Genomic DNA, 72,089 nt, shown 5'->3' on the forward strand with positions numbered 1-72,089 from the left:
CAAACCTAGGTGGGATTCCTCAACGCTATTACAGCAGTACTCATCCCTTGTTCATTAGCTTGTTTGACAGTTAGATATCAGTGTCGCACGAAGAACATAACAAGCCAGACTGGCGACTATGTGAGAATGCCTAAAGTCGATTGGGCAGGGTTAACTTTGTCACAGACGACAAATGGCAAAATATACGTGTTAAGCTACACATTTATATTTTCAAAAACTATTTACTAAAACATCAACCTGTATTTTCGAATTCGCTTGAAATTGCTAAGGGACATCTGCGCATATTTATATATACATACATATATGTATAAAAATAAGTCACGTAGACGATAACAGAAAAACATAGACGAACAGGCTGAATTATTTAGGCGGGGCGTTTGAACACTGCATTTCAAAAAGTCATTTTTTAAGCTAAGCTAACCGTAGCCTACACACAAAATATGAGAGGTATGTCCTTGATAATATCAGACGCAAGCCCAAATTAGGGGATTGTGTGTAGAAGTATCGTATGATGTCAGTGTTCGGCCGTTCCTTATTCGCACTTGGAAACACTGCCCAGCTGAGATGGTTGACAATCCGACACGTTGATTGCCAGATGTACGCGTGTAGGGCCTGTCGGTTGTTGCCGTCTCGCGCAAGCACACGGGCGTACAGTGTGTCTACGTAACACACGCCTAAATGATACTTGTTTATGTTACCAACACCTGGTGTTGATGTTGTTTCCTTCACTTGCCCTACCTTGTGCGTCTGTTATGACTTAATTTCATGTTTAATCAGACGTATTTGTACACTGACATATTTTTTTTTCAAGGAATACGCGTTTAGTCATAATTTTTGTCTTAAAAACCATTCTCTTGAAAGCCACATAACTTTCTGTACCATTCATGTCATATTGCTATAGGTAACAATGAACTAAGTACTCAATTTTGGTGTTTTTATAATTAAATCAAACAATATTCACGGTAACAGATATATCTAGAAATTATTAGCGTATTTTTTTCTTTAGTGTACGCACTTATATGATGGGGGTCAGATTTATGTCCGTGGGAACCGGAGTGTCCAAAGTAAACCACCGACCTACGGCAGATACCTGACAAACCTCTCGCATAAAAGCCCCGACCGAAACAGTGAATGCTGGATTCGAGTCCGCGACCTCATTGGTCAGCGGCATATCGACTGTGAAGTGAACTCTTCATATGGAAATGAGTCAGCGTGTGGAAGAATTAGACTAGAAAGGGTTATGGTGGCATGTGGGAGTCAGCGTAGGCTTATACAACCATTGGCTGACCAATCATGAAACGAGTATGAAGAAAGATCCCACGTGATTGGTCAGGATCCAGAAGCTGGGAACGCGTTGTTGCTTTCACATGTACACCTCGACGTGAATGACCCAGGCCCGTTGACAAATCCCACTATATAAGCTATTAGCTTGTGGATTGAGTTTTAACACGTCAAATACTTACATGTACGCCCTATGTTCCATCAGTTATTGACAGTTTTGAACGACCACATAAAAAACTAAAATCGAAGACTGAACGAAACATCAGATGGACATAGTTCGACTTCATGTGTAATCAGTATTTGTGGGTCATGCCCTGGGTATGGGGCATACTGCGATCCATCACCCCGGGCACTCCAATTACCTCCACCCATAAACCTGACCGCCGTCGCACAAGTGGAAGATTCCTGAGAACGCGAACGGTGTTAAAAACTAATAAATCCAACAATCCATTAATCTTGACGGAGGCATGAATGTGGGTATGTATGTTTTGGGGTTTAACGTTGTACTTAACAATTTTCAGTCATATAACAACGAGGAGTCATTCGGTTTGTATACATATACTGTGTCTTCTGGCAGGGCCATTTCGCCAAAGTTACTGCCTCCGCTGAGGTATCATGCCGGAGACACCATACATGACACCCCACCCGTCACATTATACTGACACCAGCCCAACCAGTCCTGTTTCCTTGTTCCAGCCTCTCGGTGCTGAGCGCCAAGCGAGGCAACAACAAGTACCATTTTTCAAGTCTTTGAACTGACCCGATCCGGGTTTGATCCCGTATCTACCGACTTCGAAACGGACGCTCTAATCGTTAGGCCACCGAAGCGGTTTAACAGAGCCATGACAAAGCTAATACATGTTTAGTTTATTTTGTTGGATTGGCGTACCTCAAGAATATTTCGCTTATAGAACGGCCGTCATATTTATGTGTGGAGGAAATCGCAGCGCGCGAAAGAAAGCCACCTCTAACCGCCTGACAAATCGCCTGACGTAAAGCCGCAGCCATGACCCAGCGGGTGATACGAGAAGAAAACTTTAGCAGAATTTAGGCATCTATTTACAAATCCTGTATATTTCTCAATGATTTCATTTATTTATTCTATTGTGATTTATTTACGTTGCTGAAGCATATTTAACTCATATATGACGGACGTCAATTTTTATGAGTGGAACTGTGTAAACCACAAACCTTTGACAAGTTATTGAGGAACTTTTCCACGTGTAAGGCACACAGATATGTACACTGTATTTGTGGGATTTCAACGAGCGTTTGTCTGCGAAAACGGACACACGGGTGCGGTCAACCGATTGTCGTCACCAAGGCAAACACGAACTGTGAGAGTGGAGAATTTACAAATTTCCTGTTCAATGCCAGGTTTGAATCCACACCTCGTCTGCCCTACAGCGACTGTATAACAATCATCTTAACCACTCTATATGACTGATTGAATCTGTATATTATAACGTGAGTGTGGTTTGGTGGTGGAGTGTGGCTCTGAGGAGAAGAGTGATGTTGGGGGTGAAGTGTCATTTCGGGGAAGAATGTAGTTTTAGGGGAGCGCGGTCCACAGGTTTCCTAGTCAAGAGGTGACACAGGATTGTGGTTTTGTGGAGGAGTGTGGTTTTTGGGATGAAGTGTGGTTTCGGGGAGAAGTGTGGTTTCAGGGGAGCGCGGTCCACAGGTTTCCTAGTCAAGAGGTGACACAGGAGTGTGGTTTTGTGGAGGAGTGTGGTTTTTGGGATGAAGTGTGGTTTCGGGGTGGGGTATGGTTTGAGTAGAAGTGTGATTTCGGGGAGGAATGTGGTCAGGTTTCAGGGAGGAGTGGTTTAGGGGTGAAATGTGGTTTTGGGGAAGTGTTACGGAAGTTGTTGGTTGTGGTGAAGTTGTTGGTTGTGGTGAGGAATGTGGTTTTGGAGAGGGTTTGTTGGAGTGGAGTGTCGCTTTGGCTGGAGTGTGGTTATGGGCAGGATTGTAGTTTTCTGGTGGAGTGTGGTGAGTGCTTGGGTGTTTTACGCTTTAACGTTGTTTTTAACATTGTTCCTGTTATCGACCAAGTCAGTACAGGAAATTCCACCACTAATCGTATTTTTTGACTGGTATTTCCGTACACGCCGTACTCGAGAATATTTCACTTATACGACGGCCGCTGGCATAATGATGGGCGGACTAAGCTCAGGGGGAACCCACCATCATCCGCAGGTTGCTGACAAACATTCCCACTTACGGAGAAGCTAGCATGCATGAGCTGGACTTGAACTCACAGCGACCACATTGGTCATTAATCGTGTGATAAGCGTTATCAATGATGTTGAACAGACAACTTAGACGCCACACACGCGTAACGTATACATCTGTCAAGAATATCCAAGAGAAGTCCAAATTTTTATTGAAAACAATAAAGAAAGATAGGAAATAAAGAAAGATAAGAAATAAAGAAAGATAAGAAATAAAGAAAGGGCCAATAAGAAATGAAGAAACAACCGATAGCAAAGAAATTGCCGGTAACAAACAAAAAGTGCCGGTAACAAAAAAAAAAAAAAAACTGCCAGTAACCAAAAAAAAAGAAAGAAAAGAAAACGCCGATAAGAAAGAAAGAAAACACCGATAAGTAAGAAAGAAAACACCGATTGCAAAGAAAGAAAAAACACCGACAACAAAGGAACACTTTTCTGAGTTCGCACAACCTGTATTTACAAACGGTAGTTTATCAACATCACAACATTTCTAAGATTTGGGTTTGATTATAACTGGTTACATAAGTTTTCATGCCGAATTTACGATTCCAGGCTGTACCGAGTCATGTAGAGCTTTGAAACTACTAGTCAGTCACAGATATTGAATAATGTAGAAAATATCTGAACACCAAGCCAACAGTAAGATGCTTAAGTCTGTCCTTCAGAATACTTATCATTGGAATTATTATATAATTGTTTTTAACACATTTCGCACATAAATCGCAACTTCCATATTTTGCGGAAGATCAAGATTAGTCGAGTTAATCAGATTCAGCTGTTAAAAACGTATAATTTAGAAACGATGCTGAATAAAAGAGGCTTGTCCGATGCTATGTTGTGGAATAACTTCTCATCTTTCTCCAGGACACACTGCACGAGGAATACTCTAAATACCTATCCCACATTGGTCTGTACCATATAATCTGCGCCATACCGGGGGCAGTATGCTGTAAAGTAAACAGGGGGACGTCAGCCGTAATGCCCAGCTATTATGTGTGGTGAAGAACAAAACGATAACAGGAAAATTTTACAGGAGAATGGGTGGGCGAAGTGAGGACGTGGCTTTGGGTGTGACACAACAAACAAGACTCACAGCAGTCTGTCAGGACATCCAGTAGGTGGGAGTGGTTTGGATTCCCCTACTCTTTGCGTAGTTGGATACAAAACTACGGCGCGTTCGAAATGTATACTATTGGCGTGCAAAAATTGTCTTGGAATGACAACTTGTAAGAAAACACAGTTTGAGATTGGTCAAATATGTAATGTGTATTTCTTTGTTTGTTGTTTTACGCCATACTCAGGATTTTTTCCCTTGTACTATATGGACTATTGTTTCTTGAGTTGGAGAAGAAAATAGCTCCAGTGGATGTGAGGGCAGTTCTTGTCTGAGCAATGGATGCTTGGGAGAATGGGCGTGTAGGTGTCTAGTATATACGCACCTACACGCACTTCGTTGCGACATGAAAAAACTGAACTCTGATTTAGTAGCAGGCTACCCAAACAGCTTGTCTTTAGGACACACCTGAATGCAAAACTTCAGTTCAGTACACAACGTACGTTTACGTCCACATGGATTCTAATACACAAGACATGTAAAAGGTCAAGAATCCAAAAAACTTTGAAAAAAGCTAGGTAAGCACATAAATAAATTTTCACTCTTATTTTTTTCTCTTCACTACAGATATCTGAAGTTTCCCAATGTTACAATTTTCCTTCAAGAAAATCTGTCTTATATTTCTTATTTCATTCCCATGGCATTCTCCTAACAAACTACGAGGATACTAAATTAGAACATGTCTAAATATGGTTCCTAGGTTGATCAAAAACTGGAAATGCTGACATTTTCCTTGACATGGCCCATAAACATTTTACTGATAGAAAACAACTGAAATCGCACCTTCTATCCTACTATTTATCAGTCCAAGATAATAAACAAACCTTCCCTTTATTTATTTATTTATCGATTTTTTCTTTTGCTGACATGAAGTGAGCATGAACTGAGCTATTCAGCTCAAAAAATAGACCACATTCATGATCCGTATAGCACAGACTAAGCCAGGAAAGTAAGTGTTCAAACTGGTCTGCAGACACCCACATTAAAACTTGGTCCAACTGGGTTTCAGTTTTGTCTCGACAATCCCTGAAACGCTCGCTCACTTTCTTCGTTTCTTGCTTGCCGGACTTTTGCCCGGACTGTCTGAGTGGCGCTTACTGCTGCTGTGTCTGTGTTTATCGTGACTGGAACTCTTGTGCGACGAGGAACTTTTGTGAGAAGAGGAACTCTTGTGAGGAGAACTCTTATGGTTGCTGTGTCTGTCATGGCTGCTGCTCTTGTGCTTGTGTTTGCTACTGCCGCTGTCGTGTCGCTTCCTCTTGTGAGGCCTTGATTCTTCTTCATCTTCCCCACGATCAGCTACAACAAAACCAGGTGAAACTTCATCAGGAAATCTTAACAGACACTCAGAAGACACTTCTTATCATTATTCCAAAAATACAGCTGCCACTTTGAGAGAGGGGTCAGTACAAAATTTTATTGTATTATTAATTTTTCACGCATTTCTACTACTTTTCCTGGTCTTTCCGCATTTCAGAGAAAATTCTGTCCTGCACTATTTCTACAACAAATATAAAAACCGAATCAAATCACCAAACATTTCATCACAATTTTGTTTATTTACCTATCACTATTTACTTATTTATTTGTTTGACTGTGGCATGGCTTAATACTTAAGGAATTTTCACCGGTAATCACGGGGGTTCATTTACATTAGAAGGTGAAAACTGGAGCATGAGAATGCAGCTGCCTACTCCCAATGATTCTCCTTCTTCATTTCATTCTGTCAAGAATCTGGCTACTTTTCCAGAGCAGCGCTATGCTCATGGGGATAACCAAAGCCCTGTGTGAAGTGCAGCCGATTATTACACCAGATGGTGTCATTGCTCACCTCTACGAGCCTCCTCTTCCAGCTCATCCCAGTCCTTGCCACTCTCCTCACTCGATCCCATCTCTTCATCTACAAAAACCATGCTTACCATTACAGAGGTTATAATACTGCACCAGACTAACTTTTGTCAGTTTTTTTCACAAGACTGAGGCTACCAAAAACCAGTTAGATGACACTGACCTTGTTTGTAACTCCAGCAAACTCTCATTCATATGTATACACATAAGGGTGGAGTAATCTATTTATTTATTTGAACGTTTTGCCTTATCAAGAGGTTTTCACTCATACAATACATCAGTTAGATTTGGGGGTTAAGGAAACCAGGAATGCTTGCTCTAAGCCACTGACCATTGGCCAGTTAGTGACAAACTTTCCAACATGTGATATACACCATACTGGTGAAAGACCTAGATAGACTGCTAGTCTTAAGACAATGCTGAAGCACAAGAATAAATGGAAATGCTCCTTAGTTTGTCCCATGTATGACCTGTCCTACACATGCCTTTTAACCACACTACAAACTACCTTCTGGTCTTATTCCCAGCATTTCATCACAGATAAATGGAACTGAGATGTGTATTCAAACAACAGCTGAGCCCTCTTTAATATCAGTTTGATTAAGCTCAATGCATTACTGATTACCTGTATTTCTGTCATTTTATATTACATAAATCCTCACAAAGATAGGCACACCTTAACAACAAAAAAAATCCTGACAAAATCATGCTGCAGAACTGGGATTTGAACCATGTCCTTTTGAGACTAACCTGAACCTCCCGAGTCATCTTCCTCGTCCCAGTCGCTCGCCTCGTCACTATAATCTTCATCGCTGCTGTCCTCACCACTACCTGAACCGCTCGGCTGATACGCATCATCATCCTCATCATCGTCATCATCTTCATTGTCCTCCGCCTGCAAATCACACAAGTTATTTGATGATTTAGATGTCTTAGTCAATACTGGAGGCAGGTACCATAATAGTGTGCTACCGGTTAGGTCTATTGTGCGCTCAATATGGCTCCAATGCCAGACCTGTCATGTCATTAATTTACGTCCTTTGTGTAACTCTACCTAGATTTATCTCCCTTGATGAGTGGGTGTCCCTAGTAAATACTGCCATCATATTACACGTGAACAGAGATGGTAAAGTATGTTCTACATAAAATAAAATCACACATCAAGTCAATGTGTTACAATATATACAAATCAGTTTTAATGTCATTTTCATGATAACTGTATGCATAAATTCCACTGTAAAAAAAGTGCTTTAGTAATTGAACAGGTTGAAAATTTACAGCGCTGAGATATATACATTTGACAGGCATGCCCTGACATGATCTGAATATTTGTTTCCATATTATGTTGTTGCTTAACTCTTTACTTATTAAAATACCATTAACTTTAAAGGGTCCACAAACACTATGTAGTCATCTATGAAGCCTCGCCATGGCTCTGACTTGCTCAGCTGTCTCTGTTTTAGACAAATACTCACTTGATATTTTATGCCAAGCAACATACAACAACAACAAGATCAATACAAGTCTTTGCTGTAAGGTGAGTTTGAGTCTTCTGCGATAAGGTTACAAGGCTTGTACATACAAAATCTGATTAAGTTTCCGTTGAACTTGACCCAAATAAAACAGTACACAATTTACTTTCAAAACTGTGTTCTCCCCATCACAAGGGACAGGTAATTTTTGTCTCTTCTGTCCCTCCAAGAGTATCTTTAAAAGAGAGGTAAATTTTTCGAGCCAAACAGCCATGACCTAAGATGACTGAGGGCATTTAAATGTCATCGGTGGAAAACATCTTCTTTTACAGGTTACCTTAGCACTGTTTAACAATGAACGTTCACAAAGATCTGGGGCCGGTTTCACAAAGTATACTTGGTGTCAACTTGCCCTTAGCTTAGTGCACTTTACATCTCTACAACATTTGTTGTCATGGAAGTTAAGGGCTTACTTAGCCAACTGAGCCTCATGAACCAGCCCCAGCTCAATCGTTGTTTATCTGGTGCATGTCGCAATGAAAACTGTACTCACCCCACTGTCAGGATCCAGGAAACTCCAGCCTCCATTGTCAAAGAAACCCTCAGCATCGTCTGTGATCGTCTTCATGATCTTTGTCCAGTTCAAACTCTGAATACCCTCTGTATAGCGTATATCACAGGAACTGAAACATGCAAAGACATTCATTGTAAGAGCACTATTAAGTCAGCTTGATTTCATTAAACAAGGGAGACTAATGTATTCACCAACAATAATAAAAAATGTGAGACATCCTGAGGGTTGGGATATCAGCAACTGTCAGCTCCAGAGAACGATTGTTTAATGAGTGCAACGCACAAGCTGTAGATCATTTATCAGGAACTGACAAGTCCTGACGTCATATCCTCACAATGTACTACAGGTTTTATTACATCGCCAAAAAAAAAAACCCACAAAAAACAGTATACTTGTTCAATTGGTACTTCAAAAATGGCTGAATTTGTAAATTGATAGTGGAGCTGGCCATGGTCCAGTTGTTTACTTTACCGACAAGCCGACATCGAAAAGCACACAAAGGGAGATAACTGCAGTATAATAAATGAACGTGCCTGCTGGATATTAGTGCAAGATCAGTGGCTATTGTCTCTGGAAAGTGAGATATTGCCTTGTGAGCGCTGAATGTGTTATGATTGCACATTGTGTTTTGCAGAATATCGTGACCATGTGCCATGTATGGTGGAAACGGGCGAGTTGAGGCCCCTTCCTCCTGAAATTGAGGGGAACTAAGACCCCCCTGAAATAATGGGTTTTTTTTTATTGACCAAATGACATCGGCTAAGCAGCTTGAATAAAAATGCTTAATAAATAAAGAACAACGTTCAGTTTATCTCAGATTTTTCAGGATGTTTTTATTACCAGAAATCGCCTAAAATGTATCTCCAGTAATAAAAATGGGAGAACTTCCGGACCCTCGTCTGATGGGTAGGGATATTACTTCCGCTTCCTCAGACCCCCAAATTTTATAACAAGGAGATAATCAGTGTGCTGGGTAAAGCAACAAGCTTTAGGCTATTGGCAGAAAAGCTTTCCCACATGTCCTGCTAGGATTTTCACCTGCAGGCACTTCACTGTGTATACCATTCTTGTTCACAGACACTGTTGACTGCTTACAATTAACAACAGAGACTCTGAGGTTTGGGATCTGGGTGTAAAACCAACACCCTGCGTCTCCTAGTAACAGGGCCGCACCAAATTACCTCCCTAGAGGTCACTCTCCTGTTTAAAAGGTACGTGTTTAGGAGTAAGCTGTGGGGAACTTCTGTAAATGGCTAATGGGTTGTCCCAAAAAGTAACTGTTACTGTCGTGACAAAACCTACATACTACATTCCCCAAAAGGTGAGGTCCCACTTCTCGTAGTTTCACACCTCAAAAACTAATCTCGCGTCACCTCGTAGTTGCAGTTGTGTAACAAGGGAGGCAATTCAGAGCAGGCCTATTGGAAAGTGAACAGAAATTTGGAAGCTTGACACAACTATGCCAGAACTATCACTTCAAACGTTGAACAAGGATGGAATGTTCACCGAGGGTTGATCAGGCAGACTTACTTGAGCCATTCCTTGACATGATCCAGCATATTCATGGGGATAGCGTTCACCATGCTGACCTTACGATTGTAGTCCTTGTACACAAACACCATGTCAAAGTTCTTCAGGTGGAACTGGACGCGCTCAAAGTGTACCAACTCTACCTCATCCAGAGACGCCACAAACGGGGGCTGTTACAAAATACACAGAGAAAAATGTCACAGTTGGTTAGACTGTTATAAAACACAGAGCAGAGAAACTCTCAGGCATGCTACGCTGTTACAAAACACAGAGCAGAGAAACTCTCAGGCATGCTAGGCTGTAACAAAACACAGAGGAGAGAAACTCTCAGACATGCTAGGCTGTTACAAAACACAGAGCGGAGAAACTCTCAGGCATGCTAGGCTGTTACAAAACACAGAGCGGAGAAACTCTCAGGCATCCTAGGCTGTTAAAAAACACAGAGCAGAGGAACTCTCAGGCATGCTAGGCTGTTACAAAACACAAAGAGGAGAAACTCTCAGGCATGCTACGCTGTTACAAAACACAGAGCAGAGAAACTCTCAGGCATGCTACGCTGTTACAAAACACAAAGGGGAGAAACTCTCAGGCATGCTAGGCTGTTACAAAACACAGAGGGGAGAAACTCTCAGGCATGCTAGGCTGTTACAAAACACAGAGGAGAAACTCTCAGGCATGCTACGCTGTTACAAAACACAGAGCGGAGAAACTCTCAGGCATGCCAGGCTGTTACAAAACACAGAGCGGAGAAACTCTCAGGCATGCCAGGCTGTTACAAAACACAGAGGGGAGAAACTCTCACACATGCTAGGCTGTTACAAAACACAGAGCAGAGGAACTCTCAGGCATGCTAGGCTGTTACAAAACACAGAGGAGAGAAACTCTCAGGCATGCTACGCTGTTACAAAACACAGAGCGGAGAAACTCTCAGGCATGCCAGGCTGTTACAAAACACAGAGCGGAGAAACTCTCAGGCATGCCAGGCTGTTACAAAACACAGAGCGGAGAAACTCTCAGGCATGCTAGGCTGTTACAAAACACAGAGCGGAGAAACTCTCAGGCATGCTAGGTTGTTACAAAACACAGAGCGGAGAAACTCTCAGGCATGCTAGGCTGTTACAAAACACAGAGCAGAGAAACTCTCAGGCATGCTACGCTGTTACAAAACACAGAGGGGAGAAACTCTCACACATGCTAGGCTGTTACAAAACACAGAGCAGAGAAACTCTCAGGCATGCTAGGCTGTTACAAAACACAGAGGAGAGAAACTCTCAGGCATGCTACGCTGTTACAAAACACAGAGCGGAGAAACTCTCAGGCATGCCAGGCTGTTACAAAACACAGAGCGGAGAAACTCTCAGGCATGCCAGGCTGTTACAAAACACAGAGCGGAGAAACTCTCAGGCATGCTAGGCTGTTACAAAACACAGAGCGGAGAAACTCTCAGGCATGCTAGGTTGTTACAAAACACAGAGCGGAGAAACTCTCAGGCATGCTAGGCTGTTACAAAACACAGAGCAGAGAAACTCTCAGGCATGCTACGCTGTTACAAAACACAGAGGGGAGAAACTCTCACACATGCTAGGCTGTTACAAAACACAGAGCAGAGAAACTCTCAGGCATGCTAGGCTGTTACAAAACACAGAGGAGAGAAACTCTCAGGCATGCTACGCTGTTACAAAACACAGAGCGGAGAAACTCTCAGGCATGCCAGGCTGTTACAAAACACAGAGCGGAGAAACTCTCAGGCATGCCAGGCTGTTACAAAACACAGAGCGGAGAAACTCTCAGGCATGCTAGGCTGTTACAAAACACAGAGCGGAGAAACTCTCAGGCATGCTAGGTTGTTACAAAACACAGAGCGGAGAAACTCTCAGGCATGCTAGGCTGTTACAAAACACAGAGCGGAGAAACTCTCAGGCATGCTAGGCTGTTACAAAACACAGAGCGGAGAAACTCTCAGGCATGCTAAGCTGTTACAAAACACAGAGCGGAGGAACTCTCAGGCATGCTAGGCTGTTACAAAACACAAAGAGGAGGAACCCTCACGCATGTGACATTAGACAAAGTACAAGGGTATAAATAGGTTGGAGAGTGGGAAAGAATTTTTCTTTTGTTTGGAGAGAACTATTCCAGGCATGTTACTTCACCTGAAATTTTATTTGTACTTTGTCTATGATCAACAGTTTTTCAAAATAAAAAGGCATGGTAAGAAGATGAAAAGAAGAGAATGTTAAAAAAAACTTTAGATGTGAAATCCAAAAGACAAATACAGCCCAAGGCATAACCAAAACTTAAGAATGCCACACGCAGTTAACATAAAATTGCCACAAATTATCCCTGGGTATCAGCCTGTCCCTTAGCAACATTTGCTGTAAGCAGGTGGTACTGACCCATTCAGTGAGGTTAACCAAGCATCCACTGGTGGGCTGGAGCAACACAGTGCTCCTGAAGGGCACCCCAGGGAACCCCAACTCCCTAAAGGGTGTGTCAAACTCGATCTCCTGTTTGGACATCAACTCCACTTTTTCACAGAAACTTTTGAACGCTGACTTCAGACGTTGTCGCAGTTCTCTCTCTGCCTAGGGAACAAAAATTAAGTACAGGTGATGATAAGTAAATTATAACATTTAAGTGCTTTGTGATAAAAGCCCTCCAAAATTGATTATCTTTATTTACATGTGAGATTGGTGTTTGACACCCCGCTCAAGAATTTTTTCCCTCCTATAACACTCACAAGTCAGTTTAAGACACAGAGGAAACCAAAGAAACACAGAAAAAAAGTTTCGTCCGGACAACAATTTTCTGGTTTAAAATATTACAACATATCTTCATAATTTCAAGATATATGTGCAAAACATTTTTCCTACATGTATTTATTTTCATCTTTTTCCAGAGTCTAACCTATCATATCAACTGGAACATGTAGCTTACAAAGTTCTGTTATTCACTTAATTCTTCAGTCCTTGTACCTTTTGCTCAAATGTGATTTATAAGTTTCAATATGTACATGTTTGATAAATAATTTTAATAATATAGTTTCAACTTGAGCAGAGTATTAAAGTGACATAAAAGAACCTGTTGACGGTGGAATAATTTCCTAACTTCTCTAATTCTCATCAAAAACATTTATACCAGCTTTAATATTTGACAAGTTCTAGCTTTCAGCTGGTAGAACATTTTTCAGTACTTGTATCTACAACTTTTATTACATAAATCTATTATTTACCTGCTCTGCGTGGAGGTCATCTCTGTCTAACATATGTTGATGTTTCCCCAGGTCAGTGGTTATCTCCCCTACTTCAGTATAAAACTGCACATCAATATGCTTCTTCTTACCAAACAATATCGCGTGCTACAACAAAAAACAGAAAAACTCTCAGTGTCAAATGGAAAACATTAAATACATTCTTCATGGGTCATTCAGTTGTGATTGTTTGAGGACATCTCAGACAAAAAACGAGACCAACCTTTAGGTGAAAGTGCAGTAGGATAATCATTTCTCCGTCACAGGGCTGGAAGAATGCGTGTTTGATGTTGTTGTAGAGAATGTCCACTTTGTCTCCACGCACAGAAGTGAAGCGGAAACCTGGGGGATACAACACACTGATGAAAATAAACCTCACCAGAAAATAGTGTTTAGCAACTCTTCAAAGATTTTACACGTGTGATGTTGAAAATGAGTACCTGAAAGATTTATTTGACATTTACTTCAAAAGTGTGCAGTGCATCAGCCATTACATTTGCTTGCACTTTGCTTTTCAATGTATCTCAGTAACCACAATGCAAAGCGTTCAGGCAACATCAACCAGGAATGATAATTCTTGAAGGATTTCTGATTTGGTCACCTAGTCGTGGCTAAATTGGTAATTCAGCGTGAAAGATACTGCAAGCCGTTCTCAAGTATAAATTATGGCATACTCAAGAATATTTCACTTACACGGTGGCAGCTAGCATTACGGTGGGAGGAAAATGGACAGAGGCTCATGACCATCTGCAGATTCCTCGCCAACCTTTTCATGTGCGACTAGAAAAGAGGCCGGCATGAGCCAGACCTGGACTCCCGTCGACTTAATTGGTGAGAAGCTCATTGGTTGAGTTTTACACAGTACTCCCAAAGTGCAGAGGGAGGGATAGAAGAAGACAATCCTCTAATTGACGTACCATAAATACCAGCATGCAATTGTGAAGCAGATATCATAGTGAAACCACTGGATGCCTAGTCCAATTTTGCAAAGAAGTCCCAACACGAACTTCACGTCCATAACAAATACACTCTAAAACCACCTTACCATTGGTGTGGGCTTCCAGTGTTCCCGAAATTCTCTTGGAGACAATGTTCGGGCGAATATAAAGGTCCTTCAGTTTGGGGTTGCCTCGATTCGGGTTCACTATCAGTGTGTCTTGTTTGACAATACCCTGATGGATGACAAAGTATAAAACATTATTCTCGAAGACAAATCTGTCAAACTCGACATCATACATTTTGAAGCACAAAATTAATCTGTTTTCAGCTTCTGATGATTTTCACTTCACCAAGAAAATAAGACCCTTGACACAGACTCTGTTGTCTGATCCCAAATGGTGTAAAAAGTGCTTGGAGTTTAACTCATGAATTAGATGATAGGAAATGGCTACAGTCATTCTTCACACCTTTTTGCATGTTTGCAAGGTGTTTATTCAAGGATATTCTACAGGCATTACTCTGAGTATACTGATAAAATTATACTTTCTGTGAAGCCCTCAAACTAGCCAATTTAACCCCCATAGTTTTGACTCTAAAATCGAAATAAAAAAGCGTAATATGCAATGAAAATGGATCTTTCAATATTTGAAAACATTGAGGAATTAGGGTTGAAGAAGACTTCCTATAGAACATTTTAGACCCTGTTTCGTTTTTAACATTGCCCCTTCCCCACATACCTCCTTTTCTCTCTCTTCAGCCTCCCTCGTCTTGAACTTCTTCTGCACTTCTTTGATCAGTCTGAAGGCGGTGTTGAGGTTAGAAGATGGTGCCGAAATCTCTCCAGGTTCCTTAGCATTGGAACTTCTGTATGTGCTGTAGAAACACAGAATGATCTACCATCAAGAAAGCATATCCACAGATGTGTGTCTAAATTCCCTCAAGCTATCAATCATCATTCTACCATCAATTTATCACAAACTATCAACAATCTTTCAACCACGAACCAAGGAAATGGGTGAGAACTTATGTTATACCATCAACCATGGCTTTACAAGTACCATCACAATGACACAGCTGTGGAAGTGCCTCTTAAACTTGCTGCAAACTGTTCACCATGGTTCTGGCACCAGCTAAGGTAGAGCCATGCCTCTGCCATCTGTCCAAATCTGCCAACCATGGTTCTGCCATCTGTCCAAATCTGCCAACCATGGTTCTGCCATCTCTCCAAATCTGCCAACCATGGTTCTGCCATCTGTCCAAATCTGCCAACCATGGTTCTGCCATCTGTCCAAATCTGCCAACCATGGTTCTGCCATCTGTCCAAATCTGCCAACCATGCTTCTACCATCTGTCCAAATCTGCCAATCATGGTTCTACCATCTGTCCAAATTTGTCACAAATGGATTTCATGCCAGGAAATGAATCTTTAAAGGACTTTTGCAACATATTACGGTATTTGAAGCCCATGAAAAGTTTTCGGTCTTTTGTGACTCACCTAATCCAAATATTGGTCACTATTACTAACATAATACAGATATGAAAAGAGCAGGTGACGTACTGAAATGCAAACATGGTTATGTTTGCAGCAACTTTCCATCCCAGCCCTCCTGTTATCATCCACACATTGGTGTAACACATTTTAACCATGAAGTAGTGGTCATTATATTTTGGCACATTTCTTGTATTGCATAATGAGGCAACTCTTTTTCTGTACATGAACCCACAAATTCAGAAAAGTTACACGGTACAGGAATGACTCTACGTTCAGTTGGCCACAAACACCAGTTTATTTTAACAGTGTACTGAAAGTTTTTTTTTTTCAAAGTGGTGTAATGATGTTAAATATACCTGAGCAGTAACATTCTACTTTCAGTGCGAATGCTTCAATACCCCCCTACACAAGACTGTAACTGTCAGCACAATGACCCAGGAGCCTCTCACCAATGAAGTCCAGATCATGCTGGCTTCCCCTACAGTCATACATGGGATGGTCTGAAAGCAACCTATGGATGGTCGTGGGTTTTACCTGGGCTCTGCCCGCTTTCCTCGCATTACAATTCTGGTTGTCGTCATACAAGTGAAATATTTTTGGATTGTAGAAAAAATCAGTTGGTTAGTGCGGTAGCACGGCGTATTGACCCAGGAGCCTCTCACCGTGGTCGGTGTAAGTTCAAGTCCAGCTCATGCTGGCTTCATCTCCGGGCGTAAGTGGGAAGATCTACCAGTAAACTACGGATGGTCACAGGTTTCCCCTGGGCTCTGCCCGGTTTCCTCCCACCATAGTGCTTACCGCCGTTGTATAAGTAAAACATCCTTGAGTATGGCGTAAAACACCAATCAAATAAATAAATAAATAAAAAATGAAATAAATAAAAAAATGTAACAGTCACTTACATCTCCTTGACAAATGTGGCATCTGGATGGGCGAAGATGTTCCCCTCGTTCCTGCCCAGGGCAGAACCTGGGTGGTAAAAGTTGATTCTCAGGTATGTGTAGTCTCCTTCTACAGACTGACTGATGTTCTACACACAAACAAAACAGAACGCAGGGTGAACCATTCACTCTAACAAAGTTTTATGTCTAAATTAAATTTGAATGCACATAACTTACATATGTACCTGTATCTGTACAATTACACTGCTTTCAATTTTAGCACAGATGCCAAAAAAAATAAATATAATACAAGAGTTTACCTTGACAGTAGAGATCTCCAACGGGGTAAAGTTTTATTTCTACATTAAATTTTCCTGCAGGTAACTTGTCTCTAAAATTAAAATGCCCTGTGACATTATAGAGCCTACATGTAGATACAAACAAACCTTACCCTGACAGTAGAGATGTGGAATGGACTTAAGTAACTTACATATGTAAATAAATTTTCGATGTAGGTAACTTATCCCTAAAATCACATCGCCCCGTGAGTGGGTGCTTGGGGGTTTAACGTCGTACTTAACAATTTTTCAGTTCCATGACAACGAAGGAGTCCTTAGAGTGCATGTAATGTGCCTCCTTTTAAAGGACGAATTTCTACTGCTCTTTAATCTAGCACTGCTTCGCTGACTTACCCAATTACCCATTATACTGATATGGGCTAACCAATCGTTGCACTATCCCCTTAATATTAAACACCAAGTGAAGAAGTTGAACTTCCTCTTTTAAGGTCTGTGTAAAACAGCATCATCTCATGATGTTATAATCCAGATACAAACACTGTTTACCTTGACAGTAGAGATGTGAAATGGAGTTGGGACACCGAATACTGGAAGTATAAGACTCTCACTTCGTCTGTCTGAAACCCAACATTGCAAAATTATCAATAACAAACACATTTCCCATCCTTTGCTCCACTGACAATTCACAAAAGTTTCACTCTGGAGAAGTTAAATTCTATTTTTCCACAAAAAAAATTTGAAGAGGGGCTGGTGTTTCTCTGTTCAGGTCCAATAAAAGTAAACAAACTCAACAAAGCCATTTTCTGGAACTTGTAATCCTTATCCGTGGTCTCCCAGAAACCTTATTCCTGTTTTCTGCCATGTTTTTAGGATTCATTACAACTTTTTATATAGGATAAGGAAGCTGAAGTACTCAGAATAAACCACTCGGTACATGACAAATCATCCATCTTAATTTATTTATTTGATTTGATTGGAAATTAACGTCGTACTCAAGAATATTTCACTTTTACACCGACAACCAGCAACATCTTGGGAGGAAGCCGTGCAAAACCCACGACAGACCCTCTGCACCTTCCATCTTTAAGCCGATGGCAACTCCAAGAACAGACTGACTAGTCCAGTTGCCAATTACACAAAGGCATTTCTGACTTAAGCCAAAACTTAAAACATTTTCACAATGTTTACTTTCTGGTAATGGAAGATTACTACACATTTGTCCTTGTATAACACTGATGAGGTGGTCAACATTTTAGTTCACAGGGCACAAAAATGAGCTATAAAATCATATTCCAAATTTTTGACTTAAGTCAATGCTGGCTTTGTTGAATCCGAATCCGTACTTAATGTTCGCAGCAAAGCAGTAATTTAAAAGATTGAGCTCCGTAGTACCCCTGTTCACAGACACTTACCTACGTACAGTTTAAGCTCCTTAACCTCGGCCTCATTGGGTAAATGTGACTGGCTTTTGTAGGACACATTTGACTTTCTCACTCTAAAGAGAAAACAAACAATGAACAGGTAAATGTTACATAATTTCAGAATAGTTCCAAGCACGGAGTCAAGTTCCAAGCACGGAGTCAAGTTCCAAGCGTGGACTCAAGTCCCAAGCATCGTGAAAGTTTCAGTATCTACTTGTTTTTCTACTGGTCATGAATCTATAAAAAGAGATCTAACAAATAGTGGACACGAATATCTCAACTACATGTTTGTTATGTACATCAGGTCAGTTCATCAACAGTTTTAACTGTTCTGTCCTGAACAGTTTCTCGGGGTTTGGTTCAATCGCCAATTTGGGGTTTACCGTAGTACTCCAGCTTGGAATTTGTAAAATTTGGGTTGGCAGATCAGCTAATGTTTTCAAAAAAAAAACAAGACATTCACAGAATACCAGTATCTTGCCTGAATGAATATTTTGTAAAACTGCAAAATGTTCGTCATGTGATACATTCAAATATTGACCTCTAAACCCCCCAAAAGTAGACTGATTGACACTATCCTTTAATTCTATAGTTCCAAGATCTCGCCATTAAATCCACAAGGAAGATCAAACTTATTATACTGTCAGAACTATGACTGCATAAAGATTGCAGAGCAGTGATTTTATATGTTATGGAGTTGTGAATGACTGTGGTGTTAAGGGACACTGTGGGGGGAGTCGGTGCACAACTTTACCACAGACGTCTTTGATGTGCATGTTGCAAACTGCATTTGGTTATCCACGTGCTAGGGTAGGCAAATTGCAACCCTGGGAAAAGCTGAGCAACATGGTAAGAGGTAAGAAGACTTCCTTGGTCTTTCATATGCAAATCGCTACTTTTAATGGGTTGACACCGATACCAACACTGCCAATGCCAGCATCTGATAACCCTCTTATAATACCTCTCCTTACTTTGTAACGCGAACTTAAAAAATTATGAAAAAAAAATTTTTAAGAATATTTTTAAAAAAATTAAAGTGCTGATTTAACTATAAAACACTTGGTTATGCTAGATTTTCTGTGGGTAGGGTCAGGTCCCAAAACATAGAAGAACACTTTAAGAAGTTAAAAAGGCTTATTTAATTATAAAATACTTTTGATTATGGTAGTTTTCCAGTAGGTAGGGGGCACCCCACCAAACAAACTGTTTTGAATGTTTGCCTAGCCATGGCCTCACTTCTTGTCCTCTGTACCAGACTGCAGACCCTTCAGTCTCTCTCGAGCCTCCTCATTCATCTTAGTTGCCAGCTCCTTCTGATGTTGCTGACGTTTTTCTTCAGCTGACATCTCCGTCTGAAACAATATCATATTTTCATAATTCACAACATGGATGAAGCTTTAAAGAACGGTTGAAAATGGATTTCCAGTCTCTGATTCACATTCAATGAAAATTAAATTATCCAAGGTGACTCGGATACAGATTTCCTTCATGGCTATGACTTGATATACCATGATGACCTTGAGGAGTAGGTACAATTATCAGACAATTGTCAGCCAAGCTGACAGTGAGCCCTGGCTATGGGATAGCCTGCTGACCAGCCATACAGCACTAGACAAGCTGACAGTGAGCCCTGGCTATGGGATAGCCTGCTGACCAGTCATGCAGCACTAGCCAAGCTGACAGTGAGCCCTGGCTATGGGATAGCCTGCTGACCAGCCATACAGCACTAGACAATCTGACAGTGAGCCCTGGCTATGGGATAGCCTGCTGACCAGCCATACAGCACTAGCCAAGCTGACAGTGAGCCAGGTATGGGATAGCCTCTGACCAGCCATACAGCACTAGCCCAGCTGACAGTGAGCCAGGTATGGGATAGCCTGCTGACCAGCCATACAGCATTAGCCAAGCTGACAGTGAGCCAGGTATGGGATAGCTTGCTGACCAGCCATACAGCACTCGACAAGCTGACAGTGGGCCCTGGCTATGGGATAGCCTGCTGACCAGCCCTACAGCACTAGACAAGCTGACAGTGAGCCAGGTATGGGATAGCCTGCTGACCAGCCATACAGCACTAGACAAGCTGACAGCGAGCCCTGGCTATGGGATAGCCTGCTGACCAGCCAAACAGCACTAGACAAGCTGACAGTGAGCCAGGTATGGGATAGCCTGCTGACCAGCCATACAGCACTAGCCAAGCTGACAGTGAGCCCTGGCTATGGGATAGCCTGCTGACCAGCCATACAGCACTAGACAAGCTGACAGTGAGCCAGGTATGGGATAGCCTGCTGACCAGCCATACAGCACTAGCCAAGCTGACAGTGAGCCCTGGCTATGGGATAGCCTGCTGACCAGCCATACAACACTAGCCCAGCTGACAGTGAGCCAGGTATGGGATAGCCTGCTGACCAGCCATACAGCACTAGCCAAGCTGACAGTGAGCCCTGGATATGGGATAGCCTGCTGACCAGCCATACAGCACTAGCCAAGCTGACAGTGAGCCCTGGCTATGGGACAGCCTGCTGACCAGCCATACAGCACTAGACAAGATGACAGTGAGCCCTGGCTATGGGATAGCCTGCTGACCAGCCATACAGCACTAGCCAAGCTGACAGTGAGCCCTGGATATGGGATAGCCTGCTGACCAGCCATACAGCACAAGCCAAGTTGACAGTGAGCCTAGTATGGGAGAGCCTGCTGACCAGCCATACAGCACTAGCCAAGTTGACAGTGAGCCAGGTATGGGATAGCCTGCTGACCAGCCATACAGCACTAGCCAAGCTGACAGTGAGCCAGGTATGGGATAGCCTACTGACCAGCCATACAGCACTAGAAAAGCTGACAGTGAGCCCTGGCTATGGGACAGCCTGCTGACCAGCCATACAGCACTAGACAAGCTGACAGTGAGCCCTGGCTATGGGATAGCCTGCTGACCAGCCATACAGCACTAGCCCAGCTGACAGTGAGCCAGGTATGGGATAGCCTGCTGACCAGTCATGCAGCACTAGCCAAGCTGACAGTGAGCCAGGTATGGGATAGCCTGCTGACCTGCCATACAGCACTAGCCAAGCTGACAGTGAGCCCGGTATGGGATAACCTCCTGACCTGCCATACAGCACTAGCCAAGCTGACAGTGAGCCCTGGCTATGGGACAGCCTGCTGACCAGCCATACAGCACTAGACAAGCTGACAGTGAGCCCTGGCTATGGGATAGCCTGCTGACCAGTCATGCAGCACTAGCCAAGCTGACAGTGAGCCCGGTATGGGATAACCTCCTGACCTGTCATACAGCACTAGCCAAGCTGACAGTGAGCCAGGTATGGGATAACCTCCTGACCTGCCATACAGCACTAGCCAAGCTGACAGTGAGCCAGGTATGGGATAGCCTGCTGACCAGCCATACAGCACTAGCCAAGCTGACAGTGAGCCAGGTATGGGATAACCTCCTGACCTGCCATACAGCACTAGACAAGCTGACAGTGAGCCCGGTATGGGATAACCTCCTGACCAGCCATACAGCACTAGACAAGCTGACAGTGAGCCCTGGCTATGGGATAGCCTGCTGACCAGTCATGCAGCACTAGCCCAGCTGACAGTGAGCCAGGTATGGGATAGCCTGCTGACCAGTCATGCAGCACTAGCCAAGCTGACAGTGAGCCAGGTATGGGATAGCCTGCTGACCAGCCATACAGCACTAGCCCAGCTGACAGTGAGCCAGGTATGGGATAGCCTACTGACCAGCCATACAGCACTAGAAAAGCTGACAGTGAGCCCTTGCTATGGGACAGCCTGCTGACCAGCCATACAGCACTAGACAAGCTGACAGTGAGCCCTGGCTATGGGACAGCCTGCTGACCAGCCATACAGCACTAGCCCAGCTGACAGTGAGCCAGGTATGGGATAGCCTACTGACCAGCCATACAGCACTAGAAAAGCTGACAGTGAGCCCTTGCTATGGGACAGCCTGCTGACCAGCCATACAGCACTAGCCAAGCTGACAGTGAGCCCTTGCTATGGGACAGCCTGCTGACCAGCCCTACAGCACTAGACCAGCTGACAGTGAGCCAGGTATGGGATAGCCTGCTGACCAGTCATGCAGCACTAGCCAAGCTGACAGTGAGCCAGGTATGGGATAGCCTGCTGACCAGCCATACAGCACTAGCCAAGCTGACAGTGAGCCAGGTATGGGATAGCCTGCTGACCTGCCATACAGCACTAGCCAAGTTGACAGTGAGCCCTGGCTATGGGACAGCCTGCTGACCTGCCATACAGCACTAGCCAAGCTGACAGTGAGCCAGGTATGGGATAGCCTGCTGACCTGCCATACAGCACTAGAAAAGCTGACAGTGAGCCCTGGCTATGGGATAGCCTGCTGACCAGCCATACAGCACTAGACAAGCTGACAGTGAGCCAGGTATGGGATAGCCTGCTGACCTGCCATACAGCACTAGCCAAGCTGACAGTGAGCCAGGTATGGGATAGCCTGCTGACCAGCCATACAGCACTAGCCAAGCTGACAGTGAGCCAGGTATGGGATAGCCTGCTGACCAGCCATACAGCACTAGCCAAGCTGACAGTGAGCCAGGTATGGGATAGCCTGCTGACCAGCCATACAGCACTAGCCAAGCTGACAGTGAGCCAGGTATGGGATAGCCTGCTGACCAGCCCTACAGCACTAGACAAGCTGACAGTGAGCCAGGTATGGGATAGCCTGCTGACCAGCCATACAGCACTAGCCAAGCTGACAGTGAGCCCTGGATATGGGATAGCCTGCTGACCAGCCATACAGCACTAGCCAAGCTGACAGTGAGCCCTGGCTATGGGACAGCCTGCTGACCAGCCATACAGCACTAGACAAGATGACAGTGAGCCCTGGCTATGGGATAGCCTGCTGACCAGCCATACAGCACTAGCCAAGCTGACAGTGAGCCCTGGATATGGGATAGCCTGCTGACCAGCCATACAGCACAAGCCAAGTTGACAGTGAGCCTAGTATGGGACAGCCTGCTGACCAGCCATACAGCACTAGCCAAGTTGACAGTGAGCCAGGTATGGGATAGCCTGCTGACCAGCCATACAGCACTAGCCAAGCTGACAGTGAGCCAGGTATGGGATAGCCTACTGACCAGCCATACAGCACTAGAAAAGCTGACAGTGAGCCCTGGCTATGGGACAGCCTGCTGACCAGCCATACAGCACTAGACAAGCTGACAGTGAGCCCTGGCTATGGGATAGCCTGCTGACCAGCCATACAGCACTAGCCCAGCTGACAGTGAGCCAGGTATGGGATAGCCTGCTGACCAGTCATGCAGCACTAGCCAAGCTGACAGTGAGCCAGGTATGGGATAGCCTGCTGACCTGCCATACAGCGCTAGCCAAGCTGACAGTGAGCCCGGTATGGGATAACCTCCTGACCTGCCATACAGCACTAGCCAAGCTGACAGTGAGCCCTTGCTATGGGACAGCCTGCTGACCAGCCATACAGCACTAGCCAAGCTGACAGTGAGCCAGGTATGGGATAGCCTCTGACCAGCCATACAGCACTAGCCCAGCTGACAGTGAGCCAGGTATGGGATAGCCTGCTGACCAGCCATACAGCACTAGACAAGCTGACAGTGAGCCAGGTATGGGATAGCCTGCTGACCAGCCATACAGCACTAGCCCAGCTGACAGTGAGCCAGGTATGGGATAGCCTGCTGACCTGCCATACAGCACTAGCCAAGTTGACAGTGAGCCAGGTATGGGATAGCCTGCTGACCTGCCATACAGCACTAGCCAAGCTGACAGTGAGCCCGGTATGGGATAACCTGCTGACCAGCCATACAGCACTAGACAAGCTGACAGTGAGCCCTGGCTATGGGACAGCCTGCTGACCAGCCATACAGCACTAGCCCAGCTGACAGTGAGCCAGGTATGGGATAGCCTGCTGACCTGCCATACAGCACTAGCCAAGCTGACAGTGAGCCCGGTATGGGATAACCTCCTGACCTGCCATACAGCACTAGCCAAGCTGACAGTGAGCCCGGTATGGGATAACCTCCTGACCAGCCATACAGCACTAGACAAGCTGACAGTGAGCCCTGGCTATGGGATAGCCTGCTGACCAGTCATGCAGCACTAGCCAAGCTGACAGTGAGCCCGGTATGGGATAACCTCCTGACCTGTCATACAGCACTAGCCAAGCTGACAGTGAGCCAGGTATGGGATAACCTCCTGACCTGCCATACAGCACTAGCCAAGCTGACAGTGAGCCAGGTATGGGATAGCCTGCTGACCAGCCATACAGCACTAGCCAAGCTGACAGTGAGCCAGGTATGGGATAACCTCCTGACCTGCCATACAGCACTAGACAAGCTGACAGTGAGCCAGGTATGGGATAGCCTGCTGACCAGCCATACAGCACTAGACAAGCTGACAGTGAGCCCTGGCTATGGGATAGCCTGCTGACCAGTCATGCAGCACTAGCCCAGCTGACAGTGAGCCAGGTATGGGATAGCCCGCTGACCAGTCATGCAGCACTAGCCAAGCTGACAGTGAGCCAGGTATGGGATAGCCTGCTGACCAGCCATACAGCACTAGCCCAGCTGACAGTGAGCCAGGTATGGGATAGCCTACTGACCAGCCATACAGCACTAGAAAAGCTGACAGTGAGCCCTTGCTATGGGACAGCCTGCTGACCAGTCATGCAGCACTAGCCCAGCTGACAGTGAGCCAGGTATGGGATAGCCCGCTGACCAGTCATGCAGCACTAGCCAAGCTGACAGTGAGCCAGGTATGGGATAGCCTGCTGACCAGCCATACAGCACTAGCCCAGCTGACAGTGAGCCAGGTATGGGATAGCCTGCTGACCAGCCATACAGCACTAGACAAGCTGACAGTGAGCCCTGGCTATGGGATAGCCTGCTGACCAGTCATGCAGCACTAGCCCAGCTGACAGTGAGCCAGGTATGGGATAGCCCGCTGACCAGTCATGCAGCACTAGCCAAGCTGACAGTGAGCCAGGTATGGGATAGCCTGCTGACCAGCCATACAGCACTAGCCCAGCTGACAGTGAGCCCGGTATGGGATAACCTCCTGACCAGCCATACAGCACTAGACAAGCTGACAGTGAGCCCTGGCTATGGGATAGCCTGCTGACCAGTCATGCAGCACTAGCCCAGCTGACAGTGAGCCAGGTATGGGATAGCCCGCTGACCAGTCATGCAGCACTAGCCAAGCTGACAGTGAGCCAGGTATGGGATAGCCTGCTGACCAGCCATACAGCACTAGCCCAGCTGACAGTGAGCCAGGTATGGGATAGCCTACTGACCAGCCATACAGCACTAGAAAAGCTGACAGTGAGCCCTTGCTATGGGACAGCCTGCTGACCAGCCATACAGCACTAGACAAGCTGACAGTGAGCCCTGGCTATGGGACAGCCTGCTGACCAGCCATACAGCACTAGCCCAGCTGACAGTGAGCCAGGTATGGGATAGCCTACTGACCAGCCATACAGCACTAGAAAAGCTGACAGTGAGCCCTTGCTATGGGACAGCCTGCTGACCAGCCATACAGCACTAGCCAAGCTGACAGTGAGCCCTTGCTATGGGACAGCCTGCTGACCAGCCCTACAGCACTAGACCAGCTGACAGTGAGCCATGTATGGGACCTGCCATACAGCACTAGAAAAGCTGACGGTGAGCCAGGTATGGGATAACCTGCTGACCTGCCATACAGCACTAGCCAAGTTGACAGTGAGCCCTGGATATGGGATAGCCTGCTGACCTGCCATACAGCACTAGCCAAGATGACAGGCTTAATCATTTAGCACTGTCTAACTCTGAACTAGAAACGCCAGAGATCTGACAATACAGTAGCAGCCACAGAGAATGTTCTACTCACCCTGGTCCTGCTGTCAAGAATAGCATTGCGCTGGCCCCGGCCTAACAACACCGGAGCTTCCGTCTTCTCTGCCTCCTCTTCTTCCTCCTCATCATCTTCATCTTCATCCTGAGGAACACAAAACAAAGAGAATTAAATGTCTGTCAAAGGCATCATTCTGTCAAACATGCAAAAAAGACAGGGGTCAGGAATACCACTGTTAAATTTTGTATACCCTAAATAACCTAAAATTTGAATAAAACGAAAGTGCATTTTTAGAAGCAAACAACTGTCACAAAATATTATTTTTGGTGCTGAAACTTAAAATTTTCCAGTAAAATATCATCCCATGTTACAAACATACCTCAAAGAAATCAATAGAGCTCTCAGAATCAGAAAAAATGGGCAAATGAGTCATGGAAGAAATTTAGGGTCATTCAGTGCAATACTTTGCTCAAGAATGCTGAATTTCACCTGAAGTTTGGCCTGTAAAATTGCAATTTCAGGAGCACATAAAGTCTTTAGAATGATACTTTTTGATGTCAATTCATAAGTCTTTCTAATAAGAATTTAATCAAACTTAGCAAAAGTTTTTAATAGCCCCATAAGCTGGATGACAGCCCTTTGCCAGTCACCAGACAAACCAGGAAATCGTAAAATGGGTGGCATACTTGGAAATCCCACCTATATTCTATCCAGGTTTTCTGCTTCCACCCGTTTCACTTACCTTCAGGAAGATAGCAATGTGTTTGACTTTCTTCTTCAATGTGGTCATTAAAGTAGCTGGCGCATTCTGTTAAATAGACATCATTTTACTTAACATTTCTTTTTTTTTAACTACACTTTTTTAACAACACATTTTCCAATCGCACTCCAATTTAGGCAGGAGTTTTTGCAAAATCAACAAAAAAAATTAGGAGGAAATGCATTTACATAATTTTGACAAAGGAACAAAAGTGTTGTTTTATGTGAAAGTACAGTTCCAGACAAGGCTGTCCACACAAACCATTTCAGCCTGCCAGTGTTGTTGGCTGCCGTGGTAAGAGTGAAATATTCTTGGGCATGGCGTAAACACCAATCAAATAAATAAATAAATAAATCAAAATTTTCTCACCTCATTAACATACACAGTGTCCCCAACAAACAGGGCATACTGTTTACTTTTACTGTCCTTTCCAGCGCTGTTAGTAAGCCCAGAGAAACCCACATTTACATTAAATACCATCCCTGTAAACAGCACAAAGAAATACATAAAAACAGAGAATACAAAAATAACACACAAAAACATCAATGTAATTACTGTTTAGATTGAATTTCATCAAGCTGTCTGCACAAGATGCAAGAATAACTATAACATATTTCCTTGGATGTGGTGCTGATTGAGAAATTTTCTCTACCATGTCCCAAAGCTCAAAACTGTTTAGTCATTAATTTGGTGAGGTAGATAGTATCCATTGGAATCCTGTTTATTCATATTTTATCCTTTGAGTTACCTTTCTTGGCTGGAGCTGTGGTCCTGTTAGCAATCAGGAGAGATCCTTCTCGAAACTCAATACCCATGACAAACCTGTACACAGAAATCAGAAGTCATCAGTGATGTGCAGAGTAAAGGAAAGACAACTCAGTCAAACATTGATAACTTCCCCTTTGGCCAAGACTGAACCAGTTCCTAACAGCCTGATGCATGCCTCAAAACCATGACGTCACTATACCAAATGGTCCCGAACCGTTGAGAAAGGATCGAACACTGTACAGTGTCAGTATTTTGTATCAGGTACTGAAACTATGTGGCAATGTGATGTCTATCACTTCTAACACATCCATCGAATCACTAAGCTGCCTAAGAAAGGCAGTCCTAACTGCTGTCGGCTCATTAGCAACGCAGCCTCACTGAAAAGTTATGCCATAGACACCACATTTAACTAGTCAATCAGTCAAAGTATATCAACAATCTAACCAGCACTAGGTCTATCACCTACATGATGTAAATGTACAAACATTATCAGGTTTGAAAAGACAAAATGGGGTCTCTCGCAAAATAAGGCTTCTAATAGATGTTATTTTAAGATAGTTCCTCTGGAAACCTTGTTGGTTTGCAAGAGCCTCCATCTTGACTTGCCTAAACCTGCACGAATTTGTTAAACTCTTGAAATCCAATCTCTCTACGGGAACTTCCTCTGACATGGACAACCCGTTTGGTAGGTGCATTGTACTCCTGTTCAATATGATTATTTTCTGAGAAGTCTCACCCAAAGTTTTTCGTGAGTTTCTCAACCAATTCAGGTCGCTCTTTTTTCACCATGTTCATGCCGGCTTCGTACACTTCGTTCAGTTTTGTTCCTGAAATTAAGTAGGCAAAGGTTTTACACTGACTGAAGAAGGTAATGCGATGAGTAATACTGTAATTAGTCAACCTTTTTACATGTTTCCAAAGTGTTTATTTAAGCATATTCTGAAGGCATTCTTTGTAAAATGTTAAAATTCTACGTTTTGTGAAGCCTCCAAACTGGCCAATCCAATCAATGTAGTTTTGTCTCCAAAATTGGGTGAACAAGGTGCATAAATTGCACTGTAAGTTGCTCTTTCACATGTGAAAAGGTTGAATAATTAGGGAAAGTGTATGAACGAAAGCTTTCAGTACATATTGAACAAAACCAGGAAATGATTGGGCTATACAAACAGTAAATGTGAAAAAGCTACCATGTAAACTCCTTTCAGTTTAACATCAGAGGCCCTTAATGCTTCATCCAAACAACAGCAATGGTCTTGCCACAGCCCATTTAATAGCCCCTAATCAATCAGTTCACAGGTTGTTATTCAGTGATTTTGGCCGTGGCTTGCAGTCAGTGAACTGACAAAGGGGGAGTTAATCTGGTTTTCCTTCAGAGAAATGCAACTGCCCTTATCACAATGATTTCCAAATCATTCACCATGAAGTCTTCAGACTAAAGGATGGGACAACTGGGGTCACTTTCACAAAACTTGGTTTATCAATTTTTTGTAACTTTTCTCACAAATAACGTTCCCTATTGGGGCTATAACCTAGATAATGCCTTTTACATAAAGTTTTGTGAAGGTGGGTGTTTCACTTGCAACACTTCTATATGCAATTAAATTACAGAATTTGGTCAAATGCTTCAAATTTCACAGCTTTTTTCCAGACTTTTCCACACCCAAAATTCACCTTCACCAGGCCACATGGAAAAAATATCCTACAGTTATCCAAGCTTCTAGCAAGGTAAAATGATCTCATTAGCTGAACTATACAAAGCAATCTGAAAATCAGTACACTACATGCATATTCCGTTTAAGCTTGTTTTTGATCCCACCATCTGCTGACTGGACATGACTGGGATGACAATTTAAGCAGACTTACCATGCTGAAGTTTGTTGATGATTTCCTCCTCAACCTTAATGAGGAAGTCATATACTTTCTGCATCTCCTCTGTGGGGTCTACCAGTAAGGTCCTTACGATGTTAGAGCAGTAGGACTTGTATCGGGCCCCGAAACAACAGATGATGCAGCCAAAGTGTAAGTCTGAGTCATCACTGAAAAACATCATGGCAGATATTAAGTGTCACTGATGGCAAGTGTCACGTACTGTCGTAGAAGTGCAGCACAAAGACACAGGAACCTCTCACCAATACAGTTTATGCTAGTTCAAATTCAGCTCTTGCGGACATCCTTTCTTGTCGTATAAGGGGAAGTCTGTCAGTTGTGGGTTTTCTCTGGGCATTTTTTCTTTCCAACAGTTACTTCTGTTGTTGTTGCAAACGACACATCGTCACACCTTGTTCTTACTTACCTGACTGTGCTGAACTTGAGGCTGTACTTTCCCCCACTCTGTATGATAGCAGGGTAACAGAGATCCAGCTGAGACGTGTCCACCGGCGTCACATACTTCTTATTCTGTAGTGATGACTCCACACCATCGGCTAACTTGGAATGTTTCACTTTCTGCAAACATACACACAAGTTGGAGTTCACAGGTGTAACATCTTACTTAACCATCAACTCCATGTCATAGCCACACACTTTAATCATGGTGTGATATTACTCCACTTAGTCTCCAACATTACATCCCACAGGTTTACCTGCAATTTGTTTGTGGAATTACACCTTTGGGACTTTCAAGATGATAAAAAACTAAGTGAAAACCCTGAATGAAATTTTTGGTTGATAAAACCTCCAGCATCCAATTCCACAAACCTATCCCGAGGTTTTATGAATGAATAATACATAAGAGGTTAATTGTGAAATTGATATGCAGACTTAACATATATGCATAACTAATTCATGGATCAAACGGGTTTTCAAACTTGATCTGAGCGGCCGCAATATAAATCTGCACAAAAATTTCCATCAAAATCGGACAATATTTTAAGTAGCTTATAGCAACTATAAGAGTGACCAATCATAAACACTTTTAACATGCAGAACTTATGCATTGTTCCAGTTGGTTTGGTGAACCTGCACACACAATTTTATCAAAACTGGACTACTTAAATGACCATAAACTTCGTCCAGAGCTAACTTGCAAATTTTTCCTGATTCTGAGAGCTCTATTGAGTTCAGAAAGGTATTTTGAGGTTTGCTTGGAACATGAGATGATATTCTACAAGAAAATTGTAAAATTTTTTAGCACCAAAAGTAATATTTTGTGATATGTACTGGCCTCTAAAAGTGCAATTTTGTGGGTGAAATTTGAGTTATATCTGGCACAGCTATTGCGCAGAAACTAAAGCATACCTGAGGGACACACCCAAATAAAAATACCTCCTTTTGCTGAAATGTGGGACAAAAATCTCTTCAATAAAGGCAGCGCAGCATCAACCACTAAATGGATGATGACAACGAATGGTAACTTCGCACTAGACAATTCTCACCTTCTCAGCATCCACAATGCTCATGATTTGTTCTTTCAGCCATTTGTTGAACACGTCACAGGTCACCTGGCTGGCTTTCTGCATGATCTTCAGTTCTCCTTCTTCTTTGGGAGCCATGATGTATGCAACAGGTACACTGATGTCAACCTGAACACGAAAATCAAAAAATGAAATGAAATCAAGTTTACTGAGCGCGGAAATGTTAGCCAACCCTTTGTGTTAGAGAATCACAAAATGACAATGATGAACTAAATAAAAGAAGTCATCTTTGGCAACAAACTTAGACTAGTATTCAGATGTTCTTTCCAGTTTGAACAAGAATAAATCAGATGAGTTGTTAATGTTCTCTACCACCTAAAAAGGCTTATGTTTCACAAGTGGTAAACTGTCCGCCTTTCCAGCCAACCAGATTACTTGGTAAACACATGAAAAAAAGACAACAATGATGCACCTCTTTAAGACTTCCATACTTGTCTGTTAATCCAATATTCACCCATACCCAAGAATGTGTAACCAAATTTAGGCTTTGGGCCAAGAAAAAAAATGATCAATTATGTTCTAGATTTCTACCAAGGTGTGAACGTATGGTTTTTTCTTTTCTCCCTTTTGGACATATTTCTTAACTCTACCAGTCTTGGACAAGGGAAAGTAATTACTGGCTTCGACAGCTATTATGGCAGAGGCACCAGGTTTGTGAGCAATCTGTAAAGAGCAAACTTATTTGCTCTGTGTGCTGAAATGAATATCCAATAACATTGTATACCACTTTGGCAATGGGGGGCATCGTGTTAAAACAAAAAGAGACCTGGTTTAAGTGTAAAACACAACATCTTAATGGGTCCGTTTTACAACGTGGTAGTTACTTGAACATAGCGCTTCATGCGCTTTTGAAACGGGTTCGGCCTATTTGTCAATGTACAGATATAAAGCCACTGCTGTACCAGATGCCGACTGCTTTGTGCTACCATCGGTGTCTCTCTACATCAAGAGTCATCATACAGATACACTACAGCTTACCAATTCAACTCCACTCTTCTTTATGGCTGCTCGCCATGCATTCATGAAATCACCGGGAAACTTATCCTTTGCAAACTCACCAAGAGTTTTCCCCTGTGAACAGAACACATAACATGTTGAGTACCCTTGTAAACTTTATACCTTATGTAATGGACATTATTCAACCAACCCGACTATTCTGGTACAAGGCCTTGTTTATGGAAGTCAAATATCAGTATGTTGTACTTGCTGAGTGTAATGGTTTTGTGTATTAAGTCCCCTAAAGAAATTATCCCTATTTTTATTTTGGTGAACAAAACCTAAACAAAAAATCATCGTGGAGTTTATAGTTCAGCATTACCTTTACTACTTTCTATCCATTTCTTCCCAACGTGAAATGTACCACATGGTTTCTATGGGTTTATTGGTGAGAATCGCCAGAGGCCCATTATGGCGGCATAAAAAAAAGTGAAGAAATTGCTGGATGTAGTTTCACCCAAGTATGACGTGTCAGTGCAACGAAATAGTCTGCATGTTAGGGTCAAATATTAGCTTCCTTTCATGATGTTTTCTTCATTGTTTTGTTGGGATTTATATATTATGCATTGAATAAAAATTTTAATTACGTTTGTGCTTTCATTTATTATTCGTTTAGTTTAGAGACACAAAAGATTATAGAATGCGCTTGCGCTATTTTGAGGATCATGGCAGTAAATGTCGCATTACCTGTCGGTACCTTGATTGCCGACAAGATTTACACCCTGTAAGGTAGCCTATGTTCATGTACTTAACAGCTCCCAATAATATTTAGGCCTACATTACGGCAATCGAGCACTTTATTAGTCATCAATATGATGAAAATAAGAAATGTGGAAGTTATCCGATTGTGGGTATGCCATTTGACCTTGACCCCAGTGCTACAGATAAGGGGCGTGAAGGAAATGCACTTAAAAATTAGATGATTCTAAAATTAAAACAGAGCCTACTGAATACGCATGAGAATTTGTGTGTACGCTTAAATTCCTGAAAGCTATAGCATACATGTGAGATTTAAAGCAAACAGTCCTGTCAATATTGAAAGTAGATCTCTAAAGTAGTTTACATGTGCAACGCTCTCCACGACGTGTTAGTTTTCAGAAAATGAAGGTTATGGCAAAGGCTCACGTACCACTACCCTCAGTCGTGGAGAATGGCTATGCTGATATTTGTATTTGTGACATTCTCTTGTGTTTGCCATGAAGACGACGTAGAAAGGGCTAAAAATATTGTCACTTGCATTACTATACAACAATATCTGCTACTGCATTAAATCATCCTAACCATCAGTCATTTGTGCTTTGTTAAAATGTTATCAAGGGTCCAGTTTCCAAAGTGTACATGTATCAGTGATTTCTGAGAAGAGAAGATAATGCAATGAAAACCTATGATCATGAGAACAGCTAGTGTTCAGAAACACTTTAGATTTATACTATACTATATATTTTATACTGTATACTACAAGCGATAAATTTTTGTCTTCTAATGTAGGCTTACATTTGGATTTAGCATAACAAATGTATCGGGTTTTGATCCCAAAATGGCAGTTGTTCGTGTTTATAGACATGCCTTCCACCAAACCAAAAAACCAAAATAACAGATAACACTTGCTGTTGTCAGCAAAAGTCAAGTGAATTATATTTGCCGACGGCTTCATAGTCTATGGGACAATTTTTATCCCATTCCGTGGAGTATACTAGTGGTAATTCCATAATATCTCACTTTCTGAGCCCTACTCACAAATGTCACAGCATCAATTTCTTGCCATTTTAATAGCATCTGGCACTTCATACTTCTACTTGAATCAACACTTAGCTTTCAAAACAACATCGCTGTCCACCTTTGTGTGCTTAGCTGTTCTATAGATTGGAATACTGAAATAACGTTGTGATACATGTTTACATGTCAGATTCTTAATAGACGTCAATGTGATTGACGTATCAATTTCGGTCAATTGCGTAGACGGCATCACGCGGTGAATAGCTCAAAGCAGACCTTATTTTCAAATCTGAATGAGATTTTCTGAGGAAATATCGAATAAATGATAGTGTCAATGGTTGCAAGAAGCAAATAAATGTCTTTAATAACTTGCGGACGGACCATGTATCAAGAATCTGGATAATAAGTATTGCGTATGCAGCGAGACCTTTGCCGATGGGGTAATTGCTAAATACAGACAATGTCAAAATCATGTAGTCCAGGCTAAGGATGGCAGCGGTCTCCGCACATCAGCAAATATCACCTTATAAACGATCGGCAACACAAAAAAGGAAATGAAACAAAATAATCTGGCATCTGTAAAAACACAAAAAGAATTTCGGTTGGGGCCTTTTTGAAGGGTCAGTCGTGTAACATTAAACATATAGTATTTTAATTTAGGCCTTAAACAAAGTTTTTCATGGTCCATTCAAGAAGATATGTTAAATTGTGGAATGAGCTGTTCATTGCGTTTGCTACATGTGATGAATATTTGGATATAATCCTGAGAAGATCAAAAAAAAAGGTTGACAGACTGAACATGTGTTTTATGTGTCGTTGCCATATTTGTACTGTTGAGGAACAACTATACAGTGTAAGGACCAAATCATGTACCATGTACTGCTGCCTTGATCTGTTGCCACATATGACAGTGGTACAAATAACGAAGATTTTCATGCTCACACTAACCGAACAAATAAAAATGGTAACGACTTAACTGCAAAAAAAAATCATTAAAATGTCTACAATCTTACAGTATATCATAACACGACGTTCTGGTGCAATGCATTCTCTTTAAAGTCATGTCAGAATGAGGTGGGGCCGGGTCCTCCATTACAGACAGAATAACTGACAGACCCTTTGTTGGGGGGAGAAGACTAATCCATTGTTCTAAGACATCTGGTCATTAGTTACAAGAAAAATAAAATTTGAAGAAGAGCAATAGATCTATTTCATAGCCCATGGGCTCTAGTTGTCTATTTAATATCATAAGGTTGCCAGATTTCAATACCAGCTGACAGTATGCTAGCCCGCTAAAACAAAAACCAAGTTACCCCTGTCAAATCTTACACGCTGAGCAATTTTTTTTGCACGCACCACTCTTTCAGTAATCAGCAGATCAGCTCACTCCCGGACCCATGCCATATCTTGAGTGAAGTTATTACTCAGGTCAACATTCTCTGCGCTAATTGGTTGAGGTAAAAATCCATCACAATTTTCTCTTCTGGACACAAAAAACATGGGTCTGTGAGGTATCTGTCAGAATTCATTCCCAAGCACAAAATCGGTAACAATTCATGTAAACCCCTACACATTTTATAACTTTATCCATTTCCCACATAATTGATAGGAAATTCGGTTCAGACTCCAGGCCAATTTTCGGACATTGTGTGAACGTGGCTTTAAGCTTGTCTTTCTGATAACTGTTGCATCAACTGTGAATGGTTTTCAATACAAATAAATTATTTATTTATTTGATTTGCGTTTTAAGCCGTAGGCCACAGAGGCCCCCAAAATAAATTAATAACTGTATTCAAATTTTTTTTGCCAACCATAGCTAGACACGTTTCTTAAATATTACTTAGGCAGAAGTGTAATCTTTCACAAGTGAACAGTTCAGACAGTATGTCTATGACATCATCTCACCTTTTTACTCTTGGCAATCGCACCTGTCAACGCCTCAAAATTAGCTTGATCTTTGTCGCCCTGCATACACAAAACATAGCTTTATATGCACACTCCTGGAAAACTGTGAAAACATGGTCAAAGTAAGGTTGCATGCAATAACAATCATGTCTTACAGTACATGAACTAAACTTTCTCTATTTCAGGTGAATGTCTTGTATATTTCCAGTTATCTCATTTGGATCAGTTGCCACTGAGAATGATAAAACAAGCTGAAGTTTGTACTTATTACATTAAAGGCTAAATCACTGGATATTGTTCACATTAAAGCTTAAATCACTAGGTATAGTTTCCAAAAGAGTAAACTTTGCCAAACAACAATAAAACAGTAATATTTACCATCTAGTGATACCCACTAAAATGAGGGAAACGAACGAATGAGAAAGAGAGTGAGTGAGTGCTTTGGGCTTAACGTCGTACTTAACAATTTTTCAGTCATGTGATGACAAAGGTGCCTTCTTTTCCACCGTTCTTTTATCTAGTGCTGCTTCACTGAGATGCCTTAACAAAGGCAAGTAAGCCGCCCTGCCCAAGCCATTATACTGATACGGGTCAACCGGTCGTTGCACTATCCTCTTAATGCTGAACACCAAGCGAGGAAGTTACAACTTCCTCTTTTAAGGTCTTAGGTGTGACTCGACCCAGGATTGACCCTGGGTCTACCGCTCCCGAAGCGAACACTCTACCGAGATATCGGGGCCAGTATGAATGAATGATTAAGGCTTTATGCCACCTCAGCAGTAAATTAGCCCCATTGTGTTGACAACATTATTGCTAATTGTACTCACCTTGTCTCTTACAAGAAGTTTGATTGGTGGAACTATCGACTCATTGTCTTTTGAGGCATCTATCTGTTTAAGAAACTCAATCTTCTTTTTGCTGGCCAGCAGGAAGATGTTACTTTCACAGAGCACCATGATTGTGTCTGTCAGCTCATATCCAAACAACCAAGTCTGAAAAAAGATATGTTTGCAGGATTAGCAAGCTGATCAAGGGTCTGAACGGCTTCACATTATGAACATCTGACTGTGTACTACAACTAGTTTGATCCAGTCAGAGATTAGTCTTAACTTCTCTCTTATAAAATATCTTTTTATTGCATGTTTATCTTAAATCAATGTTCTGATCATGTGATGCAAAGTCTTACTAGCAAACAAACTGGTCACAACATGTCCTGTGCTCTGGCAATTCACCGGGCAAAACATTTTTGATGTATTTGAACTGAACTTGCTATCACCCACCACCTGAACGGATGACCCCTAGTATAGCAGGAATAGGAAGCAGTGGCTATATGGCACTGACACCCAGATATGATATAGGGCCCTTGTTCGGTACCTGTAGCGCAGTAGACTTGGAATATACAGTCTCCTCATCAATACCGACAGCGGTGGCCAGAGCATCAGCCTTCCCCAGTGGATCATCTTCACTTGCTTTCTGAAAATAAATCAACAGCACATCACTAATATGATTTGCCTCATGAATATTTTACTTCAAGAGGTTATACCAGAGACTTTTGGCCAAAAATCCCCAACTGAACATTAATCAAATCAAATTCTCTGTATTTACTGAGAATAGCTCAAATGTCGGACTCATACTCGTGCTATTTATAGTGTTAAAATGATTTTAAAGTTTCCAGAATATCTTATGTTACCCACTTTATGAAGTTAAGGAACTTTATTACCAATTTTCACTGATTGTCCTGTGCACTGACGAGATTGGTATTTACATGGGCTATTCTAAAATGATCGCAAACTTTGATGGGATTTGCGCGAATCAACTTCTCTGATAGATTAATATTTACGGACAGTCAGTTTCATGGGTAGAGCAATCAAAGTTTTCGTGCAATGGGTGGAAGAAACCAGAGATCAGCATTTCACCTGTAGAAAAAGTTCGTGCCATACATAAAACTGAATTTAAGTCAACACAAGCCAGGACAGTTTGAAGTACTCATGAAGCTGGATATTACAGGTTGAGCATGCACTAAAAGCATGTTGGACTTTGGATCAAGAGACAGATGGAAATGAAACTAAGCTGTCAGAGCCCACAGTGTTAGACTCGCTATTGTTTTAGCCCAGCCAATGTCGCCACAAGGTCTGGGTAGCGCGCAACAAGCCCAGACATATATAGACTGCTTTGGGGACTATCCTCGGCTGCTGGTGTGAGCCGATGTTTAAGCAGGCAGAGCCAATGTCCTATCCGACAAACCTGATGAACCTGAAACCTGATTAACCACACACCTGTTGCCATAATGCCTGCTACATTATGGTCAAATCGCCCGCCACTGTTCGCTTCTTCAAATACATGGAAAAGTATAACTCCTGATACTAACAGATAATTGTGTAAAATTATACGCTATTCTATAAGACAGCTCGGAAGCTAGAGACCATGTGATTAAGGAGGCTACAAACAGAGTAGGTGAAAAAATTTGTCTCGTAAAATGCTATGTAGGAAAATGTCTATTTTCAAATTGACTTCAGCGATAGTGTATTCGTTAGATTTGTGTAATTTTCAGCTTTCCAGATAGTCTAGATGTTTTTGGTACAAACTGGAGTTTACTGATCACTGACGGAGTCCCGTCATAAAACAGCTGTATCGATACCCTGGAGTGTAATGATGGAAAGCATGACTTTCTTGTGCATACTTATAAAGGTCAGGCTAAGACACTTCCAAAACTTTAAATGAGGCTATCATGATTTCTTTTCTTTTTTTTTTTGACCTTGACGCTGGCACTTTTGTTCATAAAAGCCAAACCTGAGTAAGACATTTTCAAGGTATCTGTCACCATTTCTCCACGATCTCCCATGTGTTGTTTATCGGTCTTTCCAGCTCCGCCCACTGTGACTTATAAATATACATGCAGCTATCCCCAGGTCTGTGCCTGGTTTCCTCCCACCATTATGTCAACTGCAGTCTTGGAAGTGAAATATTTTTGACTACGGCTAAAACACCAATCAAATAAGTAAGTAGTAAAAGTTGTAATATTCCTTTGTAAGCGACCCTTAACTGCTACATGATCTTAGATTGTTAACCCACTTTCCCGATCCCTTAGCGGTTTTCACAGAAAAATACATGTGTTAAATCAAATCTCTAAGGCAAAAAAAAAAAAGACACCTTCTTAAATCAAAACAGTATCTTGTTAACTTCAAAAATTCTGTATATATAATTTATCTTACAGCTGATATACATGTCAGCATTGCCCTAATTCTTCAACCACCACTGTGATCAATATTTTCAAACATTCTGAGAGAACTACGAGGTGTAGAGAAATAAACTGCGCAGTTTAATAAAACTTGCATCTTAAGTGACACAAACACATCACTTTAAGAACCATTTTCAGAATAATTCTATGCACAGATATCTCTGAAGAAAGTGCTTTAGTGGTAGAAAAGGTTGTAGATTTACAGTGTACACGTCATTTTAATCTTTAAGTTTATATCTCACGGACTCCATATTGGACCAAGACTTTATCATATAAAGCAAATTTTAAACCCTATTTTATCCCACCACAATGCTGGCTGTTGTAATATAAGTGCAATATTTTTGAGCACGGAGTAAAACACCAATCAAATAAATTTTAAAAACTGTTTGCATCTTTTGTACTGGTCGAAGGCCTTTGGTCTATGCATTACTTACTTGCTATCATTTATTGTTTTTTCTGTCTTATTCCTGTTCATAATTCCAAAAACCTTGCTTCACGCATCTGCATGTTCTTTGACAGATACGTTTTGTTGCGAGGAAGAATATTTTACTTAAGACAATTCTTTCCACAATTATTACATGGGAGCGTCAGATGAACTGGTTCTGATTATAAAGAAAGAAGATAGCACAGTAAAAAGTCCATGTCACTCAGAATTGGTTCCTCATTCCATTGAGATGTCAGAAAAGTTATGGTCATTTCACTAAATTAGAGAATGACTTTGACATTTCTTTTAACTGACGACAGCCAAATGGCTTCTTAATTCTGGATTTTAGAGACATAAGAAATCAACTCTACAAAAGAAAACAAATGCTTTTGTAAAGACAGTTGACACTAACAGAGAGGGCTAAAATGTTAAATCAGCATTTAAACTCTTATCTAATGCATACAAATTTTGCTTCAACAAGTCCAAAAATGACTACTCAAGTCTATTTTTTTTATTCTTTTTTGGGTGCAAATGAGGATAAAGAAAACAACTCAGACATAAAATTATTAACATAGCATTTACAATCCATAATCTACCCGATTTTAATCACTAGGCATGGTGACTGAATTTTGGATGAGCTGTCTTGATCAGTTGATCGGATGAACAGCCCTGATAGCATTGCAATTTTTAAGTGTGATTTCCATAGCACTTTTTTTCACTTTCATCAGTTCAGTGGTATTATACTTGTGTCGAAGGTAGCACTACCAAACTTTAACTTTACCTGCACAACAGTGTAATGAAAGTGCTACAAGAATTCAATACCTAACAAAACAAAATCTGAGTTGTTTTTTAAATTTTAAGGACTGGGGTTAAAAGTGACAGCACGAAGGAAACTTTGAGAATTCCATTTTTTTAAATGTTTCAAACAACAGAAAAATTTGGCACATATACATAAAACACACATAAATTTTACTATATGTACAGTTTCCGAAATCACGTTGAGTAAAAGACAGCACTTTTCAGGCTTGGGATGGACAAATGTAATCCCAGGTTGGGCAAAATGTAGGACAAGTTTATGCGAATGTGACAGCAATGATCAACTCCAAAACATGACATATGAATACTTATTTTCTTCACATCTCTCATTTCCATCACTGCACATAACCTATAATCCAAGTCGTTACAGTCCATAGATGCACAGAATCTAGGAAAACCAACAAAATCCTAGGCCCTTTATTTATTTATTTGATTGGTGTTTTACGCCGTACTCAAGACAGCGGCCAGCATTATAGTGGGAGGAAACCGGGCAGAGCCTGGGGGAAACCCACGACCATCCGCAGGTTGCTGGAAGACCTTCCCACGTACAGCCGGAGAAGAAGCCAGCATGAGCTGGACTTGAACTCACAGCGACCGCATTGGTGAGAGACTCCTGGGTCATTACGCTGCGCTAGCGCGCTAACCGACGGAGCCACGGAGGCCCCCTCCTATGCCCTTTAGTCGGGCAGAATTTTGCAATACTCTTTTTACACAAGAATAACGCTAAGGATATTTTATAACTGACAAGATTGTTTTTGCACACTGTCATAAATACGTTTTAGTAGGAAAACAAACTTCGAATCGAGAAATCACCAAATGTTTACTTCAGACAGCGTGTTGTTGTTGTAGCATAAAAACTTGCCAAATGAAAGAACACACACAAAAGCCATATGAAATTATATAAATCTGAATCTATACAACTTTGACAGTAAATACTTACAGCCCAAGCTGAATACAGCTTTTTCATTCGCCTGAAAAAGGCATCTTTGTCTACATGTGCATTTGCCATAGTTGCACACTGACCTGCAAGAAATGGCGCGAGATTTCGTGACGTCACGGAATAGATTGTCGATGCACAGACATGTCGAGTGTTTTTATTGGCTACTTCCACCTTATTCTTAGGCAGCACTTTTAAGAAATTCCTTTGCACTTTCATTCATTTATGATTTATTTGGCATATCTTAATGTATTCCAGAACACATATTTTATTCTAGGAGACGTAACTTTGTTTCCGTTTATATTTATCGTTTTGTTTAATTACATTCTAGCAACACATATTAAATAATAAACAAGGATAAATACTATGCGCTTATTAATTATGACATCATAATCACATCCCAGACATCAGGATGATTATACGTGGTTTTCATTAGCCTTTGCGTTTTGCTTGATCTTTCGAAAAATTTCTTTATAACTGGTGGGAAAACGAAAATGTTGTCATGATGCACAAGAGCTACCTCCCCTTGACCGACACTCTCCAACTTCGCACAAATTCGTGTCGAATATTGTCTGACAAATATTGAAAGGAAGAGGAAGGCGTGTGGATTGATGCGGTTTAATGAACAACACATTAAGCTAATTAGGTCCATGAAATCTGGATAAAAGCGATGGCTGTGTGTGTAGCTGTCATCGCAAAGGAGGTAGAGTGTCGTGCAATGTGCTGTTGTTGTTGTCGTTTACGATCTGTCAAAATCTAATTATGTATTTACCTTTATGGTCTCAGCACCTTTACTTCTAAAATATGAATTCTTGAGAAGATGTTCAAAATGGATTGAAAATTATTATTCCGTTGTTTTCCTCTCATTATGATGTGAAGTTATCTATCTGTTTGTTGCTTTATCAAGCTCGACATTTGCTAAAACAATATTTGGATTATATGCATAGTTTCAATTTCCTTGCGCATATACAATCACGATTTAACCATCCAACATCCAATCACAGTCGCCAGGCTCAACACATAGAGGTAGAGAGTAATTATCTTTTTCTTGGCACTACCAGTGCAGAAATGGGTAGGTCCAGAGGGCTGGTGGGGAGGGAAAGATCACATGAGCAATTTAACGGTCATGATCATTCGTTGAAGAATATAGGCCATCTGCAGTTGTTTCATAGCAGATGTGTATATTGGCATGGTTGATCACATTAATAATGATGCAAAATCGGGACCATATTTCACAAACTATGAGGCATCAGCTGTGTCACATCTGACAAGTCGCCGATGTATAAGGCTGCATGTTCAAATCCATCACCAGTTGATTTGAGCGATGTTCCTTGGCTATAAAAGTGACAGCCATCGTGTGAGAGATTTGAGCGATGTGTGGGTGTGAGAGTATTCTTAGAGCATATCACAATTCTCGCCCTGATACAGTTGAAAAATTGTCAATATGGAGTTAAGCCATGATTCATTCATTTATTCAGATCACAATTAGAAAAATTTGAAACACAGAAAATTTTGAGTGACATGTCATTACATGGATATGATGTTGTCATAAATGTAAAGGTCTTTCGTATGGTTGTTTCACATCTTTCATTTCAGAATTACCCTTTATACATCAAGACCATTTCTACAGAGAATGAGCTGAGATTTTATTACACGGTTCATACATCCCTGGATGTCGTTGAAGAGAAGATTTCCTCAGTGGGGAAAAATTCAAATGACCTACGAGAACTGTATTTAGGATTGTTATACCCCACGGAAGATTTTAAAGTGTATCCTTTTTTTTTTTAAAAAATATCCAGCAGTACATGGGAAGGTCTGCCAGCTCTGCCCGGTTTCACCTCCCACATAATGGTGGCCACCATCGTATAAGTGAAATATCCTTGAGTACGAGGTAAAACACCAGTCAAATAAGTAAATAAATTTGGTAAAATTGATTCATGAAAGAAGTTATAATCCTGTCTGATTAAAGTAAGATTTTATGTAATTGGCTAAGTAATGACAATTCATTTATGCACTGGCACCTTGCATGTTTAGTGATCATGGCCCTTTAAAAGAAAAGGCAAGTAGTATAAGCTATTGTGAAGAGGGTCAGAAACAGCCATTTTTATCTGATGCTAGGTAACTCTATAAATCAACCTATAATCTGTTAATCAACTGTGTTTAGAGAAACTGGAAACACGATGTTGTATGACTCCTACCCAGAGCATATGCACAGTATATGGTTAAAGGACAAAATGTTTATGTTACTGATCACTTTGGTGTGCAATGTCTCCGTTATGCAACATTGCAAATGGAAAAGGTACACTTTCTAAATATGTGAAATATGTTATTGTTACACGTTTCATCTACTGTTGTGTTTTCTTTCAAGCAAGAATGCCAGATCCGACTTTGGCTGCTATCTGTTTCTTAATTTTCTTCTTATTTAATAATCTCCTACTCAAGGATATTTTACTTGTGCGGCAGGGGTCAGGTTTATGGTTAAACGAAGGAGAGAAGATCTTAAACACTACATATGTAAACGAGGGTAGATTCTGTCAATTCTCCTTTCATGTAATTTTCACAGGGTTGTCTCCCTTAAATTGGGTGTAAATACAGTGTCATCCTTCTCTTCAATGATCTGTCTGTTATAACCTTGACCTTTACTCAGCTATGGATATGTCACCAATACCAAAGTGAAGTTTGTAATCGTTGTAGAAACGTCTAATACATCATTACGAGATAATGAAATTAGAAGTGTAAGTTGATGGATATAGTTAACTATGGCCTTTTTTTTTTGATTTGTCTTTAATACTGTTTTCAAGAATTTGTTGTTTTATAACATTGTTATTTGACAATAGTCAGGCTTGCTGATGGAGGAAACCAGGATATCATTTCTCTAATAAGTCGTAAGTTATAAATCTTGAATTGTAAAACTTAAATTGTATGTTCTACCCTTTAGCCTGTAAAAATCTGCTAAGTATGTATGAATGTGACATCAAATGGCATTGGCTGGCTTGGAGAAATAATTGGTGACAATTTTTGTTGTGTTTTCAGATGTTTAGAAAGCTTCACAATGGCTATGTGAACCTCCTGTGCAATCCATTCTACACCCCTGGGGACAGCATTTCCTCATGGTAATGGTTTGGAGTTTGAGTCAGAAAGTAGATTAACCAAATGCATATTGTCTGTTGTTGAGCTTAAGACTGTAATTCACCATCTTAAATGATCTGGAAATTTTCCGGCTGTACACTTTTGGTGTGACTAAAGTTTGGGACCATTTAAAGTTTGTTCCGCCATGAAAGAATCACAAAAAGTAATAAAGTGATCAGTGATTTTTTTACTTAGGTGATTGGTGTTTAAATGCTGTACTTAGTAATTTTTGGAACGTGTGGTAAGGTTTTAATCATGTTAATTTCATACAGATGTTTACGTGTATTTTCACATTTATGATTTTTCTTTCTAGCTCATTTGAGAAGATGGTGTCCTCCATGATGAGAGAAGACTGAGAAACCAGTGGAGGCAAGATGGGCTGGGGATGGGCAGGATGGGTGGATGGGTGATAGGGTATATGTGGATCAGTGTGGTGTGTCAGAATGCCTTGCTAAACATCAGTCAATAAATCAGTCAGTATCATGTGAAGAAATCAGAATTATGTAATTTAAATCTGTGTACATGTATATATGAAACTGTAAATAAATGTGCACACTTTGAGACAGCAGAGGTAGTGTTTTCTTTTGTCTGTAGCTGAAGATGTTATAATTTACCTGAGGATTTGGTAATTAATACAGTGTGTTTCACCGGATGTTTAGCATTTTCAGGTGACACTTTCTTTTTGATTCTGATTGATTCTATCACCCTGTAGGTTTTTTGTGAAGCCTGATTAATTGCTTAAATTTCAGAAAAGTATCATATGAAGAGTTGTATTATCTTGTGAAAGTCTATTTCATTCCAAACTCAAGATGAAAACAGTAAATGATGTAAAAATGCAGATACAAGTATTGTATACAGAAAAGTCAGTATGACTGATGTATACAAGAGTCGTAAAGTTATGTCCATTGTGAACCCGAAGGTGTCCATCAGCCTGACTGATGTATACAAGAGTCGTAAAGTTATGTCTGTTATGAACCTGAAGGTGTCCGTCAGCCTGACTGATGTATACAAGAGTCATAAAATTATGTCCACTGTGAACCCGAAGGAGTCCATCAGCCTGACTGATGCATAAAAGAGTCATAAAGTTATATCCATTGTGAACCCGAAGGAGTCCATATTATTCTACACGCTGAGGGGTCTACCTGTCTATTCTTAATACAAAGTAAATGACACTTAAGTGTGCATTACACTTAGTACCAGGCCAATGTACTAACATACTTCTGAATACTTTGTGGGACACCCCCACTGAAAATAAACTTTTGTTATTATATACGTGTATTATATAGTGTGCTTGCATTAGCAGTATACCTGGCAGAATGAAAGACTGGAAAGGTCTGTAACTAGCTGTATTGTTTTAACCATTAGCCCTGTTTTTCCACTTGTGAACATCACTGCCGTCGTATGAGTGAAAAATTCTTGAATAAGACGTCTATCACCAATCAAGTAAATAAACGGATTTCTTAAAACTGGTAGTCATAGCGCTGGGCTTAAAGAGAGGCCAAGTAGTGATCGAGCGCTTGTCAGACGGGGTGCTGATTTACCGGACGTGTTAGGGCTTGTCAAAATTTGAAACGCAATACAACTGAAATGTTTGGCTCCCGGAACTCTAAGATTCGGACAATGTTTCATTGCTGCAGAAAACTGAACCAACCACAAACTGAGTCCTTCTTTGCTCTGAGCTGGTGCATTTATTTATTTGCATTTTATGACTTAAAGGCGCGAGCCCTGGGCTCGTGTTTATCATACAACTCAAGTCAAATATTCAAACATATCTACAAATAAAATGCCTTGCTCCAGATACTTAAAAATTTTTTACTGTTCTTTCCTGTCATTAGTTTGGCTTTTTAAGGACTTTAAATTTATGACTAAAGTCTTATGTTGCTTGATAAATATGGGCCCTGGTCTACAAGATACAGTGTAAAGCTTGATTGCTTGATGAATACGGGCCTTGTCCACAGATACAGTGTAAAGCTTGGTTGCGTGATGAATACAGGCCCTGGTCTACAGATACCGTGTAAAGCTTGGTTGCTTGATGAATACAGGCTCTAGTCTACAAATACAGTGTAAAGCTTGATTGCTTGATGAATATGGGCCCTGGTCTACAGATACAGTGTAAAGCTTGGTTGCTTGATGAATGCGGGCCTTGTCCACAGATACAGTGTAAAGCTTGGTTGCGTGATGAATACAGGCCCTAGTCTACAGATACAGTGTAAAGCTTGGTTGCTTGATGAATATGGGCCCTGGTCTACAGATAGTGTAAAGCTTGGTTGCTTGATGAATATGGGCCCTGGTCTACAGATACAGTGTAAAGCTTGGTTGCTTGATGAATGCAGGCCCTGGTCTACAGATACCGTGTAAAGCTTGGTTGCTTGATGAATACAGGCCCTAATCTATAGATACATTGTAAAGCTTGATTGCTTGATGAATATGGGCCCTGGTCTACAGATACAGTGTAAAGCTCGGTTGCTTGATGAATACAGGCCCTGGTCTACAGATACAGTGTAAAGCTTGGTTGCTTGATGAATATGGGCCCTGGTCTACAGATACAGTGTAAAGCTTGGTTGCGTGATGAATACAGGCCCTGGTCTACAGATGCAGTGTAAAGCTCGGTTGCTTGATGAATACAGGCCCTGGTCTACAGATACAGTGTAAAGCTCGGTTGCTTGATGAATACAGGCCCTGGTCTACAGATACAGTGTAAAGCTTGGTTGCTTGATGAATATGGGCCCTGGTCTACAGATACAGTGTAAAGCTTGATTGCTTGATGAATATGGGCCCTGGTCTACAGATACAGTGTAAAGCTTGGTTGCTTGATGAATATGGGCCCTGGTCTACAGATAGTGTAAAGCTTGGTTGCTTGATGAATATGGGCCCTGGTCTACAGATACAGTGTAAAGCTTGGTTGCTTGATGAATATGGGCCCTGGTCTACAGATACAGTGTAAAGCTTGATTGCTTGATGAATACAGGCCCTGGTCTACAGATACCGTGTAAAGCTTGGTTGCTTGATGAATACAGGCTCTAGTCTACAAATACAGTGTAAAGCTTGATTGCTTGATGAATATGGGCGTTGGTCTACAGATACAGTGTAAAGCTCGGTTGCTTGATGAATACAGGCCCTGGTCTACAGATACAGTGTAAAGCTTGGTTGCTTGATGAATATGGGCCCTGGTCTACAGATACAGTGTAAAGCTTGATTGCTTGATGAATACAGGCCCTGGTCTACAGATACCGTGTAAAGCTTGGTTGCTTGATGAATACAGGCTCTAGTCTACAAATACAGTGTAAAGCTTGATTGCTTGATGAATATGGGCGTTGGTCTACAGATACAGTGTAAAGCTCGGTTGCTTGATGAATACAGGCCCTGGTCTACAGATACAGTGTAAAGCTTGATTGCTTGATGAATACAGGCCCTGGTCTACAGATACAGTGTAAAGCTCGGTTGCTTGATGAATATGGGCGTTGGTCTACAGATACCGTGTAAAGCTTGATTGCTTGATGAATATGGGCCCTGGTCTACAGATACAGTGTAAAGCTTGGTTGCTTGATGAATACAGGCCCTGGTCTACAGATACAGTGTAAAGCTTGATTGCTTGATGAATATGGGCCCTGGTCTACAGATACAGTGTAACTCTCGGTGCCATCGGTATACCAGGTGTTGATCATGGAATGGTCAGCAAATTACCAATGTGATCGTTACTCATCGTGATCGAGCTGAAACAAATGTGGCGAAAGCTGTAGGGAAAGTCACACAACAAAACTCATTGTTAAAATGAGAGACACCTTTAGAGATGTATAACGTTGACGCGTATATAGGGCCCATATGAGGAATATACTGATATTCCCCAGTCGTTCCCGTACAAGAAGCTCACCATCCCAAATGTTCCGTCATATTGCTGACCGCATCCTGTGGTTTCAGCTCCGTCTTACCCACAGACCTCACTCTGTGATGAAAAGTGTCATGTTGTGAAGTGCATGAGCATCCTGGAGTATAGGCTTCACCCTGAGGCAACCAGTCTAAACCTGTTTCTATACGGAAACTGCTATATTGCTAAACTACTAAACAAACTTAAACGCATTCAAATATTTGAATACCGCTGGCTGGATGGACAATATTGACAGTGATTTGACATCGTTCGCGGCAATTTTGTTCATGTAGCCAAACGTATGTATACGTGTAAAGCTTATGAGACGTCATGGACGCCTAATTATATAAATTATATTGGCCTTAAAGCCTACCGTATATAGACTTCATATAGGCCGATTTAGATGAACTTAATTCCCTTATAGAAAGTTTTAAATGATAAGTGAAGGTATTTTTCGGTAAAGGTTTCAGTTGTGTCTCATATACGATAACTTTCATTCTTGTCATTGTCCTGTATAGGTCGTTAAGTTACCGCGTTGTGCAGCATTTGCATCCATACCTTCTGTGGAACATGGGAACATGAACTAAATGTTGTTGGAAGTATAGGCGTTTGCTTATATGCGGATGTCAGCATGTGAGTAGTCCTATAACGTTCCCGGATATGTTACAAATGCACATTGCGTGTCTTGGAGGAGCGTACGTCGGATACACATGTAGAAAATAAAGGGAATATTTGTGACACCTTCCAACATCCGGAATTTATAACTTTACTGTATATACTACAGGTAATTTTTTTTTAATAAAACCTCACCTATATGTGGAATACGTGAGGACAGATCACACAAATAATGTATCCGCTATACACTACAAAGGCCTCTATACGTGTAGACTGGCACCACATGCACTAGGTATATACAGATATCGGATATACAAATATCGGTATTATGGATGCATTTGCGTGCGTGCGTATATCACGTGCTAAGCATATGTTTATATAGCTGTACACCTATTCCTGTATGCGTGTATAGATTTAAGGATATTGTCTTTTTCATCATACGATCTACTTGGTCTTTTCCACGCATGTATTTTATTTATTTGCTTTCTTGGTGTTTTATGCAGTGCTCAAGAATGTTTCACTTATACGGCAGTGGCTAGCTTTATGGAGTGAGGGAAAGGGGGAAGCACACTACCATTCGCATTTGCTAGCAGACCTTCCCACGTATGACGGAAAGGAAGCCAGCATGAGCTGGGTTTGAACTCAAAGCGACCACATTGGTGAGAACTTAAATATGGATATGTGTGTGTGTGTGTGTGTGTGTGTGTGTGTGTGTGTGTGTGTGTGTGTGTGTGTGTGTGTGTGTGTGTGTATGTATGTGTGTATGTATGTATGTATGTATGTATGTATGTGTACATACACTGTGTCCTGAGAACGTATTCATATATTCATTTATATTTATTTATTTGATTGGCATTTTATGCAGAACTCAAGAATATTTCACTTATACGTCGGCGGCCAGCATTATGGTGGAAGGGATCTGGACAGAGCCGGCGGGAAACCCACGACCATCTGCAGGTCGTTGTCAGGCCTTCCCACGTACGGCCGGAGAGGAAGCCAGCATGAGCTGGAGTTGAACTCGCAGCGACCGCATTGGGTCATTGCGCCGCAATACAGAGACTGCTTTAGGCATTTTTTTAGGCTCATTGGCATAAACAGTTTATGTGTGCACATTTTTGCCAGTTTGTAAGGCATATGTTCCAATACAGATTTATTTATTTGTTTATTTCATTGCTATTTAAAGTGTTACTTCAGTCCTAAGAGACGCATAGTTGAAATATTAAATTGATATGAAGAATACCCCCATGGAATATAGCTAACTCCACGTTTCAAAAAATTTACGCTGGATAACACGATCTAACCCCTATGAGTGAAAAGTCCTGAAAGATAAAAACTCCGGCAATTTCCGTAAAATTTTCCTGATTTGTGGTAATAGTATGCTTTATGTGACGATGAATCAGGCTGATATAACGTCGCGCAAGGCAGTTACTCTGGAGTGACGTCATGCGCGTTTGAAAGTACGACGTCATTTGTTGCTATGAGTCAGTGATGGGTGACGTCAAGCGTTGTTTCATGACGTCACACCAGGTAAAAATGGAAATGGCAGAAAACTTTTGTTTCCGTATTATCCTCCCGAACTAACAACAACGGCTTTAATACAATGTGTTTTGTCTACAATATAAGAAAACGATTTCGACTACCTCGATCCTTATCATTTAACCTTGCCTTTAAGACATACACGTTTTAAACACTAAAGTAGTTCTTTAACGCCATGCTCGCGAATTTTAGAATATAGCCATGCGCCTTGACTTCCATTTTACAGGTCGAGGTACGGAAGCAGCGAGGTAGCAAAGCAAGGTCACGAGGCAGCGCAGAAAGGTAAGGAGGTATAGCGAAACAAGGTAAGGATACAGACGCTATAGACATGATAAATATAACGAGGTGAGTCACCTTGCTACCTATAGCCACATATGTGCTTCGTTGTCAAGATAACTCGCTACCTCGACCATTGTATTGACCATCACTTATTATATCACAAAGAGGGCCTCCGTGGCCAAGATGATTGGCACCCCAGCACGGCGCAACGACCCAGGAGCCTCTCACCAATGCCGTCGCTGTGAGTTCAAGTCCAGCTCACGCTGCTTCCTCTCCGACCGTAAAATGGGAGGTCTGCAGCAACCTGCGGATGGTCGTGGGATTTCCCCGGGCTCTGACAGGTTTCCTCCCATCATAATGCTTGAAGACGTTGTATAAGTGAAATATTCTTGAGTACGGTATAAAACACGAATCAAATAAATACATATTATCGCAAGGCCCTAGATTTATAGAAATTGTCGAAATATAGAGTCTATCGTGATCCTTTGATCATCTAAACTATATGTAAAAAATCGCCATGCTTTTGGCAAGGAATACGTCTTGATTTAACTTGGACAATCCAGGGTGTCTACTTCAGGGAAAATGTAAGTTTGATCACCAAAAGTACAAGTATAGCACCTTGTAACATTTATTTGTCTCGATATGTCACTGCAATGTTGGTCATTTAGCATGATCAAGTTTTCAGGTTTGATTTAAGTCAATCGATTAGTAGAATCCCAAAGCGTCGCATTATCGCGAAACTAAAAAAAAAAAGAACAAAACATGTACCACAAGAGCTATGAAAAGCCTGTATGCGACTGGTGAATGCACTGTTTTTGTGTCGCAATGGAATTTTCCTGATGCTTTGGTGTGACTAAACTCGTTTACCTCAAGACTTGCTGAGTAACCGGACTATATATATATTAGAATTAGAGCCCTCACTGTAAACATAAACTAAAATACATAATCCAAAGATGAAGAAGTCATCCGGGAGAGACTTGTCCATTACGGGTGTCACGTTGAAAGGTGAGACAGAAAATACACATGGAAGAATAATGGTGAATGGACGGAAAATTCCAGTCACTACGTAGCCCACGTATCGGTAAAATTCCATTCAATGTGATGTCACGCCGGTTTCGTTTCATATCAGTGGTCAATAATATACGTAATGTATACGTATAATCACACAGTATGCATGCACATATAAATAGGTGCGGCCACAGACAATACTGGTAACTGTGTGTTACGAGAGCTGGTCTAGTATTGATTTTATTTAGAGTGGAGGATATATATAGATCTATGTCTATACGATAGCCTATATATAACTCATTCACGAGCGATCTGTTTTCCTATTTGCACGTGTATTCTATTCCATCAAAAAAAATTCTGTTTCACAAACATTGTATATGGGTGTACTAAACAGAGCTTTAAATGACCTCTAAGTGGATGTTATAGTTATTGTGTGAGGTTTTATGTAAACCCTCCAAATTATACGCACACGATTAAGACGATACAACATAGAATTTCTATACCTAATATATAGGATAAAGCTTGCCTAGATGTGTAGGATAGCGTGCCTAGCTGGCGGGCTGACGTGATTACAACTGTCTGCCCTACCTGTGTATAAGTTGGATGTTATACCTTCCACCCAGGTACGGTTGTATATTATACAATTATTGCATGTTTCAGAGTGGAACGTAGTGATTTGTCGGCTCGAGACAGGTGATTGCAATCAATACCACAACGAGCGAGCAGCGTGATTTGTACATTAGCTGTCGAGAACCGACAAATCCCGATGTTCCACTCTTAAACATGCAATAATTGTTTTATTATATACTGGATAACCCTTTACTCAAAACTTCATTTACTTTTCCACACGTGAATGGGTTAGGATAGGGAAGTACGGACTGTCAGCCACTCATAAAACAGACGTCAGATGTGACGTAATGCAACACAAAGAGGAGAGCGAAGACAAATACCCACGACCATCCGCAGGTTTCTGACAGACCTTCCGACGTACGGCCGTTCACCCCAGATTTGCTCTTTGCTGAGAAGAAAAAATATATCTAGAACAATACGCTCGAAAATATATTGTAAGTTGCGAAGAGAACCGTTTTTCTTTGGTTTTGGAATAGGTTTAGCATGGCTTTATAAATCAGTCAGACAGAACAAGATTTTCCTCTTCCAGGTTTCCTCCCAATGTAATGCTGTCCGCCATCGTGTAAGTGAAATATTCTCACCAATATATACGTATATAACACCAATCAAATAAATAAATGAACAGAATAGGATTTCTATTCAGCTGCATATAGTGCTGCTACACAGAAATACCATGCGAAAGACACCAGCCATGACACCTCTGCATGCCACATGCAGTATACACACAGACATCGTAGCGTAACATCGGCCAAGTCGATGACCTTTCACCTTACATCGATTTTATCCGGAAACTACCGATGACATCACCAGCTGGGTAATCCCGAGCAAATATTAAACACCATTATGTACTGTTATAAACATAACTGTTATAATTTGATCATGGAATTTAGCATCGTATAGTCAAGAAAATTCCACTTACGACGGCAGTCATGTTTGCAGCTGGAGGAAAGATACACAGTCCAACTTAAGACTGCAGCCGAGCCAACATATACACTACATGTATATATATTATTATCACATAGGGAATCGCTTGGATTCATTTAAAGGGAAATACACCAATTAATACATCATAATAATATAACCTGAGTTATTCAGGGAAAGGGATGGAAAGAGACGTTTTTCTGACATGCTTGGTATAACTCTATGTAAAGTCAACATCGAATCAGGAACACTTACGACGCCCTGGTATACGCCATGTAAGAGCAACTGGAAAACCCACGTCGCGCTGCTGCTCTCCCTGCACAAATGATGATGATTAAAAGCCTAACCAGGCGCCCTCGGAGTATAGAAATAACTGAAGGAATAAAACTGATAGCATCGCGGCGCTTTTAACTGTCTTAATGTATGTGGGTGTTTTTGCTTACTTTGAATTGTCTCAGTTCATGTGCGTGATTTTGCTTACTTCGAATTTTCTCAATGCTTGTGCGTGTTATTGCTTACTTTGAAATGTCTCAATGCATGTGCGTGCTTTTCCTTACTTTGAATTGTCTCAATGCGTGTGCCTGTTTTTGCTTACTTTGAATGGTCTCAATGCTTATGCGCCTTTTTGCATACTTTGAATTGTCTCATTGTACGTGCGTGATTTTGCTTACTTTGAAATGTCTCAATGCATGTGCGTGTTTTTGCTTACTTTGAATTGTCTCAATGCTTGTGCGTCTTTCTGCTTACTTTGAATTGTCTCAATGCACGTGTGTGATTTTGCTTACTTTGAAATGCCTCAATGCATATGCGTGTTTTTGCTTACTTTGAAATGTCCCAATGCACGTGCGTGATTTTGTTTACTTTGAAAGGTCTCAATGCATGTGCGTGTTTTTTCTTACTTTGAATTGTCTCAATGGATATGCGTAATGTTGCTTACTTTGAATAGTCTAAATGCATGTGCGTGTTTTTGCTTACTTTGAAATGTCTCAATGCATGTGCGTGTTTTTCCTTACTTTAAATAGTCGCAATGCTTGTGCGTGTTTTTGCTCACTTTGAATTGTCTCAATACATGTTTGTGTGTGTGTGTTTTTTTCTTATTTTGAATTGTCTCAATGCACGTCCGAGATTTTGCTTACTTTGAATTGTCTAAATACATGTGCGTGATTTTGCTTACTTTGAACTGCGATGCCTGGATTGTGCAACATGACGAAAATAAAAGTTATGTTTTTTAAACATCCTGAGGGATACTTTATCAATTCATATCAACATTTGATATAGTATTGTTTTTGCTTTTAAGGTATACCTAGTGCGATAGACATAGAGTTATATTTCACTAATGCAATGGGGATCAGTTTAATTTATGTGATGAGCTAAAGGAAACTGGGGGGGAAATAACGGAAATCGTATGCTGGAAGTAATCGCGTTGTACAGGTCAGTTTTATTTTTTCATTTATTTATTTACTTTGGTTACTTGCGTTTTCGCGTATAAGAACACAGTTTTATTTGAAGACCGACGACAACTAAACGAATATAAAATCCGATAAATTAATTATGTAATTTAAATTGAGTGCTGGCAATTATGTGGACGTTAACTTCATTGTTTTTTTGTTTTTATTTTTTACCACTTAGCCGTATGAAGGTTGATTAAAAGTACACATGAAGTTTGTTAGTGCTATTAACACCTAACACAGTGTCTGTTATGAGAAGTGAGTAGACAGATCCGCTACATCCGGGTCGTCTGTATGTGGCACACATGTGACGTGAACAGCCCGGATTAAGCCGTGCCATTTCCACATCCGGTATCATCAAGCTAACTGCAATCACACGTCCAAAGAACAATACAGATCGCTTTAAAGGATAAAGGCTTTTACATCCTCATTAGAGTTATTGCTATATAATACTGCAGTATATCCTTGGGCCTCGCGGACTCACACTTAGACTGTGACTCTCATCTGGTGCATCTTTCAAATTCTTTTAGACAGGCTGTACCGGAGGTTTTTGGCCCAAAAAATCCCATAGGCTTACGCCTATCAAATAAAATTTTCTGTATTTAAGATATTTAAATTGTTGTCTTTCAGTAAATATCAGACTCATACCTGTAATACTGAGTTAAATAAAGTTCTGAAAAAAATTAATGAACATTATAACTGAGCTGAGTCTAATATGTTTGGATAGATATAATAATTTGAGCCATTCTATAAAATAATAACAAAAATTCGACCGGATTTGCGGTAATCGATTTATTGCCGGTCGCCGCCATATAGCCTCTTCAAAGTTTGCATTGCTGTAAACTCCGGTCAAGATAGAGAGAATTGACCATCCAGAAAATTGATACCTGCTTGTATATACTTTCAGAGTAAGATATATGGTAGACAATAGAGAAGATCGAGGCTACATCGCCTTCTTCCACACGGGGCAAGGCACATTTAGTCAAATAGCGAAGCCAGCCCTGCATTATTTCGCTACATCGCTGCCTGGCGCTACTTCTCCACGTCGCAACCTTTTCGGCTTGGCTACACGTCAACCTCTCTCTTCTAAAGTAGGATCGACCCTACTGCCTTCTTTCACACGGTGACAGTAACATTTAAGGTGGCCATGTTATTTCACCTGACTACGGAAGTTAGGCCCAGTGGTTGCAAAAGTACAAGGTCGCTGCCCATAGCTACCGGTCTACCTCGCAACCCCTCGCCGTCTGTCTACTTCTCTATTTCTGACAACGTTGTGTTCTTACTGCCTGTCTGTCTCGCAACCTCGCCGCCTGGCTACACTTCTGGGCCTCGCAACCTCGCCACTCCTCCTGGCAACCTCGTTGCATAGCTTCGCTTCGTTGTGCTACATGTGTTGAAAAGTTTGAGGAGGTCACGCAGGGGAAAAAATCTTCTTGTAGTAGAGACTCGTGTATATTGGTTAAAAACATAATAATAAATTAAAGTTATTTTATAAATAATGCCCTATACTGCAAGGAATGTGTTCACCTTTTATACAGCCTATTCCATTGCATGAGACTATGATTGGAGACTGTCCTATACAGCATGGGAATATGTCCACTTTACAAAACATTTGGATAACGCATGCCGATATGTCCTTATCATGTATAAATACATGATACCGAGTTTATTTTTTTATTTATATGATTGCTGTTTTACACCGTACTCAAGAATATTTCACTTATACGACGGCGGCCAGCATTATGATGGGTGGAAACCGGACAGAGCCCAGTAAAAACCCACCACCATCCGCACGTTGCTGGCAGAACTTCCCACCTACGGCCGGAGAGGCAGCCAGCATGAGCTAGACTTGAACTCACAGCGACCGCATTGGTGAGAGACTACTGGGTCATTACGCTTCGCTAGCTCGCTGACCAACTGAGCCACAGAGGCCCCCCACTGAGGTTACACCAGAAGGATAAAATAACTAAAATAGAGCGCGCCTATTGATTGTGAGCCGATACAAGGTGGAATACAGCGCCACAAGGTGGAATACAGCGCCACAAGGTGGAATACAGCGCCACATTGTGGAATACAGCGCCACAAGGTTACTCATGTTTATTAAAGTATACATGAAGTCAAAAAACAGAAAATCTGTTTCGTGCGTGATACTAGAATGTAATCTATTATAACATTATTATTCTGTCATATTCAACATAATATCCTACCTAAAAAGAATCTTTATTTTAAATTAATAGAAAATGTGTGTTATGTATAACAGAACAATCTGCTGTAATAACAGAATACATTCTAGCATCACTCAGACAAGAGACTTTCTGTTAAAATTAACAGATTATTTTTTTGAGTGTAAGTCAATACAGTAAAATAATGAACACAGCCGTGTTTTACTTTTTATGTTTTGTTGTCACTGGTTCGAATCCCTGTACTTGCTAAACATTTTTTTCTGTCGTAAATGCTCTGTGTAAAGTTAGCGACGAGAGTTAAATAAACAATAAATAAACACCCATATACTGTAACAGACCCGTGCGTGGGAAGGTCTGTCAGCAACCTGCGGATGGTCGAGTGCGGCATAAAACACTAATCCAATAAATAAATAAACAACGTAACTTTGTTTGGTAATGAACATCACCTTTAACATTACTTTGTTCACTTCACGAAGTTGTTTCATTTGGAAGAACTGTCTCAACTGCTAATGCCGAAATATTTGCAGTACTGCATGCCTCCCTAAAATACGCCACCCGTTCACGGTATCCTGAGATTATGCTTACCATTTGCTAACTACATCTGTGGTAATGTATGTATTGATATCGACATATAGAATGTTATTACTATAGGGATTACTATATAGTGTGTGTGTGTGTACATATTTGATGCTGGTCAAGTCCATGCCGCCATGCATCCATTATACTGACACCGATCAACTTCTCAGTGCAAGGAAGAAACAAGTAGCATTTTTAAATTCTTTGTACACTGTTGCACAAAATGATGGAATAAAATAAATTCAGGTTACACTTCTGGAAAATACTAGTATTTGGTCCTCCCTGCAATACACTTGGCTAACTAATATATCCTAACTATTATACGAAGGACCCTTTATGTAAGTGGAAGCCAAAAATTTAGTTACGTGGAAGGGTCTTTCGGTTGAGAGCCATGTAAAGCGGCACAATTTAAGTTTCGTACTTTCTCCCTGGACCCTGCACCCCTATATAAACAGGACTTCTGTTTAGGTCATCCCTGATTTCATGTACGCACATTTTGGCATAGAAGTTCACAGTGTCATGCCTGCTCCTACGCCACTAGCGATTCAAAGGAGGGTGGTTGCCCTAAGACGGGAAGGGTTTAAACAGGCCGATATCGCCACTTTTGCAAGGATATCACAAAGTGCGGTCTCTAAGATTCTGAAATGCGTCAGAGAGGCACACAGAGGTAACGCCAGGAAAGTCAACAGGGCATCCACGTTCGACCACAAGACGACAGAATAGGAGACTGATACACCTGTGTCAAACAAACCGCAGAATGCCAGCCAGCCGTCTCCGTCTCTTGTGGAGGCAACATTGTGGGGTTCGTGTTTCAAGCCAAACCGTGAATCGACGACTTATTGATTTAGGGCTTCGAGTAAGACGGATGGTCACATGTCCACGTCTGACTGCTCCACATCGTGTTGCTCGACTCCTTTGGGCTAGGGGTCACCGGGCGTTACACGTCGGCCATTGGCGTCACATCGTATTCACTGACGAAAGCAGATACATCCTTGACCGACAAGATGGACAACAAAGGGTTCGGAGATTGCGTGGCGAGAACCTCCATGATGACTGTGCCCGGGAGTCCCGTCAAGGTGGTGGCGGTTCAGTGATGGTGTGGGGTGGCATTCATCATGGTGGCAAAACAGAGCTTTTCGTGACGGAAGGAAACGTCAACGCCGCCGTGTATCTGAATATTTTACAGGAACACTGCTTGCCACATGCAAGACAAGTCTACGGCAACAACTTTCGGCTTCAAGACGACAACGCTAGGCCACACAGGGCCAACGTCGTCAGACAATTTCTTTGGGATGAGGGTGTGGGGCAGCGCCCATAGCCAGCTTGTTTTGTCTGACACGAACCCCATCGAGCATGCGTGGGGTGTCCTTGGCCGTACGATCAAGGACCGGGACAATGCACCTCAAACCCTACAAGAATTGGCACAGGCTCTGAGGGAAGAGTGAGATGCTATGCACGTCAACATCAACACATCAACAACCTAGTTGATAGCATGCCGCGGCGTCTCCTTGCCCTCATTCGTGCCAGAGGTGGTCACACACGTTACTAGAGACTTTTAATCTGCTGTTGAGACTTTATTTTCATCGATTCATCGATTCATCTGAGTTCATCGATTCATCTGTTTTCATTTGAATGTTATGGTCACATTAAATCTCAACAATTGAAGCTAAATCTTCTGGTTTTGTATTCCTTCCACCGCTTTGCATTCTCTGGACGTTTGAACATTGCAAATGGTTCCACCTTTAACCGCAGATTGTAAATCTGTCTAGAATTTTCTTGGTAGCCCAAAATCTTGGAAAATCTGGTGCAAATTTGGAAAAATCTGGTACAAAATATTTCATTCCATCATTCTGGGCAATAGTGTATGACCCGACCCGCATTTTAGGGAACTTGTATGGATTCCACCACTTGTCGTCCAGGAACATGGTATGTATATGAATATACCTCATACAAGGGAAATAAAGTTTGTCAGTAACTTGCCAATGGTCGATGGTTTACCCCAAGTAGCCCTATTTCCTCCACCCATAAATTTTACCGCCATCGTATATGTGAAAAATCCTCGAGTATTGCGTTAAATAATCAAGTAAAAAAAAATACGTACATATAATTGTAGTGAGGCAGAATTATGAATACGTTACACGGATACACTGTCGTCATGTGATGTGAAAATCTGTAGAAAGGGTAGGTTACCTCTTACACGAAAATCAAGACATATACTGAATTGCTTTGGTCAGATATACTCATTATGCGGCCTATAGACCCAAGTCTCGAGGCGGGCCATGCATGACATGTACATGTATATGTACACAATGATTGGGCCTGTTCAACGTCTGTGAATCAAAAAATAGCCAGGCAATGAGATTGTGATTGGGTTCGGTGTATTACCTGGCATGTTTGGAAAGGCGTTCCAGTGAGAGGCTACTCGAAACAAACGAACTAATCCCGGCTTCCCGTTTTGTTTTATTCAGAATCTCTCTGTCCAGGTATAAAAAATAAACAAGACTTCGGTACATGGCTGTTACAGGCTTCCAGAAGCATATATCTGTCAACAACAATTGTTACACTCGAGAAGAAAAACAAATGTACATATAGTTTAACACCAATATGAGGTACCCACATTCCAGGGCGAAGTCTGGCCCACTTGTCTACGCTATCACTCTTTCTGCAAAAATAACGCCCCTTGATAACTAAGATCGCGTGTTCGAATCCAGTTCGATTGTTTTGATATTTTTCCGGTGGTTGGAGATGTACCACTCAACTCATAAATCTATCCGCCGTCATATAAGCGATTACTTCTTGACTAAGGTGTAAAATATACAATTCACATAGGTCTATATACATGTAAATAAATAAATGGCATAATTTTTGCAAGCATCGATTTATGCTCGTGGTTAAACATAATATTTATTTATCTCCAGACATTTATGTATAGTAGTTTGCGTGTTACGGAGGAAAACAGTCCCGTGATAAAAACATGTGACTTTGGCAAGCGCTGTCCTCATTGACTAAATAGGTCATATTCACAAGTGCCCTTGGTCCCATCGCGTACTGGGCAACATAAATGAATGTCACGTGTATAACTGTACTGAATTTTTTAGGTGAATCCCCTGCTTAGTGTTATTTATGTGATTGTTGCTGAATTGCTGCTAATTTTAGACTATATATCGACTAGCATAACACATCAACAGTCTATTGCATTCACCTGAAAATCGCTCAACCGCATCACGTGCGTCATAACATTACTAATGGTGCTACAAATAGATCATCATAGACCGCTGTATGCGCCATTTCATAAAGCGAAAAATAAAGGCGGTAAAGTTATGAATATATATTAACATACATAAACTCTGCTGTGAACGTAAATGCTTTAGTTCACGATTCTATTCTACCATAAGAAATGTAAGTTAATGTTTGATTTTTTAGTCCGGTGTCATGCGTAGTGCAAAGTCTAATGTCATGTCTGCATGGCCCCATACCTGGTGTCATGTCTGAGGTCAGAGTTAACCTTGTACCTTGTCTGATATCTGGTGTCACGTATGGTGTAATGCCTGAAGTCATATGTAGGGTTTTGAACAAATTCGGAGCAAACAAATCAATTGAGGTTCCGCATATGTTTTTGTTCTAACCAGGTCCCAGGATCATGAAGCTGCGTTGGACTTAAGTCAGACTTCAAAACAGTTTAGTATGCTAAAGTTGTGACTCATTTAGGGATTTGTATTTTAACACTTACAGATGTCTTAGACCTTCATGGCAAAAATGAAAATTAGGGTTCAAATCTAACCTCAGGAACTAAATCTGACTAAAGTCTAAGACATCTTCGTGATCTTTGGGCCAGGACAACAGTCTTTACACATGAGGTCAAAACAATTAAATTACTTGCATCTAGTTACCACCAGTATAACATTACTATTTGTACAGTTTTGAGTGCCAAATCTGGTTCCTTCCTCTATAGAGCCTCGCTCTTGCTACAGACTTATCGATCCTTTACCGCAGATTTGTGGCCAAGAGTCCTTATTTGCTAATCAAATCAAATTTTCTCTATTTACCAATCACTGATTTTCAATAAATATCAGACTCGTATCCCTTTACTATTTATTGTGCTAAAAACATCCTAAAGTTTTAAAAAGCTATAATCCGCTTTATAAATTTTAGAAAATTTATTACCTATTTTGAACGATAACAGGCATAGGAGACGAGATTGACATTTTGTGAAAGGTAATTGTTTGGGCAATTCTAAAATAATATCAAAAATTCGTATGGACAGTCGATAATCGACAATTTGCCAAAAATCTCCCCTATGTTATATAGCTTGTCTTTAAGCAGAAAACTACGACCGAGCACAACTGGAAACAAACTGTGCAGATTAAGTTGGGTTTTAAGGCCCTGTGTGCGGCTTTAGGGTTGTTTTTCAAGGAGGTCGTAAGTTCGAATCCAGCTCCCGTCTTTTCGAGGGAGGCTTCACTCAAAAAAATAATCTGTTAATTTCCACAGAAAGTCGTCTGGGTGATGGTAAAACGTGATTTGTTATTATAACAGAGTATGCTGTGTCATATTCAAACATAATATCCTGTTAGTGTAACATGATCTTTATGTCAATTAATAACATATTCGTGCCTTATTTAATAGAATAATCTGTTAACAAAATACAGCATCACTAAGGCAATACATGCACTCTCTATTAAAAATAAAGAAGAAACTTAAAAACATGACACCGAAAAGAGCACATTTTTTTTCTATCTGGTGGTGCCTGCTGTATAATTTGGCGATTTTTCCTCGCCATACACGTAAAGCCTGAAAACGGCAAAGCTGGCATAAATCGCTGAGTCCATGACGTCCTCCATCGTTAACACCCTGTAATTTATGCTGGGGTGTGTTGCCTCTCAGCCAATGAGAGTCGTTAAAACTGCCGGCTTGTTCGTGTAAACTCGGAACCTACGTCCAACATTCCGGTTTCCCGATCGTCAACCGGAAATGTGCGAAACTGCACTTTGGCGGTTTCCGACGGCAATTCTCCTCGTAAACACAGAAGACTTCAGGACTAGTTCTTAGGCAAAATGGAGTCACCCACAGCGGATTTTGGCGCTGACGTTATTCATAATTTATCAACTTGAGGTACATATTAGAATTTGTTATGTGGCATGCACTTGCGAGGAAATGCATACTCTTTTCAATGGTATTTGATTGATATTTAAATTTTCTTCTCCTTTAACAGATTATTTTTTGATAGTTTATGCCAGGAGTTTTGGCTCGGCAAATTTATCATTTGGTGTTTTTCGCCGAACCCGAGAATATTTCATATCTTCGACGGCGGCCAGCGTTATGGTGGGAGAAAACCGGTCACAGGTTGGAGGAAACCCACAACCATCCGCAAGTTGCTGCAGACCTTCCCATGTACGACCGGAGAAAACATTAAACAATTCGCTTGCATATTGCGGAGGAAAATAGTGCAATGATAAGTTTTTAAAATATGGAACATTCGCCCACCGATATCGACATATTTTCATTCAACGGTTTATCTTTATTCACAAGTGCCGTTGGCCCCATCGTGTACTGAGAGAAGGAATAAATGTCTACATATGCTACTTTACTGAATTATTCCAATATGTCCAATATTAGATTCATCTTTCTAATATTAGAATGTAAATCAACTTGCACAAAACATCAAGAGTGTACTGCACCTGGGGTACAATATTGTACCCCGAAAATAAGCACTTACGTGCACAAAATTGTTATTCATAACTTTCCAGGATTTATCTGTGGCTTTATAAATGGGCATATTTAAGGCCGTCTATGATGACCTATTTTTAGCTCAATTAACAATGTCCGATGACGTAAGTGATACGGTTGAGCGATTTCAGGTGTGTGGAATCTGGGATGAAAAGCTCTACAAAGAATAACATTCTTTTGTGCACGTAAGTGCTTATTCTCGGTCATATTCTACCAGAATAAATGTAGGTTAAATTCAACATTTGATCTTAAACTCCGGTGTCATGTGTATAGCGTCTTGTCTGGTGCCATGTATGGTGTCGCGTGTGGTGTAATGCTTGGTGTCATAGCTAGTGTCATATCTGGTGTCATATGTGTATGATGTAATGCCTTAGGTCATGTCATGGGTTGTGAACAAATTCAAGACAAACAAACAAACACAACAGTGAAGGTTCCGTATGTATTTTTGTTTTATTCAGGACCTTTCCACACTTTGGAAGTGAAAAACAAAATCATAGACTTTGGGTTGCATAACTGTTATTATGCAAGTTCTTTACACATGAGGTCAAAATAATAAAATATACCGGCATCTACTTTACCACCAATGTAACATTACCATGTGTAGGCATATATAGTTTCTATTGCCTAATCGGACTCCCTTCTCTAGAACCTCACTCTGCATGGTTGCAGACTTAAGGTTTGCTGTATCGGAGATTTTTGACAAAATATTCTTATCCGTTGATCAAATCAAGCTGTATCTATTGAACAAGATTACCCCAAATCATTGCCTTTCAGTAAATATCAGACTTCACCTATATACCTTTTCTGTTTTCAGAATACGCATAATAAATTCTTGAAAATTCTGGAAATTTATTACCGCTTTTGAACGATGACATGTGCAAAGACGAGGCTGATATTTTGTGAAAGGTAATTATTTGGGCCGTTGTGAAACAAAATCGGTAATTCGATCGGATTTATGATGATGGATTTTTGCTAAAAATCTTCCATGTGAGGTGAAGAAACGAGTCCACTCAAATGATCGTTGTTCGAGGTCGCTGATGAATATAAAACTATAGGATTGAACTGCTTACACGTGGCGACTATTGAAGCAGTAATTTTTTTTACTTTTGGGCTCCTGATGGAAACCGCAAACTTTCTTCTTGAGCCATTTTGGTGCATTACCGAAAATTCCACCCTTCAGCCCTTTCCAACTCAATTAAGGTTGAATTCCATATGTCTATAGTTGGAGCCAGTCGTACACGTTTCTGACAATCAGAAGTCGGGCGGATTCCAATTGAGTCGAGTTGTTATTTCATATTCACAAGCGCTTACCACCCGACCAAGTGTTCAGGCTGAGTTCGATTTTACGCTCCCGTGTATGCTGAGCTTAACTATTCTTTGTCAAAGGGTTAGCTAATCCGAATCCCGTTCCCTTTATTTTCGCCTGCGACTTTAAGTCATGTTTTTGCTAAACAACTATAGCTTACATCTTGTGAAGGAAAATAGTGCAATGAGAAGTTTTAAAAACATGCAAAGTTCGCAACTGATATCATATTTTCATTCATCTCTAATCACAAATGTCGTTGGCCTCATCGTGTACCCGTGCAGGGAAAGGAATATATGTCAGTTTATTGAAAACGTTTTAGGTGAATCCCCTACTTATTGTTACTTGTTTGGTTTTTAGATCCAAAGTTAGATATATTTTCTAATTTTAGAATGTAAATCAACTTGCACAAAAAACCAAGAGCGTATTTTGTCCCTTGGAAACAATATTGCACACGCCTGAAAATCACTCAACCACATCACGTGCGTCATAAGATATTGTTAATTGTGCTAAAGATAGATCATCATAGACGCCGTTGCCCATTCAAAAACCACAGATAAATACGGTGATGTTATGAAAAGCTCGGTAGTGTATACATAAACGCTTTATTCTGTTATAAGAAATATGGGTTAAATTTAATATTTGAATACAATTTTTTGTGAGCTATTTTCAACGTTCATTGAAGTTAAACTCCATAATATAACATAATATAATTCTAATTGTATACTGTAAATATATATAATAGGCTTAGGGTAGGGCGGGGCAAGAAGCCCAGGCGAGGCAAAAAGCCCACCCCACATTTGGAAGTAATAACGTCATCCTCCAGCCCGCGAACTGCTCAGGTCAAGTGAGGTCGTCAAGGCTGAAAGTCTCATGGAGCGGCAGGTTTGAAGGCGGCGTAGTTTTCCTTCGTCACGGTGAGTGTGAAAATTGACACATTTTTTGTAAAAACATAGCATGATATATTACGAGATACAGACTGAAGGAAAAGTCCAATTAACAAGACACTTGGTGTGCAATAAACCCTTGTAATTATGCTTCGTACGCAGCTGCTCCACAGCAAGAAATATCTGACTGGCCTTGCGCAATTGAAAAAAATGTTGAACCACGTGGCTGGGGCAAAACGCCCATGCGTGTCTGGGGCTAAAACGGCCACTGTGTGCGTTTTACCCCAGTGCATGTGCGTTTTGCCCCATCAACAGTATTCCCAGTTTAATAAGTTTTTAACGTTAGCGCAAATAATATGTGTAGTAAATACCAGTAGTTTGTAATGTATAACCACTACCTAAGGATATACATCTATGTACATATTTACAAATTTCTAAGGTTGGATGACATTTGTGATAAAACGGGGCAGCTAGTTTGCGAGGATTGGTAAAAAGCCTAAACTGTTTTGAATTTGATGAAATGGTATCAAAGGCATCTTTTCCGTCTAATAAAATCTATCTATGGTATACGTGTATATATATAACATATATTTTGGGATGTGTGATACGGCTTATAATGGGAAAATATTTTCTCACGCTTGTTTCAGATTTCACTATGGTGAGGAAATACAAACGTAAATCCACTAGGGGACAATACGGGGACCAACAACTTACTTTGGCTTTGGAAGCAGTGAAAGGGGGTATGCCACTCCTACGAGCGTCGAAGGAATTTGATATTCCCCGTAGGACCATAAGACGCCACAGGGATCGACTGGTGGCCAATCCGGGTGTTTCACGTCTTGGTAGACATCGTGTTATCCTCACAGAAAATCTCGAGAAAGAACTAAATGACCACATTCAGTATATGGAAAAGTCTCTCTACGGACTGACCACACAAGACGTTAGAAGACTCGCCTACGAGCTGGCTGAGGCAGTTGGATTGCAACACCCATTCAGTCATGATCGCAAAATGGCTGGGAAGGACTGGCTTTCAGGATTTCTCACTCGCCATCAAAATTTGAGCATTAGAGAACCTCAAGGAACTAATCTCTCCAGGGCGGTTGGGTTCAACAAACCTAAAGTTCAACAGTTTTTCGGTGTGTACAAGGAGTTGCTTCAATCTGAGGAATTTACACCTGCCCGTGTTTGGAATATGGATGAGACTGGGATAACAAGCGTACATAAGCCAGGGAAAATTCTTGCCACCAAGGGCGTGAAACAGGTGAGCCGGATGACAAGTGGAGAGCGTGGCAAGACGGTGACTGTGATTTGTGGAATGAATGCTGCAGGCATGTATGTACCCCCTATGCTTATTTTCCCCCGAAAGAGGATGGTCGATGCGTTGATGGCCGGCGCACCTCCGCAAGCAGTCGGTTATGCAAGCCCAAATGGGTGGACTGACGCAGAACTTTTCCTCAGGTGGTTGGAGCATTTTGTGAACTTTACAAATGCTTCAAAAGATGTTAAGCAAATAATTATTCTTGATGGTCACCACAGTCACAAAACACTGGCGGCAGTTACCTACGCACGGGAGCATGGCTTGCATCTTCTAACTCTGCCACCCCACAGTACACACAAGATGCAGCCGTTAGACAGGACGTACTTCAAATCCCTCAAGAGTGGGTATAATGCAGCATGTGACTCGTGGATGGTTGCCAACCCTGGGAAGCGAATTTCATTCTTCGAAATGGCTGCTATATTTGGCAAGGCTTACCTGAAGTCGGCAACACCTGAAAAGGCTGTTGGGGGGTTCGCATGTTGCGGAATATGGCCTTTTGATGAGAACATATTTCCAGATAGTGAGTTCGCCGCAGCTGCAGTGACAGATGAACCTGAACCCCAGAGAGAGACAGCTAATGGACAGGATACACCCATTACAGAATTGACAGGGACTGTCCGTTCTACCGAAAAACAGCCGAGCGCGGCCATCGGCGAGGAAGAAACTTCTGGTTCTTCGAGTGAAGAAGCTACACAGTTACCACCACCATCTGTACCGGGCCCCAGCACTCAAGATGTACCTGGTAATTAACCTCTATGACAGCGTATTTTGTACTAAGTGTGTAGGCCTGCTAAATGACTGTGTTTTGCAACATACAGGGAGTCTTCTATTCTAAACTATACTTAATTTGTCTGGTTCATATATTGTTGAAAGTTATATTGTTGTCTTGAGAGTGAATGGGCGCCTTTGTTTATTTCAGGCTCAACAGCACTGCAGAACTTAATTCGAAGCTTGTCACCGACTCCAAAGCTAGCAACCTCGCGAGCAAGGAAGAGGAAAGCTGAAGGTGCGGCACTGTTAACCTCATCTCCGTACAAGGCAATGCTGGAAGAGAAACAATCTTCAAAAGATGGCAAGGGTAAGAGGGGTAGGAGAGCTGCCGTCAATAGCTCAGGAAAGAAGAATGGCAAGGGAAATGTGAAGGGAAAAGGGACTGTGGAAAAGACAAAGGACGCCTGTGAAGACAGCAGCGACGAAGACGAAGTATGGCCTTGTTTGATTTGTGGGGAGCCTTTCTCCAATTCCAAATCAAGGGAAATTTGGGTGAGGTGTGTAACATGTCTGCAATGGGCACATGAAGAATGTACAAACGGGGAAAAGGTGTTTTTATGTCCGAACTGTGAATCTGACCAGGATTCAGAAGATTCAAGTGATTAAACGAGATTCAGCCAATTTAACCAGAATGTTTTCAGTCGATTCAACAAGTTTTTGGGGTTTTTTTGGATGAACTGAATGTACTTTTTGTTTTGTCATTATAAGACCGCCATTAGATACAATTTCCTGTAATGCCTGAGGATTTCTGAATAAAGCAAAAATACTGGTATTGTATCCGACAAGAGTGGTATGCTTATGATGAATGATTATTCCAGTCTGGGGTGTTGAAGGGTAAAACGCCCACCGTGGGCATTTTGCCCCAGCTTGTGGGCGTTTTGCCTCAACACCTGAGGCAAAACGCCCACTTTGTGTTGATAATGTTCAGGTCTCTATACCGCCTAAAGAAAGGCTATTACCTATATGCCATTGGGCACGTACAGGATACGCTATAGGCTATCTCTGTGTGGAATGGTTTTTCATTTAGCAGAGATGTTGTGGATACAGAGCCATTTGCGCTTAGGGTGTGCGTCTTGCCCCACCCTACCCTACTGCTGATCGTATAAATAACTTGTGGGCGAGTTTGTCTGTAACTTGTCTGTTACAGATCTGTGCACTTCAATCGTCTCCCGCCACAAAACAACTGACAGCGCACGTGAACGATAAATTTGTGAGTGTACTGCATTGAACAGCAGCCCAATAAATGAATTCGAGATATTCATGTTGAATTGTAATCTGATAGATACTTGTGTCGAAACCATTCAACATACTAGTCATATTAGTGAATTCATGATTTGAGACATTATTGTTGGGTTCTGGAAGTTTTCCTGATATTTTTAGGTTATTTCTATGGTAAGTCGAAATTCTCCACTGCATTCCCAGAATCTGTAACCTTTACAATGAAAATCACAAGCGTACACTTAAAAAATTACTTTTGTAATCTGTTAATTCTAACAGAAAGTCTGTTGTCTGAGTGGTGCTAGAATGTATTCTGTTATTGAAGCAGATTATTCTGTTAAATATAACACACAAATCCTATTAATTCAACCTAAACATCCTATTAGACTAACAGGATATTATGTTGGATATGACATAGTATTATGTAATAACAGAATGCATTCTAGCATCATTTGGAAAAGAGAATTTCTGTTCAAATTAACAGATTAATTTTTTTAGTGTATTGCTGATCTTGATCCATATCGCTCGGGTGGACCAGAAAAAAAAAAGATAATGATTTGCAATTATTCAAAATGTTTCAGATATATGTAAGACACACATTGCCCACACATTATCTAATATATATTAGACATCTTTCATAAATATGTCAGCATATAAAACTGGTGAAATAGTATTAAAAGAACAACGCATTTAATAGTACACTCAAAAAATTAATATAACACACACATTCTATTAATTCAACATAAACATTATATTAAACATGAATATGACTCAGTATTCACCCAGATAACAGAGTTCGGACTCACGGAACTGCTTGAGCTCTTTTTTTAAGATATTATTTAAATATCAATCAAATATCATTGAAAAGAGTATGCATTTCCTCGCAGGTGTATGCCATAAAAAAATTCTAATATGTACCTCAAGTTGATAAATTATAAATAAACTCAGCGCCAAAATGGGCGACTCCATTTTGCCTAAGAACTAGTCCTGCAGTTCGTGTATTTCCGGTTGAACTCTTCTTCAGAAGGCAGCGAACAGTACAGTTCATTTTCCGCTTGACGATCGGGAAACCGGAATGTTGGACGTAGGTTCCGAGTTTACACGAACAAGCCGGCAGTTTTAACGACTCTCACACACCCCAGCATAAATTACAGTGTGTTAAAGATGGAGGACGTCATGGACTCAGCGATTTATGCCAGCTTTGCCGTTTTCAGGTTTTATGTGTATGGCGAGGAAAAATCGCCAAATTATATAGCAGGCACCACCAGATAGAAAAAAATGTGCTCTTTTCATCCTATAGTGTCATGCTTTTAAGTTTTCCTCCCCTTTAAGCAACATAATACACTATAACGGTACACTTATATGAAGTGTTTGACTTAAGTTTTGTCGAGAAACGCACACTGTTGAACTTTAGGGGGTGGGGAAATGTAAGAAATTTACTGGACTTGAGAAGTTTTCTGAAACTGGGTCCAGACATTCTGTTAAAATTAATCCATATCTTTGAATCTCAAGAATATTATTTGTCATTATAATGTATTTACACTAAACGCTCGAAGTCTAATAAAAATGATGTTGGGTTTCTGATTCTTAATGTTGAATTGTGCCGTACATCACCGACACGACGATTTGTGTGCGTACTTCATGAATATGCATAAGTCAGCACAAACAGTCTCACCGTCCTTATGAATGACGTCATTGCCCGAATGTAACATGACAAGTTCACAAAAAAGCTTTGCACTCTTTTGTTCACGTTCAGTATAGCGCTCCTTGGTCTGTGACTGCACGTATTCTTTTTATGAACTCGCAAAAACCCTTCTCGTCCAGAGGGTAAGACGTAAACTTTGAACTACATGTATTATTTACGGTTGCCTCGACAAACGCACGTAGGCCACGCACAATGTACCGAGTAACACGGCTTAAACTTTTATGCCACACTTTTGAAGTGATTATAGGTAGCGTATATGTGCCTGAAGTCATCAGCCAAACAACTAGCACATTGCAGAGCTATTAAGATCGACAGCTTTGACAGATTTTTTCCAAATCCAAAACTCTTCAGATCAGTTTTTGTTTATTTGTTTGGATTAAAGCTCTATCAGGACTGTGTGTCATTTTACATCTAGCAGACCAGTCTCTCTATATATACACCTTACAGCGCATGCGCTGTGAGGTATAAGGCCAACATCTATGACGATATATTAACAATGCTGCCTCATTATAACGCCATGTTGAAGAGACCAAACGACCAGCATCACCTTGAGAAGAAGTACCAAAACTGCTAATCCATACAACATATATGCTTTTATATATATGTTGTAATCTTTCGTTAACAAACTGAAAACAAATGTATATTACATTTACAGATTAATTTGTGATGAAACGTTGAAATCATCTACACCGTATATGGGACCTATATGTAGGGTAGGCTGTATACTCTATATCATCGTTGTTCGGTAAACAGCTGTGATGTAACGCGTTTAGCGATATATACGCTCCAAGCCTTGTGTAGTCAATGAGAATATTAAATTAATTACTGTTAAGCTATAATAGAGTATCCAATATGTATAAGCTTATACACTATTATGCTACCAACCGTTGAAAGGTTAAGAAGTTGATCTCTGCTTCATCATCACACGGACGCACGTCATCATGCATCAAAAGGTGTCTGTAAGACGTATTCTTACATTTATACATGAGATACAAGTATAATCAAGGTTTATTATTTTTTTTCAAAAAAACGGAAATATAAATTAAGGTCGAAATTTCCGTTTATAATTGTAGCTCCTATAGGAACAGGAGGGAAATCCCCCCAATTGTTTTCAGCCAATGCCAAGATATACTCATCAAATCACCGAACCGTGCATCTTTGTATATAGAACTTGAACATCCGGCATTTTAGTATTAAAGACAAATGATGCGTTCATATGGAGGGGAGGTAACTGTTAATTCCTCAGCTTGCAGTCATCCCTTTCACTGCGATTTCACACGATGTCGTACAAGAAGAATTTTCGTCTGCGATCTTCACATCTGTTTATGAGAGTAAGAATATTGTAGTTCTTTACTCTTCTCACTCTATCCGTATCGGAGTGACACAATTTCCATAACTTGTATCTTTACAGCTATCTATATAAAATATATACATCCGTGAGTATTTTAATTTTAGAAAACGATGCTGAGCATTGCATCTTAAGGATTGTGCCTCCTGACTTAGGCCTATCTAGCATTAAATTTATTTATTTATTTGATTGGTGGCATTTGACTTCTGCGACGGCGGCCAGCATAATAGTGGGAGGGAACCGGGCGGAGCCCGGAGGAAACCCACGACCATCCGCAGGTTGCTGAAAGACCTTTCCACTTACGGCCGGAGAGGAAGCCAGCATGAGCTGGACTTGAACTCACAGCCACTACATTGGTGAGGGGCTTATTAAAAGGTGAATGCGGGTCAAAAAGAATGAGTACGCTCAAAAAAATAATCCGTTAGTTTTAACAGAAAATCTGTTCTCCGACTGAATCTAGAATGTATTGTGT

At 41.1% G+C, this 72,089-nt stretch overlaps 2 protein-coding genes across 2 annotated transcripts; one reads left to right on the plus strand and one right to left on the minus strand.

Annotated features, from left to right (window-relative positions):
* Positions 1 to 3,914: 3,914 nt before the first annotated feature.
* Positions 3,915 to 41,256, minus strand: LOC135465553 (FACT complex subunit SPT16-like). The gene is made up of 27 exons (XM_064742795.1): positions 41,154 to 41,256; positions 37,110 to 37,208; positions 36,563 to 36,727; positions 35,736 to 35,795; positions 32,097 to 32,189; positions 31,080 to 31,226; positions 29,999 to 30,150; positions 29,569 to 29,741; positions 28,442 to 28,532; positions 27,686 to 27,759; positions 27,307 to 27,419; positions 26,920 to 26,985; positions 26,214 to 26,321; positions 19,572 to 19,687; positions 18,327 to 18,409; positions 17,461 to 17,531; positions 16,637 to 16,764; positions 14,980 to 15,115; positions 14,349 to 14,475; positions 13,527 to 13,645; positions 13,286 to 13,411; positions 12,450 to 12,638; positions 10,057 to 10,226; positions 8,506 to 8,635; positions 7,231 to 7,375; positions 6,464 to 6,532; positions 3,915 to 5,931 (listed from the first exon to the last, which is right to left on the minus strand). The coding sequence occupies exons 1-27, from the start codon at positions 41,220 to 41,222 to the stop codon at positions 5,672 to 5,674; spliced, it is 3,279 nt and encodes a 1,092-aa protein (XP_064598865.1). The 5' UTR covers positions 41,223 to 41,256; the 3' UTR covers positions 3,915 to 5,671.
* A 431-nt stretch (positions 41,257 to 41,687) lies between these two features.
* On the plus strand, positions 41,688 to 44,635 carry LOC135465485 (trafficking protein particle complex subunit 2-like protein). Its single transcript, XM_064742726.1, has 5 exons — positions 41,688 to 41,853; positions 42,747 to 42,919; positions 43,798 to 43,885; positions 44,184 to 44,263; positions 44,593 to 44,635. Exons 1-5 carry the CDS (start codon positions 41,821 to 41,823, stop codon positions 44,633 to 44,635), a joined length of 417 nt encoding a protein of 138 aa, XP_064598796.1. The 5' UTR covers positions 41,688 to 41,820.
* Positions 44,636 to 72,089: the final 27,454 nt, after the last annotated feature.

Source organism: Liolophura sinensis, chromosome 5 (genome assembly GCF_032854445.1).
Source record: "Liolophura sinensis isolate JHLJ2023 chromosome 5, CUHK_Ljap_v2, whole genome shotgun sequence".
Lineage (NCBI taxonomy): Eukaryota > Metazoa > Mollusca > Polyplacophora > Chitonida > Chitonidae > Liolophura > Liolophura sinensis.

Excerpts from the sequence above, each read along its gene's own strand:
- LOC135465485 (XM_064742726.1), top strand. The coding sequence starts at position 41,821 with ATGGCTGTGTGTGTAGCTGTCATCGCAAAGGAG. Across the intron at positions 41,854-42,746 it reads TAGCTGTCATCGCAAAGGAG|AATTACCCTTTATACATCAA; the intron begins GTAGAGTGTCGT and ends CTTTCATTTCAG. Across the intron at positions 42,920-43,797 it reads CCCACGGAAGATTTTAAAGT|CTATGGATATGTCACCAATA; the intron begins GTATCCTTTTTT and ends ACCTTTACTCAG.
- LOC135465553 (XM_064742795.1), bottom strand. The coding sequence starts at position 41,222 with ATGGCAAATGCACATGTAGACAAAGATGCCTTTTTCAGGCGAATGAAA. Across the intron at positions 13,646-14,348 it reads ACTGGAAGCCCACACCAATG|GTTTCCGCTTCACTTCTGTG; the intron begins GTAAGGTGGTTT and ends TGTATCCCCCAG. Across the intron at positions 5,932-6,463 it reads GGAAGAGGAGGCTCGTAGAG|CTGATCGTGGGGAAGATGAA; the intron begins GTGAGCAATGAC and ends GTTTTGTTGTAG.